The sequence below is a fragment of the Dendrobates tinctorius genome, unplaced genomic scaffold, assembly GCF_039654945.1.
Source record: "Dendrobates tinctorius isolate UK_male_01 unplaced genomic scaffold, ASM3965494v1 ptg000017l, whole genome shotgun sequence".
Lineage (NCBI taxonomy): Eukaryota > Metazoa > Chordata > Amphibia > Anura > Dendrobatidae > Dendrobates > Dendrobates tinctorius.
In genome coordinates this window covers 3,788,263-3,859,864 of record NW_027361685.1, presented here as the reverse complement: position 1 = coordinate 3,859,864, position 71,602 = coordinate 3,788,263, and the positions used below count along the sequence as shown (strand labels likewise).

The following is a 71,602-nucleotide window of genomic DNA, read 5'->3' as shown; positions in this document are numbered from 1 at the left end:
TAGAGGGGAGCGAGAGGGTGCAGGGGGTGTGTGATAGAGGGGAGCGAGAGGGTGCAGGGGGTGTGTGATAGAGGGGAGCGAGAGGGTGCAGGGGGTGTGTGATAGAGGGGAGCGAGAGGGTGCAGGGGGTGTGTGATAGAGGAGATCAAGAGGGTGCAGGGGGTGTGTGATAGAGGGGAGCAGGAGGGTGCAGGGGGGGTGTGATAGAGGGGAGCGAGAGGGTGCAGGGGGTGTGTGATAGAGGGGAGCGAGAGGGTGCAGGGGGTGTGTGATAGAGGGGAGCGAGAGGGTGCAGGGGGTGTGTGATAGAGGGGAGCGAGAGGGTGCAGGGGGTGTGTGATAGAGGGGAGCGAGAGGGTGCAGGGGGTGTGTGATAGAGGAGATCAAGAGGGTGCAGGGGGTGTGTGATAGAGGGGAGCAGGAGGGTGCAGGGGGGGTGTGATAGAGAGGAGCGAGAGGGTGCAGGGGGTGTGTGATAGAGGGGAGCGAGAGGGTGCAAGGGGTGTGTGATAGAGGGGAGCGAGAGGGTGCAGGGGGTGTGTGATAGAGGGGAGTAAGAGAGGGTGCAGGGGGTGTGTGATAGAGGAGAGCAAGAGGGTGCAGGGGGTGTGTGATAGAGGAGAGCGAGAGGGTGCAGGGGGTGTGTGATAGAGGAGAGCGAGAGGGTGCAGGGGGTGTGTGATAGAGGGGAGCGAGAGGGTGCAGGGGGTGTGTGATAGAGGGGAGCAGGAGGGTGCAGGTAGTGTGTGACAGAGGGGAGCAAGAGGATGCAGGGAGTGTGTGATAGAGGGGAGCAAGAGGGTGCAGGGGGTGTGTGATAGAGGGTGCAGGAGATGTGTGATAGAGGGGAGCAAGAGGGGTGCAGGGAGTGTGTGTGATAGAGGGGAGCAAGAGGGCGCAGGTAGTGTGTGACAGAGGGGAGCAAGAGGATGCAGGGAGTGTGTGATAGAGGGGAGCAAGAGGGTGCAGGGGGTGTGTGATAGAGGGGAGCAAGAGGGTGCAGGGGGTGTGTGATAGAGGGGAGCGAGAGGGTGCATGAGACAGAGGGGCGCAGGGTGCGGGAGATGGAGGGGTGTAGGGTATGTGCAGTTCCAGCCTCCAGTGACAGGTGAGTGATGGGAGTGGCGGTGTTGCACTGATCAGACATTGATCACCCATCCTAAGGATACGGATCGGTCATCGGTGGTAAAGTCGTGGCCTCTGTACACAATCTTATCCTGTCTGTCGCTCAGTGGTCGGACATGTTGCTCGTGCAGTGTGTGAGTGACAGGCTGTTCTGTGCATTCGGGGGCTGTCGGGCTTAGATATGACCCCACAGAGCAGCGGTCAGTGATGTGGCTGATGGGGTCAGTGACTATAATGGGGCAGAGTCGGCCTCTGCTCGGTCCTCCATCATTTTTGGCTGGATACACCTAGCTCAGGCAGGTGATGACCAAGGAGGCGTCTGGCTCCAGATTGTACAGCGAGCCCAAACATCCCGCCAATACCATAAAGGGGCGCTCAGACTTAGAACAAGAGTCTCTATTCACGCTGTGACGGTTCCCTGATACCAGACAGCGACCCCGTGCCCTTACACATGTGATTTCCTACCGGGGGTCACAGGCCGGTCCCATGTATCCTGCTTCTCTCAGTAATAGTGAATTGATGGCATTTGTTTCTCAGTGATGACCTTGAATAACCCGTGACCTTCCGAGGGTTTTGTATTGGGTGAAGTGACGCCTCTTCAGTGACACAAAACTAGAGAGAAACAATGTAACAACGTGGAGAACAGTCAGTGGCTTCTCTCAGTAACACACGGTGTGCTAATCTAGGGGTCTAGGGTCAGAGTGTCGCCGAGCACGCTGAGATCTGCCGGTGTGGCTGACCGTAGTCTAATGTGTATGGGGACAGTAACTACTCTGTAATGGGAACGGCTCTTATCAGCATCTGTCACTCAGCTGTGTATAACCACCTACGTGTAAGATGGTGCCAGTGTCATCAGTGTACGGTCCGCGGTAATGACGGGAACAGGGAAGATGAGGCCAGGGTGTGTGATAGAGGGGAGCAAGAGGGTGCAGGGGGTGAGTGATAGAGGGGAGCAAGAGGGTGCAGGGGGTGTGTGATAGAGGGGAGCGGGAGGGCGCGGGGGGGTGTGATAGAGGGGAGCAAGAGGGTCAGGGGGTGTGTGATAGAGGGGAGCAAGAGGGTCAGGGGGTGTGTGATAGAGGGGAGCAAGAGGGTCAGGGGGTGTGTGATAGAGGGGAGCAAGAGGGTCAGGGGGTGTGTGATAGAGGGGAGCAAGAGGGTGCAGGGGGTGTGTGACGGGAGCAAGAGGGTGCAGGGGGTGTGTGATAGGAGCGGGGGGGTGTGATAGAGGGGAGCAAGAGGGCGCAGGGGGTGTGTGATAGAGGGGAGCAAGAGGGTCAGGGGGTGTGTGATAGAGGGGAGCAAGAGGGTGCAGGGGGTGTGTGACAGGGGAGCAAGAGGGTGCAGGGGGTGTGTGACAGAGGGGAGCAAGAGGGTGCAGGGGGTGTGTGACAGAGGGGAGCAAGAGGGTCAGGGGGTGTGTGATAGAGGGGAGCAAGAGGGTGCAGGGGGTGTGTGACAGAGGGGAGCAAGAGGGTGCAGGGGGTGTGTGACAGAGGGGAGCAAGAGGGTGCAGGGGGTGTGTGACAGGGGAGCAAGGGTGCAGGGGGGGTGTGACAGAGGGGAGCGAGAGGGTGCAGGGGGTGTGTGATAGAGGGGAGCGGGAGGGTGCAGGGGGTGTGTGATAGAGGGGAGCGAGATGGTGCAGGGGGTGTGTGATAGAGGGGAGCGAGAGGGTGCAGGGGGTGTGTGATAGAGGGGAGCGAGAGGGTGCAGGGGGTGTGTGATAGAGTGGAGCGGGAGGGTGCAGGGGGTGTGTGATAGAGGTGGAGCAAGAGGGTGCAGGGGGTGTGTGATAGAGGGGAGCGAGAGGGCGCAGGGGGTGTGTGATAGAGGGGAGCGGGAGGGTGCAGGGTGTGTGATAGAGGGGAGCAAGAGGGTGCAGGGTGTGTGTGATAGGAGCAAGAGGGTGCAGGGGGTGTGTGATAGAGGGGAGCGAGAGGGTGCAGGGGGTGTGTGATAGAGGGGAGCGAGAGGGTGCAGGGGGTGTGTGATAGAGGGGAGCGAGAGGGTGCAGGGGGTGTGTGATAGAGGGGAGCGAGAGGGTGCAGGGGGTGTGTGATAGAGGGGAGCGAGAGGGTGCAGGGGGTGTGTGATAGAAGGGAGCGAGAGGGTGCAGGGGGTGTGTGATAGAGGGGAGCGAGAGGGTGCAGGGGGTGTGTGATAGAGGGGAGCGAGAGGGTGCAGGGGGTGTGTGATAGAGGGGAGCGAGAGGGTGCAGGGGGTGTGTGATAGAGGGGAGCGAGAGGGTGCAGGGGGTGTGTGATAGAGGGGAGCAAGAGGGTGCAGGGGGTGTGTGATAGAGGAGAGCAAGAGGGTGCAGGGGGTGCGTGATAGAGGGGAGCAGGAGGGTGCAGGGGGGGTGTGATAGAGAGGAGCGAGAGGGTGCAGGGGGTGTGTGATAGAGGGGTGCAGGTAGTGTGTGTGATAGAGGGGAGCAAGAGGGCGCAGGTAGTGTGTGACAGAGGGGAGCAAGAGGGTGCAGGGGGTGTGTGATAGAGGTTGCAGGGGGTGTGTGATAGAGGGGAGCAAGAGGGGTGCAGGGAGTGTGTGTGATAGAGGGGAGCAAGATGGTGCAGGGAGTGTGTGATAGAGGGGTGCAGGTAGTGTGTGTGATAGAGGGGAGCAAGAGGGCGCAGGTAGTGTGTGACAGAGGGGAGCAAGAGGATGCAGGGAGTGTGTGATAGAGGGGAGCAAGAGGGTGCAGGGGGTGTGTGATAGAGGGGAGCGAGAGGGTGCAGGGGGTGTGTGATAGAGGGAAGCGAGAGGGTGCAGGGGGTGTGTGATAGAGGGAAGCGAGAGGGTGCAGGGGGTGTGTGATAGAGGGGAGCGAGAGGGTGCAGGGGGTGTGTGATAGAGGGGAGCGAGAGGGTGCATGAGACAGAGGGGCGCAGGGTGCGGGAGATGGAGGGGTGTAGGGTATGTGCCGTTCCAGCCTCCAGTGACAGGTGAGTGATGGGAGTGGCGGTGTTGCACTGATCAGACATTGATCACCCATCCTAAGGATACGGATCGGTCATCGGTGGTAAAGTCGTGGCCTCAGTACACAATCTTATCCTGTCTGTCGCTCAGTGGTTGGACATGTTGCTCGTGCAGTGTGTGAGTGACAGGCTGTTCTGTGCATTCGGGGGCTGTCGGGCTTAGATCTGACCCCACAGAGCAGCGGTCAGTGATGTGGCTGATGGGGTCAGTGATGTGGCTGATGGGGTCAGTGACTATAATGGGGCAGAGTCGGCCTCTGCTCGGTCCTCCATCATTTTTGGCTGGATACACCTAGCTCAGGCAGGTGATGACCAAGGAGGCGTCTGGCTCCAGATTGTACAGCGAGCCCAAACATCCCGCCAATACCATAAAGGGGCGCTCAGACTTAGAACAAGAGTCTCTATTCACGCTGTGACGGTTCCCTGATACCAGACAGCGACCCCGTGCCCTTACACATGTGATTTCCTACCGGGGGTCACAGGCCGGTCCCATGTATCCTGCTTCTCTCAGTAATAGTGAATTGATGGCATTTGTTTCTCAGTGATGACCTTGAATAACCCGTGACCTTCCGAGGGTTTTGTATTGGGTGAAGTGACGCCTCTTCAGTGAGACAAAACTAGAGAGAAACAATGTAACAACGTGGAGAACAGTCAGTGGCTTCTCTCAGTAACACACGGTGTGCTAATCTAGGGGTCTAGGGTCAGAGTGTCGCCGAGCACGCTGAGATCTGCCGGTGTGGCTGACCGTAGTCTAATGTGTATGGGGACAGTAACTACTCTGTAATGGGAACGGCTCTTACCAGCATCTGTCACTCAGCTGTGTATAACCACCTACGTGTAAGATGGTGCCAGTGTCATCAGTGTACGGTTCGCGGTAATGACGGGAACAGGGAAGATGAGGCCAGGGTGTGTGATAGAGGGGAGCAAGAGGGTGCAGGGGGTGAGTGATAGAGGGGAGCAAGAGGGTGCAGGGGGTGTGTGATAGAGGGGCGCGGGGGGGTGTGATAGAGGGAAGCAAGAGGGTCAGGGGGTGTGTGATAGAGGGGAGCAAGAGGGTCAGGGTGTGTGTGATAGAGGGGAGCAAGAGGGTCAGGGGGTGTGTGATAGAGGGGAGCAAGAGGGTCAGGGAGTGTGTGATAGAGGGGTGCAAGAGGGGTGCAGGTAGTGTGTGTGACAGAGGGGAGCAAGAGGGTGCAGGGGGTGTGTGACAGAGGGGAGCAAGAGGGTGCAGGGGGTGTGTGACAGAGGGGAGCAAGAGGGTGCAGGGGGTGTGTGACAGAGGGGAGCAAGAGGGTGCAGGGGGTGTGTGACGGGAGCAAGAGGGTGCAGGGGGTGTGTGACAGAGGGGAGCGAGAGGGTGCAGGGGGTGTGTGATAGAGGGGAGCGAGAGGGTGCAGGGGGTGTGTGATAGAGGGGAGCGGGAGGGTGCAGGGGGTGTGTGATAGAGGGGAGCGAGAGGGTGCAGGGGGTGTGTGATAGAGGGGAGCGAGAGGGTGCAGGGGGTGTGTGATAGAGGGGAGCGAGAGGGTGCAGGGGGTGTGTGATAGAGGGGAGCGAGAGGGTGCAAGGGGTGTGTGATAGAGGGGAGCGGGAGGGTGCAGGGGGTGTGTGATAGAGGGGAGCGGGAGGGTGCAGGGGGTGTGTGAAAGAGGTGGAGCAAGAGGGTGCAGGGGGTGTGTGATAGAGGGGAGCGAGAGGGCGCAGGGGGTGTGTGATAGAGGGGAGCGGGAGGGTGCAGGGTGTGTGATAGAGGGGAGCAAGAGGGTGCAGGGTGTGTGTGATAGAGAGGAGCAAGAGGGTGCAGGGTGTGTGTGATAGAGGGGAGCGAGAGGGTGCAAGGGGTGTGTGATAGAGGGGAGCGAGAGGGTGCAGGGGGTGTGATAGAGGGGAGCGAGAGGGTGCAGGGGGTGTGTGATAGAGGGGAGCGAGAGGGTGCAGGGGGTGTGTGATAGAGGGGAGCGAGAGGGTGCAGGGGGTGTGTGATAGAGGGGAGCGAGAGGGTGCAGGGGGTGTGTGATAGAGGGGAGCAAGAGGGTGCAGGGGGTGTGTGATAGAGGGGAGCAAGAGGGTGCAGGGGGTGTGTGATAGAGGGGAGCAAGAGGGTGCAGGGGGTGTGTGATAGAGGGGAGCAAGAGGGTGCAGGGGGTGTGTGATAGAGGGGAGCAGAAGGGTGCAGGGGGGGTGTGATAGAGAGGAGCGAGAGGGTGCAGGGGGTGTGTGATAGAGGGGAGCGAGAGGGTGCAAGGGGTGTGTGATAGAGGGGAGCGGGAGGGTGCAGGGGGTGTGTGATAGAGGGGAGTAAGAGAGGGTGCAGGGGGTGTGTGATAGAGGAGAGCAAGAGGGTGCAGGGGGTGTGTGATAGAGGGGAGCAAGAGGGTGCAGGGGGTGTGTGATAGAGAAGAGCAAGAGGGTGCAGGGGGTGTGTGATAGAGGAGAGCAAGAGGGTGCAGGGGGGGTGTGATAGAGAGGAGCAATAGGGTGCAGGGGGTGTGTGATAGAGGGGAGCAAGAGGGTGCAGGGGGTGTGTGATAGAGGGGAGCAAGAGGGGGCAGGGGGGGAGCGAGAGGGTGCAGGGGGTGTGTGATAGAGGGGAGCAGGAGGGTGCAGGGGGTGTGTGATAGAGGGGAGCAGGAGGGTGCAGGGGGTGTGTGATAGAGGGGAGCGAGAGGGTGCAGGGGGTGTGTGATAGAGGGGAGCGAGAGGGTGCAGGGGGTGTGTGATAGAGGGGAGCGAGAGGGTGCAAGGGGTGTGTGATAGAGGGGAGCGGGAGGTTGCAGGGGGTGTGTGATAGAGTGGAGCGGGAGGGTGCAGGGGGTGTGTGATAGAGGGGAGTAAGAGAGGGTGCAGGGGGTGTGTGATAGAGGGGAACGAGAGGGTGCAGGGGGTGTGTGATAGAGGGGAGCGAGAGGGTGCAGGGGGTGTGTGATAGAGGGGAGCGAGAGGGTGCAGGGGGTGTGTGATAGAGGAGAGCGAGAGGGTGCAGGGCGTGTGTGATAGAGGGGAGCAGGAGGGTGCAGGGGGGGTGTGATAGAGAGGAGCAAGAGGGTGCAGGGTGTGTGTGATAGAGGGGAGCGAGAGGGTGCAGGGGGTGTGTGATAGAGGGGAGCGAGAGGGTGCAGGGGGTGTGATAGAGGGGAGCGAGAGGGTGCAGGGGGTGTGTGATAGAGGGGAGCGAGAGGGTGCAGGGGGTGTGTGATAGAGGGGAGCGAGAGGGTGCAGGGGGTGTGTGATAGAGGGGAGCGGGAGGGTGCAGGGGGTGTGTGATAGAGGGGAGTAAAGGAGGGTGCAGGGGGTGTGTGGTAGAGGAGAGCAATAGGGTGCAGGGGGTGTGTGATAGAGGGGAGCGAGAGGGTGCAGGGGGTGTGTGATAGAGGGGAGCAAGAGGGTGCAGGGGGTGTGTGATAGAGGGGAGCAAGAGGGTGCAGGGGGTGTGTGATAGAGGGGAGCAAGAGGGTGCAGGGGGTGTGTGATAGAGGGGAGCAGAAGGGTGCAGGGGGGGTGTGATAGAGAGGAGCGAGAGGGTGCAGTAGGTGTGTGATAGAGGGGAGCGAGAGGGTGCAAGGGGTGTGTGATAGAGGGGAGCGGGAGGGTGCAGGGGGTGTGTGATAGAGGGGAGTAAGAGAGGGTGCAGGGGGTGTGTGATAGAGGAGAGCAAGAGGGTGCAGGGGGTGTGTGATAGAGGGGAGCAAGAGGGTGCAGGGGGTGTGTGATAGAGGAGAGCAAGAGGGTGCAGGGGGTGTGTGATAGAGGGGAGCGAGAGGGTGCAGGGGGTGTGTGATAGAGGGGAGCGAGAGGGTGCAGGGGGTGTGTGATAGAGGGGAGCGAGAGGGTGCAGGGGGTGTGTGATAGAGGGGAGCGAGAGGGTGCAGGGGGTGTGTGATAGAGGGGAGCGAGAGGGTGCAAGGGGTGTGTGATAGAGGGGAGCGGGAGGGTGCAGGGGGTGTGTGATAGAGGGGAGCGGGAGGGTGCAGGGGGTGTGTGATAGAGGGGAGTAAGAGAGGGTGCAGGGGGTGTGTGATAGAGGGGAACGAGAGGGTGCAGGGGGTGTGTGATAGAGGGGAGCGAGAGGGTGCAGGGGGTGTGTGATAGAGGGGAGCGAGAGGGTGCAGGGGGTGTGTGATAGAGGGGAGCGAGAGGGTGCAGGGCGTGTGTGATAGAGGGGAGCAGGAGGGTGCAGGGGGGGTGTGATAGAGAGGAGCAAGAGGGTGCAGGGTGTGTGTGATAGAGGGGAGCGAGAGGGTGCAGGGGGTGTGTGATAGAGGGGAGCGAGAGGGTGCAGGGGGTGTGTGATAGAGGGGAGCGAGAGGGTGCAGGGGGTGTGATAGAGGGGAGCGAGAGGGTGCAGGGGGTGTGTGATAGAGGGGAGCGAGAGGGTGCAGGGGGTGTGTGATAGAGGGGAGCGGGAGGGTGCAGGGGGTGTGTGATAGAGGGGAGTAAAGGAGGGTGCAGGGGGTGTGTGGTAGAGGAGAGCAATAGGGTGCAGGGGGTGTGTGATAGAGGGGAGCAAGAGGGTGCAGGGGGTGTGTGATAGAGGGGAGCAAGAGGGTGCAGGGGGTGTGTGATAGAGGGGAGCAAGAGGGTGCAGGGGGTGTGTGATAGAGGGGAGCAAGAGGGGGCAGGGGGGGAGCGAGAGGGTGCAGGGGGGTGTGTGATAGAGGGGAGCGAGAGGGTGCAGGGGGTGTGTGATAGAGGGGTGCAGGGGGTGTGTGATAGAGGGGAGCGAGAGAGTGCAGGGGGTGTGTGTGAGAGAGGGTGCAGGGGGTGTGTGATAGAGGGGAGCGAGAGGGTGCAGGGGGTGTGTGATAGAGGGGAGTGAGAGGGTGCAGGGGGTGTGTGATAGAGGGGAGCAGGAGGGTGCAGGGTGTGTGTGATAGAGGGTGCAGGGGGTGTGTGATAGAGGGGAGCAAGAGGGGTGCAGGGAGTGTGTGATAGAGGGGAGCAAGAGGGTGCAGGGAGTGTGTGATAGAGGGGTGCAGGTAGTGTGTGTGATAGAGGGGAGCAAGAGGGCGCAGGGAGTGTGTGACAGGGGAGCAAGAGGATGCAGGGAGTGTGTGATAGAGGGGAGCAAGAGGGTGCAGGGGGTGTGTGATAGAGGGGAGCAAGAGGGGTGCAGGGAGTGTGTGTGATAGAGGGGAGCAAGAGGGTGCAGGGAGTGTGTGATAGAGGGGTGCAGGTAGTGTGTGTGATAGAGGGGAGCAAGAGGGCGCAGGTAGTGTGTGACAGAGGGGAGCAAGAGGATGCAGGGAGTGTGTGATAGAGGGGAGCAAGAGGGTGCAGGGTGTGTGTGATAGAGGGTGCAGGGGGTGTGTGATAGAGGGGAGCAAGAGGGGTGCAGGGAGTGTGTGTGATAGAGGGGAGCAAGAGGGTGCAGGGAGTGTGTGATAGAGGGGTGCAGGTAGTGTGTGTGATAGAGGGGAGCAAGAGGGCGCAGGTAGTGTGTGACAGAGGGGAGCGAGAGGATGCAGGGAGTGTGTGATAGAGGGGAGCGAGAGGGTGCAGGGGGTGTGTGATAGAGGGGAGCGAGAGGGTGCAGGGGGTGTGTGATAGAGGGGAGCGAGAGGGTGCAGGGGGTGTGTGATAGAGGGGAGCAAGAGGGTGCAGGGGGTGTGTGATAGAGGGGAGCAAGAGGGTGCAGGGGGTGTGTGATAGAGGGGAGCAAGAGGGTGCAGGGGGTGTGTGATAGAGGGGAGCAGAAGGGTGCAGGGGGGGTGTGATAGAGAGGAGCGAGAGGGTGCAGGGGGTGTGTGATAGAGGGGAGCGAGAGGGTGCAAGGGGTGTGTGATAGAGGGGAGCGGGAGGGTGCAGGGGGTGTGTGATAGAGGGGAGTAAGAGAGGGTGCAGGGGGTGTGTGATAGAGGAGAGCAAGAGGGTGCAGGGGGTGTGTGATAGAGGGGAGCAAGAGGGTGCAGGGGGTGTGTGATAGAGAAGAGCAAGAGGGTGCAGGGGGTGTGTGATAGAGGAGAGCAAGAGGGTGCAGGGGGGGTGTGATAGAGAGGAGCAATAGGGTGCAGGGGGTGTGTGATAGAGGGGAGCAAGAGGGTGCAGGGGGTGTGTGATAGAGGGGAGCAAGAGGGGGCAGGGGGGGAGCGAGAGGGTGCAGGGGGTGTGTGATAGAGGGGAGCAGGAGGGTGCAGGGGGTGTGTGATAGAGGGGAGCAGGAGGGTGCAGGGGGTGTGTGATAGAGGGGAGCGAGAGGGTGCAGGGGGTGTGTGATAGAGGGGAGCGAGAGGGTGCAGGGGGTGTGTGATAGAGGGGAGCGAGAGGGTGCAAGGGGTGTGTGATAGAGGGGAGCGGGAGGTTGCAGGGGGTGTGTGATAGAGTGGAGCGGGAGGGTGCAGGGGGTGTGTGATAGAGGGGAGTAAGAGAGGGTGCAGGGGGTGTGTGATAGAGGGGAACGAGAGGGTGCAGGGGGTGTGTGATAGAGGGGAGCGAGAGGGTGCAGGGGGTGTGTGATAGAGGGGAGCGAGAGGGTGCAGGGGGTGTGTGATAGAGGAGAGCGAGAGGGTGCAGGGCGTGTGTGATAGAGGGGAGCAGGAGGGTGCAGGGGGGGTGTGATAGAGAGGAGCAAGAGGGTGCAGGGTGTGTGTGATAGAGGGGAGCGAGAGGGTGCAGGGGGTGTGTGATAGAGGGGAGCGAGAGGGTGCAGGGGGTGTGATAGAGGGGAGCGAGAGGGTGCAGGGGGTGTGTGATAGAGGGGAGCGAGAGGGTGCAGGGGGTGTGTGATAGAGGGGAGCGAGAGGGTGCAGGGGGTGTGTGATAGAGGGGAGCGGGAGGGTGCAGGGGGTGTGTGATAGAGGGGAGTAAAGGAGGGTGCAGGGGGTGTGTGGTAGAGGAGAGCAATAGGGTGCAGGGGGTGTGTGATAGAGGGGAGCGAGAGGGTGCAGGGGGTGTGTGATAGAGGGGAGCAAGAGGGTGCAGGGGGTGTGTGATAGAGGGGAGCAAGAGGGTGCAGGGGGTGTGTGATAGAGGGGAGCAAGAGGGTGCAGGGGGTGTGTGATAGAGGGGAGCAGAAGGGTGCAGGGGGGGTGTGATAGAGAGGAGCGAGAGGGTGCAGTAGGTGTGTGATAGAGGGGAGCGAGAGGGTGCAAGGGGTGTGTGATAGAGGGGAGCGGGAGGGTGCAGGGGGTGTGTGATAGAGGGGAGTAAGAGAGGGTGCAGGGGGTGTGTGATAGAGGAGAGCAAGAGGGTGCAGGGGGTGTGTGATAGAGGGGAGCAAGAGGGTGCAGGGGGTGTGTGATAGAGGAGAGCAAGAGGGTGCAGGGGGTGTGTGATAGAGGGGAGCGAGAGGGTGCAGGGGGTGTGTGATAGAGGGGAGCGAGAGGGTGCAGGGGGTGTGTGATAGAGGGGAGCGAGAGGGTGCAGGGGGTGTGTGATAGAGGGGAGCGAGAGGGTGCAGGGGGTGTGTGATAGAGGGGAGCGAGAGGGTGCAAGGGGTGTGTGATAGAGGGGAGCGGGAGGGTGCAGGGGGTGTGTGATAGAGGGGAGCGGGAGGGTGCAGGGGGTGTGTGATAGAGGGGAGTAAGAGAGGGTGCAGGGGGTGTGTGATAGAGGGGAACGAGAGGGTGCAGGGGGTGTGTGATAGAGGGGAGCGAGAGGGTGCAGGGGGTGTGTGATAGAGGGGAGCGAGAGGGTGCAGGGGGTGTGTGATAGAGGGGAGCGAGAGGGTGCAGGGCGTGTGTGATAGAGGGGAGCAGGAGGGTGCAGGGGGGGTGTGATAGAGAGGAGCAAGAGGGTGCAGGGTGTGTGTGATAGAGGGGAGCGAGAGGGTGCAGGGGGTGTGTGATAGAGGGGAGCGAGAGGGTGCAGGGGGTGTGTGATAGAGGGGAGCGAGAGGGTGCAGGGGGTGTGATAGAGGGGAGCGAGAGGGTGCAGGGGGTGTGTGATAGAGGGGAGCGAGAGGGTGCAGGGGGTGTGTGATAGAGGGGAGCGGGAGGGTGCAGGGGGTGTGTGATAGAGGGGAGTAAAGGAGGGTGCAGGGGGTGTGTGGTAGAGGAGAGCAATAGGGTGCAGGGGGTGTGTGATAGAGGGGAGCAAGAGGGTGCAGGGGGTGTGTGATAGAGGGGAGCAAGAGGGTGCAGGGGGTGTGTGATAGAGGGGAGCAAGAGGGTGCAGGGGGTGTGTGATAGAGGGGAGCAAGAGGGGGCAGGGGGGGAGCGAGAGGGTGCAGGGGGGTGTGTGATAGAGGGGAGCGAGAGGGTGCAGGGGGTGTGTGATAGAGGGGTGCAGGGGGTGTGTGATAGAGGGGAGCGAGAGAGTGCAGGGGGTGTGTGTGAGAGAGGGTGCAGGGGGTGTGTGATAGAGGGGAGCGAGAGGGTGCAGGGGGTGTGTGATAGAGGGGAGTGAGAGGGTGCAGGGGGTGTGTGATAGAGGGGAGCAGGAGGGTGCAGGGTGTGTGTGATAGAGGGTGCAGGGGGTGTGTGATAGAGGGGAGCAAGAGGGGTGCAGGGAGTGTGTGATAGAGGGGAGCAAGAGGGTGCAGGGAGTGTGTGATAGAGGGGTGCAGGTAGTGTGTGTGATAGAGGGGAGCAAGAGGGCGCAGGGAGTGTGTGACAGAGGGGAGCAAGAGGATGCAGGGAGTGTGTGATAGAGGGGAGCAAGAGGGTGCAGGGGGTGTGTGATAGAGGGGAGCAAGAGGGGTGCAGGGAGTGTGTGTGATAGAGGGGAGCAAGAGGGTGCAGGGAGTGTGTGATAGAGGGGTGCAGGTAGTGTGTGTGATAGAGGGGAGCAAGAGGGCGCAGGTAGTGTGTGACAGAGGGGAGCAAGAGGATGCAGGGAGTGTGTGATAGAGGGGAGCAAGAGGGTGCAGGGTGTGTGTGATAGAGGGTGCAGGGGGTGTGTGATAGAGGGGAGCAAGAGGGGTGCAGGGAGTGTGTGTGATAGAGGGGAGCAAGAGGGTGCAGGGAGTGTGTGATAGAGGGGTGCAGGTAGTGTGTGTGATAGAGGGGAGCAAGAGGGCGCAGGTAGTGTGTGACAGAGGGGAGCGAGAGGATGCAGGGAGTGTGTGATAGAGGGGAGCAAGAGGGTGCAGGGGGTGTGTGATCGAGGGGAGCAAGAGGGTGCAGGGGGTGTGTGATAGAGGGGAGCGAGAGGGTGCATGAGACAGAGTGGCGCAGGGTGCGGGAGATGGAGGGGTGTAGGGTATTATTATTATTATTATTTATTGTTATAGCGCCATTTATTCCATGGCGCTTTACATGTGAGGGGGGTATACATAAAAACAAGTACAATAATCTTAAACAATACAAGTCATAACTGGTACAGGAGGAGAGAGGACGGTATGTGCCGTTCCAGCCTCCAGTGACAGGTGAGTGATGGGAGTGGCGGTGTTGCACTGATCAGACATTGATCACCCATCCTAAGGATACTTATCGGTCATCGGTGGTAAAGTCGTGGCCTCAGTACACAATCTTATCCTGTCTGTCGCTCAGTGGTTGGACATGTTGCTCGTGCAGTGTGTGAGTGACAGGCTGTTCTGTGCATTCGGGGGCTGTCGGGCTTAGATCTGACCCCACAGAGCAGCGGTCAGTGATGTGGCTGATGGGGTCAGTGACTATAATGGGGCAGAGTCGGCCTCTGCTCGGTCCTCCATCATTTTTGGCTGGATACACCTAGCTCAGGCAGGTGATGACCAAGGAGGCGTCTGGCTCCAGATTGTACAGCGAGCCCAAACATCCCGCCAATACCATAAAGGGGCGCTCAGACTTAGAACAAGAGTCTCTATTCACGCTGTGACGGTTCCCTGATACCAGACAGCGACCCCGTGCCCTTACACATGTGATTTCCTACCGGGGGTCACAGGCCGGTCCCATGTATCCTGCTTCTCTCAGTAATAGTGAATTGATGGCATTTGTTTCTCAGTGATGACCTTGAATAACCCGTGACCTTCCGAGGGTTTTGTATTGGGTGAAGTGACGCCTCTTCAGTGACACAAAACTAGAGAGAAACAATGTAACAACGTGGAGAACAGTCAGTGGCTTCTCTCAGTAACACACGGTGTGCTAATCTAGGGGTCTAGGGTCAGAGTGTCGCCGAGCACGCTGAGATCTGCCGGTGTGGCTGACCGTAGTCTAATGTGTATGGGGACAGTAACTACTCTGTAATGGGAACGGCTCTTACCAGCATCTGTCACTCAGCTGTGTATAACCACCTACGTGTAAGATGGTGCCAGTGTCATCAGTGTACGGTCCGCGGTAATGACGGGAACAGGGAAGATGAGGCCAGGGTGTGTGATAGAGGGGAGCAAGAGGGTGCAGGGGGTGAGTGATAGAGGGGAGCAAGAGGGTGCAGGGGGTGTGTGATAGAGGGAAGCAAGAGGGTCAGGGGGTGTGTGATAGAGGGGAGCAAGAGGGTCAGGGGGTGTGTGATAGAGGGGAGCAAGAGGGTCAGGGGGTGTGTGATAGAGGGGAGCAAGAGGGTCAGGGGGTGTGTGATAGAGGGGAGCAAGAGGGTGCAGGGGGTGTGTGATAGAGGGGAGCAAGAGGGTGCAGGGGGTGTGTGACAGGGGAGCAAGAGGGCGCAGGGGGTGTGTGATAGAGGGGAGCAAGAGGGTCAGGGGGTGTGTGATAGAGGGGAGCAAGAGGGTGCAGGGGGTGTGTGACAGAGGGGAGCAAGAGGGTGCAGGGGGTGTGTGACAGAGGGGAGCAAAAGGGTGCAGGGGGTGTGTGACAGAGGGGAGCAAGAGGGTGCAGGGGGTGTGTGACAGGGGTGCAGGGGGTGTGTGACAGGGGAGCAAGAGGGTGCAGGGGGTGTGTGATAGAGGAACAAGAGGGTGTGATAGAGGGGAGCAAGAGGGTGCAGGTGGGGTGTGATAGAGGGGAGCAAGAGGGTGCAGGTGGGGTGTGATAGAGGGGAGCAAGAGGGCGCAGGGGGGGTGTGATAGAGGGGAGCGAGAGGGTGCAGGGGGTGTGTGATAGAGGGGAGCAAGAGGGTGCAGGGGGTGTGTGATAGAGGGGAACAAGAGGGTGTGATAGAGGGGAGCAAGAGGGTGCAGGTGGGGTGTGATAGAGGGGAGCAAGAGGGTGCAGGTGGGGTGTGATAGAGGGGAGCAAGAGGGCGCAGGGGGGGTGTGATAGAGGGGAGCGAGAGGGTGCTGGGGGTGTGTGATAGAGGGGAGCAAGGGGGTGCAGGGGGGGTGTGATAGAGGGGAGCGAGAGGGTGCAGGGGGTGTGTGATAGAGGGGATCACACCCCCTGCACCCTCTTGCTCCCCTCTATCACACACACCCTGCACCCTCTTGCACCCCTCTATCACACACACCCTGTGTGTGACACAGTCCGTGTGTCATCAGTGTACAGTCCGCGTGTCATCAGTGTGCGGTCCGCGCGCCCGTTTTTACCATCAGTTATCGTCAGTGGTTTTCACAGATGGGTAAATAAATGATGGCGCCTCTGTTATACTTCGCAGTGTTAATCACAGGCAGCACACGGATGGCGCACACGCTGTATACTAATACTACCCGTGTGATAGGTTTTCTGGACCCATAGACCTGTATTAGCACTTTTCATATGTTGTGCTGTTAAAAAACAGAGAAATCTCTGCAAGTTTTGCCCAGGCGCACAGTGAGAAATCACATCCATGTGGCCTCATAGACTATAATGGTGTCCTGTAGGTGTGAAAACTCCGGATAGAATTTGTCCGTGTGACACTGACGGCTGCAGGAGACTGTTGTCTGACTTCCCAATAGGGGGAGCGACCACTCACAGCGCCTCGGGCAGCATCAATGCCAAATACGGCGCCGGGTTGGGTCGTCCTTCCCACATATAAATTCTGACATTAGCATATAATCACATATAGGCCGGGGTCAGACATAAGAGAAACTCGCACGAGGCTCGCTCCTCAATACCCGGCACTGCCGCCGGCACTCAGGACCGGAGCGTTCAGCTCCATGGATTTCTATGTGCTGCGGTCCGAGGGCCGGCGGCAGTGCCGGGTATTGAGGAGCGAGACTCGTGCGAGATTCTCCCAAGTGTGACTCCGGCCTCAGCCGGACTCTGGAAGGGAGGAAATAACCGAGATTTGAGCATTTTACCTCCTGGTGTGGAGTCGATAGCACAATCATATGCCGCCATATAGTAGACGGCCGGTAACTGGGATAATTCCCTCATGTGTGGGGTCTATTTCCCTCCAGAGACATCACACGTTACATTCCACACATAACACTGTGTAGAAAAGGCGGCGCGGGGTAATTGTGCCAGTAGTGAGGGGAGAATAATGGCGGGAATGTCACTGACTGAGGAGAAGTCTCCATGGAGCGTCTTCACTCCGGAGATCATGTGACCCCTGACTCCTCCCCTCCTGTGACCTCATCACAGGTCCTGTGCACAGAGCAGCCATATATGTGGAGTGCGGCTCTGCAGGTGGAGGTATGTGAAGATTCCCCCCCATTACTGAGCGCGGGGGGGGGGGGGGGGGGGGGGGACATTAACCCCTTCCGCGCTGAGACTCTTTATAAGAATCATCACGTTTCTGTTTCCTGTAATAGATACATACGACCCCACTATGGAGGACAGGCAGTGAGGAGACGGGGTGTTCTCATAGTACAGGGCCCCTTTCTTGCCCCCACACAGTGTAATGCCCCCATTATGCCCCTGTGAGCAGGGTTCTGCCCCACACCCAGCTGCCTCGGGCACTTTACCATGGCCGATAACTCAGATTCCTCCTCGCACTCCTTTCCTTTGGGCCTATGGCCTTTATAATAACAGTAAACTGGGTCATCAAGGTCACCTGACCTGGTGCACCATCTAGACTCTTCCTTCCTGAAACTCTCCCTCTTCCCATTGATTCCACATAGTCCCGTCTGGACGGCAGATGGCAGTCTATGTACAAATGCCGCACAGCCCTGAGGATTTGTTCTTATGACGCTCCTTCTAACACCCCTTATGTGATCTATGGTGCTGCTCACACAGTATAATCTTCTCACAGTATCACCATCCCCCCCACACACAGTATAATCTTCTCACAGTATCGCCATCCCCCCACACACAGTATAATCTTCTCACAGTATCACCATCCCCCCACACACAGTATAATCTTCTCACAGTATCACCATCCCCCCACACACAGTATAATCTTCTCACAGTATCACCATCCCCCCACACACAGTATAATCTTCTCACAGTATCACCATCCCACCACACACAGTATAATCTCACAGTACCACCATCCCACCACACACAGTATAATCTTCTCACAGTATCACCATCCCACCACACACAGTATAATCTTCTCACAGTATCACCATCCCCCACACACAGTATAACCTTCTCACAGTATCACCATCCCACCACACACAGTATAATCTTCTCACAGTATCACCATCCCACCACACACAGTATAATCTTCTCACAGTACCACCATCCCACCACACACAGTATATTCTTCTCACAGTATCACCATCCCACCACACACAGTATAATCTTCTCACAGTATCACCATCCCACCACACACAGTATAATGTTCTCACAGTATCACCATCCCACCACACACAGTATAATCTCACAGTATCACCATCCCACCACACACAGTATAATCTTCTCACAGTATCACCATCCCACCACACACAGTATAATCTCACAGTATCACCATCCCACCACACACAGTATAATCTTCTCACAGTATCACCATCCCCCCACACACAGTATAATCTTCTCACAGTATCACCATCCCACCACACACAGTATAATCTTCTCACAGTATCACCATCCCACCACACACAGTATAATCTTCTCACAGTACCACCATCCCACCACACACAGTATATTCTTCTCACAGTACCACCATCCCACCACACACAGTATAATCTTCTCACAGTATCACCATCCCACCACACACAGTATAATGTTCTCACAGTATCACCATCCCACCACACACAGTATAATGTTCTCACAGTATCACCATCCCACCACACACAGTATAATCTTCTCACAGTATCACCATCCCACCACACACAGTATAATCTTCTCACAGTATCACCATCCCACCACACACAGTATAATCTTCTCACAGTATCACCATCCCACCACACACAGTATAATCTTCTCACAGTATCACCATCCCACCACACACAGTATAATCTTCTCACAGTATCACCATCCCACCACACACAGTATAATCTTCTCACAGTATCACCATCCCACCACACACAGTATAATCTTCTCACAGTATCACCATCCCACCACACACAGTATAATCTTCTCACAGTATCACCATCCCACCACACACAGTATAATCTTCTCACAGTATCACCATCCCACCACACACAGTATAATCTTCTCACAGTATCACCATCCCACCACACACAGTATAATCTTCTCACAGTATCACCATCCCACCACACACAGTATAATCTTCTCACAGTATCACCATCCCACCACACACAGTATAATCTTCTCACAGTATCACCATCCCACCACACACAGTATAATCTTCTCACAGTATCACCATCCCCCCACACACAGTATAATCTTCTCACAGTACCACCATCCCACCACACACAGTATAATCTTCTCACAGTATCACCATCCCTCCACACACAGTATAATCTTCTCACAGTATCACCATCCCCCCACACACAGTATAATCTTCTCACAGTATCACCATCCCCCCACGCACAGTATAATCTTCTCACAGTATCACCATCCCACCACACACAGTATAATCTTCTCACAGTATCACCATCCCACCACACACAGTATAATCTTATCACAGTACCACCATCCCACCACACACATTATAATCTTCTCACAGTATCACCATCCCACCACACACTGTATAATCTTCTCACAGTATCACCATCCCACCACACACAGTATAATCTCACAGTATCACCATCCCACCACACACAGTATAATCTTCTCACAGTATCACCATCCCACCACACACGGTATAATCTTCTCACAGTATCACCATCCCACCACACACGGTATAATCTTCTCACAGTATCACCATCCCACCACACACATTATAATATTCTCACAGTATCACCATCCCACCACACACAGTATAATCTTATCACAGTACCACCATCCCACCACACACATTATAATATTCTCACAGTATCACCATCCCACCACACACTGTATAATCTTCTCACAGTATCACCATCCCACCACACACTGTATAATCTTCTCACAGTATCACCATCCCACCACACACAGTATAATCTTCTCACAGTATCACCATCCCCCCACACACAGAATAATCTTCTCACAGTATCACGATCCCACCACACACAGTATAATCTTCTCACAGTATCACCATCCCACCACACACAGTATAATCTCACAGTATCACCATCCCTCCACACACAGTATAATCTTCTCACAGTATCACCATCCCCCACACACAGTATAATCTTCTCACAGTATCGCCATCCCACCACACACAGTATAATCTTCTCACAGTATCACCATGCCACCACACACAGTATAATCTTCTCACAGTATCACCATCCCCACACACAGTATAATCTTCTCACAGTATCACCATCCCATCACACACAGTGTAATCTCACAGTATCACCATCCCTCCACACACAGTATAATCTTCTCACAGTATCACCATCCCACCACACACAGTATAATCTTCTCACAGTATCACCATCCCACCACACACAGTATAATCTCACAGTATCACCATCCCTCCACACACAGTATAATCTTCTCACAGTATCACCATCCCCCCACACACAGTATAATCTTCTCACAGTATCACCATCCCACCACACACAGTATAATCTTCTCACAGTACCACCATCCCACCACACACAGTATAATCTTCTCACAGTATCACCATCCCACCACACACAGTATAATCTTCTCACAGTATCACCATCCCACCACACACAGTATAATCTTCTCACAATATCACCATCCCACCACACACAGTATAATCTTCTCACATTATCACCATCCCCCTACATAGTAAAATTAAAATGTTCCCACATTAGCAGCTTGCCATACACACAGTATATTGTTCCCACAGTACTGCCTTCTCCCCCACTTTCTAATGTTCCCACAGTACTTCCCCCTACATGCACAAGATGGTACCACTGACAACCTCACAGCTAATTATCATATACTCACTTCGCCTCATTCTTGGTGCAGATAATAATGAACCCAGGATCTATGAGATATTTACCATACAGTAGTTGGATAGGCAGGAGTGTATCAGCCATAAAGGTAGCCCACTCGGTTGCTATGATGCCCATACATTGAGAGGGCTCGTGGGGTTTGGTATTGGTCACCCTCTCCTTCCCATCATCACAATTTCAGCGATATCCACACTCCCATGACGGTGATACCATTGAATAGAATAGTGAGTCAGGGAGTCCAAAGCTCCTGCTCCACCATTCAGCCTTCACCTGTGAGTCTGAGACTCCGTGCACTGCAGGCACAATGACGTCACTACATCACACCTGTAGTATGGAGCCTCAGTACTCACACCGCACAGCCTGGAGCAGTTCACCTCGGGAATGGGGTTGGGTGAGTAGTGTGTGTGTTTGTAAATCAGGAATTGTGGAGGCTTAATATTAAGAGAAGAGCTGTTGGGACTCTCATACTGAATGTGTGGCTGGTACGGGACATTATACTGAGTAAGGGGTTGTGGTGGACTGTAAGTTCCTCCATACTGACTGGGGGTCCTTATTTTCTGTAGCAGGTTGTGGTGGCCATAATACTGTGTGAGGTGCTGTGAGGGCCGTGATACTGTGTGGGGTTTGTGGAGGCCACCATACTGTGCGGGAGCCCTCATACTGAGCTACATGGGCACACAGGAGAACTAATTCCTTGTGATTAGTGACCTATGGTCTATCTGATTGCAGTCCTCCTGAATTGATATGGTGTTGTGTGTCAGGAGGGAGACATCAGATAGTATGTTCTGATGTAAAGCAAAGATATAATGGCAGTGGGAATCTGGATTCCAGGCAGGGGGTATAGCGGAGACCAAGAGCAGGAAGAGGTCATTAGCTCTGAAGGAAAGCAAAAATGGGAATTGGGAATTTGTCTCCGCTACGCTCCAGGCCTGGAATACAAAGAGTAGGGTGAGGTCCTTAGCTCAGGTTTGCTGGACTATTGTGACTTATAACAAAAATTATGTACCGCCACAGGAAACCGGAAAGTTCCTGAATATGCATAATGCAGAAGAAGCATTCATAAAGTGTTACAACTGCAATGTGATGTATATGCTTCTCATCAAGTTCTCGTTAAGTAATGGAGTTTGTTTTTGAACTTTTGGTCTCCCTCATTCATCTCCATAACCTTTGGTCCGGGTCTGTCTCTGCCTGCGCGGCTCCTTAGCCGCTCTGCCTGCGCGGCTCCTGCTGCCGCTGCAGAACCTCTTGCTGCAGCTTATCTCCACAGACCTTGTGGTTCTGCTTTGCTCCATTCCTGCTGCCGCTGCAGAACCCCTTGCTGCAGCTTCTCTCCACAGACCTTGTGGTTCTGCTTTGCTCCAGTCCTGCTGCCGCTGCAGAACCTCTTGCTGCAGCTTCTCTCCACAGACCTTGTGTTTCTGCTTTGCTCCATTCCTGCTGCCGCTGCGGAACCTCTTGATGCAGCTTCTCTCCACAGACCTTGTGATTCAGCTTTGCTCCACTCCTGCTGCCGCTGCAGAACCTCTTTCTGCAGCTTCTCTCTCCACTCCTGCCTTCACCTGCACCTCCTGTGTGAACAGGTCCAAACCTGTTCCTTCATATTCCACGCCTGCCTGCCTGCATCCATACCTGCACCTGCTGTGTGAACAGGTCCCTACCTGTTCCCTCTCAAGCCGTGCCCGCCTGTCCTGTGTCTCAAGCCGTGCCCGCCTGTCCTGTGTCTCAAGCCGTGCCCGCCTGTCCTGTGTCTCAAGCCGTGCCCGCCTGTCCTGTGTCTGTCATACCTTCTTGCCCTGTGTCTCAGCCTGCCTGTCAGTCACACCTGTCCAAGTGACTTGTCTCCAAGTGTTATCAGCAGCCACAGCCAGACACCACCCTGGAGTGGCACCCGACAGCTATCTGCCGCACAAGCCTGACCTCACCATCAGAGGCTCCAGTGAAGACCAAGGTAGCTGTCGCAGTCACGCCTCTTCCAGGGTAGTCTCGTCTGTGGCACAGTGGGGCCACAACCCCCCGGCTCGCGCCATTCAGCCAAGGCGCGAGCGTGACATATAGTTCCTGCCCCTGGCTTGACTGGCTGACTCCGTTACACCCTGATTTGTCCTCTGCCCGTTTCCTGAGCTCCCATGCCTTCCCCGCTTATCTTAGTGTCTGCTCCCAGTGCTGTGACCTCTTGGTATTTGACCCGTCTTGTCCTCTGACCTGTTACTGTCTCACGTCTCTGGCATCTCTGCTCCCGACTGGCTCTGACTTCTCTGGCTTGTAGCTGACCACTTGTATTGCTCTTTCCTTGTACTGTGTTCCCTGTCCATTATTGACCCGGCTCGTCTGACCAATCTCTTGCCACGTAGTGGCACCTGTGCTGCTGCACTGTGGTGCTATGCTGTGAGTGCAACCTTTCTTCTCTCATCAGCACCCCCTGGTGGAGGTTAAGCACTACTGCGCTACAGCAGCATTACATTATAACTGACCAGTATATTTAAAGGTGTTTATCATTATTTTCTCATGGTTATGGATCTGCTTCGTAACTTGGCGGATCAGGTGTCCAGTTTGATGCAGATGTTGCGGGAATTGTTGGTAGAACACCGGGCCCTGGCCACGTCCCATACTCAATTGCAGAAAGAGTTGATGGAGACTAAAAGACTGTGCTGGGTGCCCCCCCATGTTGTTGGTAGGACTGGTGATTCTGTAGATGTCGCCTTGCACTCTCCCGAACCCTCAGTCAAGCTACCTGACACCTTTTCTGGTGAGAAGGATAAGTTTCGTACGTTCAGTGAGAGTTACAAATTATTATTTGACCTCGATCCTGTGGGGATGAGAGTCAGCGGGTGGGGATAATTATATCCTTGCTCAGGGAGGATCCTCAGTCCGGGGCTTTCATGCTGCCCCCTACTGCCCCTGAACGGATGTCGGTGGATAGGTTTTTTGAGTCCTTAGGACTTATCTATGACGAACTAGACCATGTCAGGTTGGCAGAGGACACTATCATGGGTCTTGTTCAGGGAAAGCGCTCAGCCGAGTGGTATTGCTCGGAGTTTAGACGATAGTTCCCCGAGGTGTCCTGGAACGACTCTGCTCTCAGGTGCCAGTTCCGGAGGGGACTGTCTGATCATCTGAAGGATGCTCTGGCTCTCCATCCACCACCTAGTTCCTTGGAGGAGGCTATGTCTCAGGTCATCCGGATAGATCGAAGACTATGGGAGAGGGGTGTTATGCAGCTGGAAGTTCCATTACTTCCAAGTAATCTCAACGTTACACTACATTCCAAACCCGTACTATCCGTCGGCATCTGAATGAAAAGGGACTGTATGGTAGGAGACCAAGGAAGACCCCACTTCTTACCCCGAGACATAAAAAAGCCAGGCTTGAGTTTGCCAAAAGTTACCTGAAAAAGCCTAAAACGTTTTGGAAGAATGTTCTCTGGTCAGATGAGACAAAAGTAGAGCTTTTTGGGCAAAAGCATCAACATAGAGTTTACAGGAGAAAAAAAGAGGCATTCAAAGAAAAAAACACGGTCCCTACAGTCAAACATGGCGGAGGTTCCCTGATGTTTTGGGGTTGCTTTGCTGCCTCTGGCACTGGACTGCTTGACCGTGTGCATGGCATTATGAAGTCTGAAGACTACCAACAAATTTTGCAGCATAATGTAGGGCCCAGTGTGAGAAAGTTGGGTCTCCCTCAGAGGTCATGGGTCTTCCAGCAGGACAATGACCCAAAACACACTTCAAAAAGCACTAGAAAATGGTTTGAGAGGAAGCACTGGAGACTTCTAAGGTGGCCAGCAATGAGTCCAGACCTGAATCCCATAGAACACCTGTGGAGAGATCAAAAAATGGCAGTTTGGAGAAGGCACCCTTCAAATATCAGGGACCTGGAGCAGTTTGCCAAAGAAGAATGGTCTAAAATTCCAGCAGAGCATTGTAAGAAACTCATTGATGGTTACCGGAAGCGGTTGGTGGCAGTTATTTTGGCTAAAGGTTGTGCAACCAAGTATTAGGCTGAGGGTGCCAATACTTTTGGCCGGCCCATTTTTTGGAGTTTTGTGTGAAATGATCAATGTTTTGCTTTTTGCGTCATTCTCTTTTGTGTTTTTTCATTTAAGACAAATTAAATGAAGATAATAATAACAAAGAATCTGTGTTTGCAATCATTTTCAGGAAGAAACTGAGTATTATATGACAGAATTGCAGGGGTGTCAATACTTTTTGCCGCAAATGTATATGTGTTTTAACCTGTGTCTCCCATATACCTTTCCTGGACCCCCATATATCCTTCCTGGTCCCTTTTCCTGGCTCCCCATATATATGAATCCTGGACCACCATATATGTGCATCCTGAACCCCCATATATATGCTTCTTGGTCTTTTGTCCTGCCCCCCATATATATCCATCCTAGCCCATGTCTGCCTCCCGGCCCCCCCATGTGTCTGCCTCCCGGCCCCCCCATGTGTCTGCCTCCCGGCCCCCCCATGTGTCTGCCTCCCGGCCCCCCCATGTGTCTGCCTCCCGGCCCCCCCATGTGTCTGCCTCCCGGCCCCCCCATGTGTCTGCCTCCCGGCCCCCCCATGTGTCTGCCTCCCGGCCCCCCCATGTGTCTGCCTCCCGGCCCCCCCATGTGTCTGCCTCCCGGCCCCCCCATGTGTCTGCCTCCCGGCACCCCCATGTGTCTGCCTCCCGGCACCCCCATGTGTCTGCCTCCCGGCCCCCCCATGTGTCTGCCTCCCGGCCCCCCCATGTGTCTGCCTGAATGAGACATAGCATTCACCATAATGTGCTCTATAAAGCATTGCTCCTCCTAACCAACAGGTCCATTATTATGTTATGAGCTCGTACCAGGTCAGGTTATAATAGACACATATTCCCAAGCCCACACATATCGTCACTTTCATACTCTGGAAGGGATATACATCAGGGATTGTATCGCGAGACTGAGGAGACCATGGCATTAGGAGCCAAGTGTGACAAGGGTGAGTTACACCACCTTTCCCAAATCCTTTGGAACTTCAAATCCTCCCCTTCCCAAGCCACCGATGTAAAGAATCATCAGAGGGGTTATTGATATACTCAGCGTCCAATAATTTACACTCCTCAGCAAGTCTCTGCTCCCCAATACAGGATTTCCTTTTAATATATGAAATCGTGGACCTGACACATCCCCTCAATTATGCTTTAAGTGTATCCCACACTAGCAATCTGTCAGGGAAATAAGCATGGTCTAAATACCTCTAATTGGTCTATTATTCTGTCTTGTTCCCCTATGAGGGAGAGCCAAAACAGATGTATGCGGAGCCTCTTAGGTCTGTTAGGGCCACCTAGATGAAGGCACATCACCAATGGAGCATGGGCTGATACTGCCCTAGGAAAGTACTCAGTTTCACGCAGATCCGATAATACAGCATTATTCCCAAATGCATGATCAATTCTGGATAAACAGTGAACAGATGGCGTATAACAGGAGAATTCTTTCTTAAGAGGATTCTGCTATCTCCACAAATTAATCCAGCCCATCTCTGTTATGAAAGCATCTAACACAGTAGTGTCCTGATTACTAGGCCTAGAGTGTGCAGTACTCATTCATCCAAGTAGGTGTTAAGAAACATATTAAAATCACCCAGACATAACATCTTGGCATCAGGATACTGTGATACAAAAATTGCAGCCTGTTGGACTACATCCATTTTTGCCGGTGGCAGATTATAAATATTGAGTAGTACATAAGGTACCATATCTATAAATGCATACTGTATATAAAAATAAATCTGCCCTTCGGGTCCCTCTTGACCATGTGAACCGACCATCTCAAAGATCCATGTATCATAACGGCCACCCCCCTAGAATAGGACATGTACATAACATGCTTCTACCATTGTATCCCAAGTTTTATTCATTCTGGATATAGTGTCTGGTGTTAAGTGGGTTTTGATGTTCTCAGATCCAGGAAGACTCCCCCGTCTGTGGGTAGTCCTCCATCGGGTCCAGCTCTAGTTCCGTGACGTCTTTCCTGTTCGGCCAAACAACAAGAAGTAGGGCGTGTAACCGGTGGTTTGATGGACTCGATTATTGTAGATCCACACAAGCTCAGACACGTACTCGGGCCACCGAGCCTTCCTATCGTCTTCCAGGGTCCTTAACATTTTGATTAGAATATGGTTAAACCGTTCACAGGCCCCGTTTCCCTGAGGGTGGTACGGTGTGCTATGAGACCTGTCAAGCTGATAGATCTATTTTAGCTCATCCATTACTCTTCCCAAGAAACAGGCTCCTTGATCAGAATGGATCCGCTGTGGGCATCCATTTGATCTATCATCACTAGACAGTGGTCGCATCCTTGGTGTGCTGGCCCGATGATCAAGTAGTCGATAGTCAACATCTCCTGGGGGGGCTGATGTCGCTACAGTTTGTGTAGGAGCTCTCTTTTCTGGGGATTTGGCCAACTCACATGCCCGGCAGAGACTGCAAGCCTCTTCAACCACTGTTCTTAACCGAGGGTGGTAGACAAACCGCTGTAGCCACTGGAAAGTTTTTTCATGACTGAAGTGAGCTAATTTTTCATGAGATTCAGCGGCCACTGTAGACAGCACTGTCGCCGGAATCACCACCTACCAGGAGGCTCCTAACTCTTTTTGCAGTTGAACGTTCCCATATAACAGCCCGTTTCTCATCTGGAGGTGCTCCTACTGCCAGATTATCTTCAGTGCTTCTGAAGTCAGAGTACTCCTCTGTTCTTGATTGGGCAGCTTCTTCAGTGTCACCCATTGTCTAAGCAGGGCAAGTTCATGGTCTTCCTGCTGCAACCGGACCCACTTATCCTGAGATTTTCCCAATACTCCTTCATGGTGGGGGGTCCGTATCTGGTCCAGCGTGGCCACCACCCTCCCAGCGGTCTTCCGAAACCGGGGAATCTCCTCCAGCATCTCATCTTTACTCTTTCCAGGTGTCGCATGCTTTGCTCTGGATAGGGTGTTGGTGTGGGTATTCTCCACCCCCCCCCCCCCCCCTGTAAGCGATTCTATATCAGACCTTCGCCATCCGGGCCACCGAGCGCTGTTCCAGAGCCCCATAACTTGGCGTTCTCCAGATGTGCTAATAGATTATCGGTGCGCACCAACACCTCCGAGCCAGACAGGTATTAATAATAATAATAATAATAATAATAATCTTTATATAGCGCCAACATATTCCGCAGCGCTTTACAGTTTGACAGTTTCAAAACACAAGTCATAAGTAACAACGCTAACAATACAATAATTAAAGCAAAATAAGACGAAATAAGACGACCCTGCTCGTGAGAGCTTACAATCTACAATGAGGTGAGGTAGATACAGAGTACAGGTGTGTATTTACAATGGTGTATTTACAATGAAGGTCCAGCCATCTTGCGGGAGTGAAGGATGGATGGAGATAGTGAATGGGCTACACACGCACACTTACACAGACAATGACTTTGATTAGTGAATGTGATAGGCCGCTCTGAACAGGTGTGTTTTGAGGGAGCGCCTAAAACTATGCAAATTGTGGATAGTCCTGATTTCTTGGGGTAGAGCATTCCAGAGGATAGGAGCAGCACGGGAGAAGTCTTGGAGTCGGGAGTGGGAAGTACGGATTAGTGCAGAGGTTAGTCGAAAGTCGTTTGCAGAGCGCAGCGATCGGCTAGGCCGATAGACAGAAATGAGAGAAGAGATGTAAGGGGGTGCCGCACTGTGGAGAGCTTTGTGGGTGAGAACAAGTACTTTGAATTGGATCCTATAATGAATGGGCAGCCAATGTAAGGACTGGCGAAGAGCGGACGCGTCCGAGTACCGATTACCCAGATGGACGATCCTGGCCGCTGCATTAAGTATGGACTGGAGAGGGGATAGTCGAGTGACGGGGAGGCCAATTAATAGAGCGTTGCAGTAATCCAGGCGAGAGTGGATCAATGCAACAGTGAGGGTTTTTGTTGTTTCCATAGTGAGAAAAGGGCGGATTCTAGAGATGTTCTTTAGGTGTAAGCGGCAAGAGCGGGCAAGAGATTGTATATGGGATGTGAAGGAGAGATTGGTGTCAAACATAACACCCAGACAGCGCACCTGCTGCCGGGGTGTTATTGTGGTACCACCCACGGAGAAGGAAATGTCAGATTTAGGGAGGTTAGTAGACGGCGGGAGCAGAAGAAGTTCAGTTTTGGAGAGGTTGAGTTTCAGATAGAGAGCGGACATGATATTGGAGACTGCGGACAGACAGTCACTGGCGTTCTGTAGTACAGCGGGGGTAAGGTCGGGGGAAGACGTGTATAGTTGTGTGTCATCAGCATAAAGATGGTACTGAAAGCCAAATCTGCTGATGGTCTGTCCAATTGGGGCTGTGTAGAGAGAGAAAAGAAGGGGGCCAAGGACTGAGCCCTGAGGTACCCCGACAGCAAGAGGAAGAGGAGATGACGTGGAGCCAGAGAACAAAACACTGAAGGAGCGGTCAGAGAGATAGGAAGAGAACCAGGAGAGTGCAGTGTCCTTAATGCCTAGTGACTGGAGCCTAGAGAGTAGGAGATGGTGGTCAACAGTATCGAAAGCTGCAGATAGGTCAAGAAGAATGAGCAGAGAGTGGTCACCGTTACGTTTTGCTGTCAGAAGGTCATTGGTCACTTTGAGTGCAGTTTCAGTCGAATGTAGGGGGCGGAAGCCGGACTGTGAAGGGTCTAGAAGGGAGTGAATGGAGAGGTAACGGGTAAGGCGGGAGTAAACTAGGCGTTCCAAAAGTTTAGAGATGAAGGGGAGATTGGAGACTGGTCTGTAGTTGTTTGTGCAGGATGGGCTGAGAGCAGGTTTCTTTAGTAATGGAGTAACGATGGCGTGTTTGAAGGAGGATGGGAAAATGCCCGAGGAGAGGGAGAGATTAAAGATTGTAGTTAGGTGGGTTGTGACGACTGGAGAGAGAGACTGGAGGAGATGTGAGGGAATGGGGTCGGTAGTGCATGTAGTCGGACGAGAAGAAGAGAGGAGTCTGGAGACTTCTTCTTCTGTGATGGGATCAAATGTGGAGAGTGAGCCAGGGGAGATGTAGGAAGGGATGGGAGTCACAGCACTTGGTGGTTGGGAGCAGATTTCTTGACGGATATCATCTATTTTTTCTGTAAAGTGGGAGGCCAGGTCATCAGCACAAATGTCTGTGATAGGGGCTTGTGCTTTTGGCCTGAGGAGGGAGTGAAAAGTGTCAAAAAGTTTCTTGGGGTTGTTGGCTAGTGAGGAGATCAGGGTGGTGAAGTAGGTCTGTTTGGCAAGGTGAAGGGCAGCGTTATAGGTTCTTAACATAAATTTGAAGTGAAGTCTTCTGGTGTGCGGGTTTTTCTCCATAGGCGTTCAGCACTCCTGGAGCATCGCTGGAGAAGTTGAGTTTGCGATGTGAGCCAGGGCTGTTTTACTCTGTGTTTGGAGGTTCTGAGGGTGAGGGGAGCTACTTGGTCAAGGGTGCTTCTAAGAGTGTCATTGTAGTGATGAACAGCCAGATTAGGACAGGAAAGAGAGGAGATTGGGGACAGAGATGAATGTAGGGAATCTGAAAGTGTCTGAGGGTTAATAGCTTGTAGATTTCTGACTGTGTGGTAGGTAGGAATGAGCTGGGGTGGGCGAGGATTTGTGAGCGTGAAGGAGAGAATGTTGTGGTCAGAGAGTGGAAGCGGTGAGTTGTTTAGGTGGGAGATTGAACAGAGCCGGCAGAAGACCAGATCAAGGGTGTTACCGTCCTTATGTGTCTCAGAGGTTGAAAGCTGTGAGAGGCCTAGAGAGGTGGTTAGTGATAGAAGCTGGGATGCAGATGTGGAATTAGGGCTGTTAATGGGGTTGTTGAAGTATCCCAGGATGAGGGTTGGTAGTTCTGAGGACATGAAGTGTGGCAGCCAGGCTGAAAAGTGGTCAAGGAAGTGGGTGGGTGAGCCTGGGGGCCGGTATATGACCGCTACCCTGAGGGAGAGGGGGCGGAAGAGCCTGATGGTGTGCAAATCTCTCCGTCATAGCCCACACTAATGCCAACAATTCGAGCTTGAAGGAAAAGTAGTTGTCCGGGTTGCGCTCGGAATCGTGAAGGGACTGACTAGCATAGGCAATCACCCTCCTTCCCATCCTGGACCTGTGACAACACAGCCTCAAGTCCGTGCAAGAGTCCGTCGGTGCGGAGAATGAACAGTATAGAGAAGTCCGCATAGGACAGTACCGCAGCTTCGGTCAGCGCTTTCTTCAAGTCACGAAAAGCCTTCTCCTGCCTTTCCTCCCAACAGATGGATTAACCCATCACATTCGGGAGTACCCCTTTCAGAAGCTTGAGCAGAGGTTGTACCACATGGTCAAAGTTCTTCACGAAGCGACGATAGTACCCCGTCAGTCCCAGGAACGCTCAGACATCTTTTACGGTCTCTGTGGTCGGCCAATCCTAAATTACCTTGATTTCCTCCCATGACTGCTTCACTCCTTCAGCTGAAACAACATGACCTAGGTACTCTATCTGGGTCTGGAACAAGTGGCATTGCTGTGGTTTCACCTTCAGTCCATACTTCTGCAGACAGCTCAGCAATTGCTCTAGTCTCCGCAGGTGATTTTCAAATGAGGCAGCATATAATATGATGTCATCCAGGTAAATGAGTGTGGCTTCAAAGTTCAAATCACCTAGGCACCTCTCCAGCAGTTGTTGGAACGTACCAGGGGCATTGGCCAGGCCAAATGGCATCCTTTTGAATTCAAAGAGGCCCATAGGTAGTATAAAGGCCATTTTTGCCTGGTCCTTCTCCGATATGTACACTAGCCATTAGCCACTGGCGAGATCCAGCTTCGAGAAAAATTTGGCTTTCCCCAATACAGACAGAGATTCCTCAATCCGGAGTAGAGGGTATGAATCCCTCACGGTGCAGGCATTGAGTTTACAGTAGTCTACACAGAACCTTAGTGTCCCGTCCTTCTTTCGCACCAGCACAATGGGGATGCCCACGGACTTTGGCTCTCCCTGATGACGCCCGCCTGTAGCATCTGACCGAAGATCTCTCTTACTTCCTGATATAACTGAGGGGGAAACTGCCAATAACATTCTTGAATGGGTGCCGTATCCCCCGTTGGTGTTTTGTGGGTAATCGCTGTAGTGCAGCCAAAGTCATCGTCATGTTTCGCGAACATGGATTGGTATCGCCGCAGTAACTCTTCCACTTGTTGTACCTTGGTGGGGGTGAGTTCAGATAGTTTGGCGCACATCTGTTCCAGTATGCGTCGACCCTCCTGGATGTATTGAGGTTCGGCTGTCGGAGAAGTGGTGACCTTTACCGACCACAGGTTTTCTGGATTTACTGCCAACTGTATGGTCTGTGGATGTATAATTTCTTGAGGTTATTCCCACTACCAGTGCCACTTCACCCCTGTGTGGAAGGACAAATTCCTGATCTGTCAAATTAACGCAGCATACAGGAACCGTCCCTTCACGCACCATGGCCAGTGTCCGGGCCGCTAAGAGTCCTGCAGGCAATTGTTACAGAGGGTTCCAACTGTACTTCTACCCCCTCTAGTGGGGCATGTGCTCGGACTGACAGTCAGTATGATCTGTCCTGGTGGTAGGGTGAGTTTAGTGGAGGCCGGCACAACCACTTTTTCTAATGTTTCCCCTGACTAGAGGCCTCCCTAAGCTTGAGCTGTACGAATTAACCATTGAAACACTTGTCACTGGGGGGTATGCGGACTCCACTGTTTCAGAGACAAATGAGAAGGTTCATCGATGAGCAGTTTTCCAAACTCTTTCAGGATATTCATCCCCAGGGTGACGCTTCCCCCAGTGTCAGCACTATACCCTTCCGTCCAAGATCTTTCCCTCACAAGGAGACCTGCATCCACACCACCCATGCGACCGGGATGGGCAAGTGGTTTGCCGCTGTCAGCTTCACTACCGGGCCCCACTCAGGCCGGAGAGGCTCTGGGAAGTGTCATCGGAAATACCCTTCAGGCATGGCATCGTGGTCACTTGGAACCCAGTATCTACCAGGCAAAGCACGGCTCGACCATCTAACTCGGCCCAGACCAACAGCCACGTAGACCCCAGATTTGTGGGACTTTCACTACTCCTTCCTTTCCATTCTGGTTCCGGGCGACATCCCCCAGGCTCGGAGCCCTCTAGTTTAACGGACGGTGCGGCCGGGACCCGTTCCTCCGTGGACGTTCCCTGGCCATATGTCCCACTTCTCCGTAGTTATAGCAAGCGAAGGGCCTCTGCCGGCGGAACCTTCTGGCATCGTTACGGGCTTCTGTTTCACTTTGGCCCCCGGCTGCATACTGACCGATTTCAACTTTCTCCTTCACTTGAGCCAGTAACCCTTGAATATTCAACAGCTCCTTTCTCATCTCTTCAACCCATTGGGGTTCAGCAACAGTCTTTACTGCTCTGCTGCATCACACCTCTGGACCTTCCTTACTGGGACTGTCACCCCCTGCTCCTGTTCACGTAAGCGGGCCTCTTTTCCTATGTCCGCAAAAGTGATATGAGAGTCCGCTCGTACCTGCTCTCTGAGTCTGCTTGGTCAGAGCATCCCGCAGCCAGTCACCAACAAGTCATGCAACACGACATCTGCTGACCCTATCACCACTCAGTCCTTTCTAACAATGGTGGTGTGTAACTCTTGCAGCACATTCATATACTGTGTAACTGTCTCCCCCTCTCTTTGCATGCGGCTAAACAGGCGAGTCCTAAGTTCTCCTATGTGAGTGGGGTCCCCATGGGTCACCTCTAAAATTTGGAGAACTTTGGTAAAACATATCACGATCTCGGGGGGTATGCAGCTTCACAGAGTCTCTAGCCTCTCCATCCAAAGCCTTAATGGCCACCTCGGCCTTGAGTGCAGGGCTCATAGGGTGCATTCTCATCATACCCCTCGTGCGCTCCGTCCAACTCCACAACATAGTATTGGACCCCGTATATTTAGGCAACTTACTCAGCATGGCCCCCCAGGGAGATACTGGTTCTGGGCCCAGCCGCCTGTTCTGCGGCCTCTGTGCAATTGGACTGCATTCTGCCGACTACGCCAAATGTAAGAGGGCACTGGAAATGAGGTTCGTTGGATGCAGTGAAGAGCCGGAGGCAGAGAAGGGGTTAGCAGGGTTTACTACAACAGGTTATTGTGGTACAAGGAATACTCCGCGCAGGGAGATGAAATCAACAGTGGGAAAACGCGGGAACACTGAGCACAACTACAAGATTTGCACAAAAACACAATATTTGGAATAAAGGTGTACGAAAAAGAGAGAACTTATCGCTTGCAGTTCTTGTTGTGGAGAGGCTGGAATATCTACCGCCGGCATCGTAAATCATCTACAATGTCTCTGACCCTGTTGCGGAGGGACGAAAAGTACTGTCTCCCGACCGTGCCCATGTATCCAGGCTCACTGGGCTTGAGTGCGTTGGAATGTAGAAACAGTCTCTTTTGTTGATTCCTCTGGAATGACGCAGTACACAAACAGCATGCATGCTTGCAAGCTGCAGCAGCATGCAAACCTCTGAACTAGTCGCTAGGAACAGAGCGAGTCAGATTGTCTTTCACTGAGAGCGGGAATGAGCCGTCCAGTAAAGGAAGGTCTGGGGACAGCTCAGTAAGGACATAGTCAGTGGGTACGTCAAACCGCTGGGGAATAGCTGATGAGGAATTAGCAGTCGGAGCAGTGGGGAAGGAGTCATCCTTCTCCTTCTCCTGTCGCCGTTCCCGACAATTCTCCCCTGTTCCCTCGCTCAGCCCCTTCTATCTCCCCCACGCCCCCTGCTGTCCAGTGCAAAGGTCCTCCCCACTCAAAGTAATCGTCCCTCAGCAACAGTGGTGACAGTCCCGATAGTTCCGGCCCCAAAGTGTACCGAGAACCGCTGACTCTGCCCTGGCTCATCTTCTTACATAAGTATAGTAGTAACTAGGCCGCCAAATACTTGGGGGGTGGAGGAACATTCTGCCAAACTCTGTCACACCTTCTTAGGCTGGTTTCACATTTGCGTTTTTTAGCGCTGGAAAAAAACGCATATGTGCGCATGCGTTTTTTCCCCTATATTTAACATGGGTGCGCATACCTGCACGCTGGTAAGCGCATGTATGCGATTTTCATGCGCTGCGTTTTTTTGGGGTGTGCGTTTGTATTTTCCAGACGCAGCATGTTGCATTTTTTGGCCCTGCAAAAAAGCGCATGCGCACATATGCGCACGTTTTGCGCTAAAAATGGCCATTATAGCCTATGGATGCGCATATGTGCGCACTGGCATGCTCATGTATGCGTTTTTTTGCACATGCGTTTTTTTTTGTTAACCATGGAATTTAGGGGTTTGGGTTAGAGTTAGGGTTAGTTAAGGGGGTTTAGGGTTAGGGTTAGGGTCAGGGTTAGGGTTGGGGTTTGGGTCAGGGTTAGGGTTGGGGTTTGGGTCAGGGTTAGGGTTAAGTATGGTTTGGTTAAGGGTTAGGGTCAGGGTTAGGGTCAGGGTTAGGGTTAAGTATGGTTTGGTTAAGGGTTAGGGTCAGGGTTAGGGTCAGGGTTAGGGTTAAGTATGGTTTGGTTAAGGGTCAGGGTTAGGGTCAGGGTTAGGGTTAAGTATGGTTTGGTTAAGGGTCAGGGTTAGGGTCAGGGTTAGGGTTAAGTATGGTTTGGTTAAGGGTTAGGGTTAGGGTCAGGGTTAGGGTTAAGTATGGTTTGGTTAAGGGTTAGGGTCAGGGTTAGGGTTAAGTATGGTTTGGTTAAGGGTCAGGGTTAGGGTCAGGGTTAGGGTTAGTTAGGGTTTGGGTTAGGGTTAAGTATGATTTGGTTAAGGGTTAGGGTTAGGGTCAGGGTTAGGGTCAGGGTTAGGGTTAGTTAGGGTTTGGGTTAGGGTTAAGTATGATTTGGTTAAGGGTTAGGGTCAGGGTTAGGGTCAGGGTTAGGGTTAGTAAAGTCATGGTTTGGGTTAGTGTGAGGGGCCACCTAATGTTGGAAAAAAACGCAAACGCGGTAAAAACGCATACAAACGCATAAAAACGCTGCGTTTTTTTCATGCATGCTCATAAAAATGCTTGAAAAAAACGCAGCAGTTGTATGCTTTTGTATGCGTTTTTTCAATGCGTTTTTTTGCGGGAAAAACGCGCTGCAAAAAAAAGCAAGTGTGAAACTAGCCTTAGATGCCATGTTTGCTTTTCACATCAGCAAGTGGTTATACTGCTAGGGTTTTTATTGCAGCCGCTCCTGTGCTGTCCCTGCAGTGTACATCTATGTTATGGGGCCCAAAAGAGTTAATTTGTAAAAAAAAAATGTTTCACTTGTTAAAATACAATAATATGTCTTCTGCTTTTTTAATTTTTTTTCTCTCATTTTTACAAGAATTGTTGGAGCCAATTTTTCTTTTGAAACATTTTAATATCGGCTTTTTCTGGTGTTTTTCTTGTAATATAGGAAAGCCTAAGGCCAGAAATAAACCCCATAAATCACTGTACATGGAGACTTTGGGATCAGATCATTTCTGTCTGTGTTGATTGTGGAAACTAAAAATATTTTCTTAATTAAAGCCTCAAACTTCTGTGTGTGACTCAGAGCTGAGATCTAACGGGATAGAAGATTCCAGTGCGGGGAAGACGGGAAACCTTCATATAGACGGCCGGTGGGGATGGAGTCAGTGACCGACTCTGGCCAAATCTGTCTCTAGAGCCGTAGTAGGAGATGAAGATGTCGTCCTCATCATGAAGGAGTTATTTCTCATGTCGCGTGTAATGAATATCTCCTGCAGTATTGCTAATGCCGATTCCAGTGTCGGTAATGAGACGAGAATTCACGTTATGGAAGATGAGTCTATGAGGAACGTGTTCAGCTGCCGACTCCGAGGAGCAAACTGCTTGTTGTCTGTGGCCTAAATATATAGGTTTTATTAGTAGATGTCAGGGGAGAAAACTAAACCCTGTAAGATAATAAATCTCCTCATATGTTTCCCTTATTATCTCCAGTAATTGTATTATTACACAGGATTCTTATGATGTTACATCGGCTCATCTTCTTCTCATTCAGGTCTCTACAATATCGGATCCTCTCAGTGAAGATCTTCTACAGAAGAGAATTTTCCTGATTTACCCATCAAGGATGGATATGGACAGAGCCAAGATGGCGGAGAGGATGTTACACCTCACCCTAGAGATCCTCTTCCGTCTCACTGGAGAGGTGAGAGATTCTGATGACGTCACATTACATCATTCTTATCTGTGGGAATAACAGATGGACAGAACTGGAGAGGTGAGGACTCTGGAAATGTCTGTAGTGAGATTTATTAATGTGTCTCTCCATTACCAGGATTACACAGTGGTGAAGAAGACCTCTAGTGATCGCTGTCAGGACCCTGTGTCTGAGGGATGGGGAAGACCCCTGAGCCCAATCACGGGGTCTGCACCTCACCCTCTGATCCATGAGGACATCAGTGACCTGAAGATCCTAGAACTCATCTACAAGATGATTGAGCTGCTGACTGGAGAGGTGACACTGCTGGGAATGCTGGGACATTATTATTATTATTTATTTATAAAGCACCATTGGTTCCATGGTGCTGTACATGAGAAGGGGTTCCATACAAATTACAGATATCACTTACAGTAAGCAAACTATCAATGAGAGACTGATACAGAGGGGAAAGGACCCTGTCCTTTCGGGCTTACATGCTACAGGATGGTGGGGAAGGAGACAGTAGTTTGGGGGGGTTGCAGCAGCTCCAGTGATGGTGACGCGGTAGCTCCAGTAGTGGTGAGGAGGCAGCGGGGATGATTGCAGGCTGTAGGCTTTCCTGAAGAGGTGGGTTGTCAGATTCCGTAAGAAGGATCCGAGTGTGGATAATAGCCGGACGTGTTGGGGCAGGGAATTCCAGAGGATGGGTGCTATTCGGGGGAAGTTTTGGAGGCGGTTGGGTGAGGAGCGAATAAGTGTGAAGGAGAGAAGGAGGTCTTGGGAGGACCAGAAATTACGTGATGGAAGGTATCAGGAGATTAGTTCAGAGATGTATGGCGGAGACAGGTTATAGATGGGCTTGTAGGTCAGTATTAGTAATTTGAATTGGATACGCTGAGGGAATGGGAGCCAGTCAAGAGATTTGCAGAGGGGAGAAGCGGGGGAGTAGCGAGGAGAGAGATGAATTAGTCAGGCACAGAGTTAAGGATGGACTGGAGAGGTGCAAGGGTGTTAGCAGGGAAGCGACAGAAAAGGATGTTGCAATAGTCGAGGCGGGAGACGATGAGGGCATGCACAAGTAGTTTAGTAGATTGAGGGTTGAGGAAGGGACGGATTCTGGAAATATTTTTGAGCTGGAGGCGAAAGGAGGTGGAGAGAGCTTGGATGTGCGGTTTGAAGAAAAGGGTTGAGTCAAGGTTTATTCCAAGGCAGCGGACCTCCAGTAGTGGGGAAAGTGTGATGTTGTCAATTGTTATAGAAAGGTCGGTTAAGGAAGATCTGTGAGATGGGGGGAATGATGATTAGTTCAGATTTGTCCACGTTGAGTTTGAGGAAGCGAGAGGAGAAGGAGGATATAGGTGATAGATACTCCGGGATTCTGGAGAGCAGAGAGGTGATGTCTGGGCCAGAGAGGTAGATCTGAGTATCATCAGCATAAAGGTGGTACTGGAATCTGTGGGACTTTACGAGTTGCCCCAGGCCAAGTGTATAGATTGAGAAGAGTAGGGGTCCTAGAACAGAGCCTTGGAGGACTCCCAACAGAGAGAGGGTGGGATGAGGAGGTAGTGTGGGAGTGGGAGACCCTGAATGTGCAGTTGGAAAGGTATGAGGAAATCCAGGATAGGGCGAGGTCTTTGATGCCGAAGGAGGAGAGGATCTGTAGTAGGAGGCAGTGGTCAACTGTGTTGAAAGCAGAGGACAGGTCTAGAAAGAGGAGTATAGAGTATTGTCCGTTAGCTTTTGCTGTAAGTAGGTCTTTGGTAATTTTTGTCAGGGCTGTCTCAGTGGATTGATGGTGGTGGAAGCCAGATTTTAGATTGTCAAAGAGCAAGTTAGATAAGAGGTGGGAGGAAAGTTCTGCGTGGACATGCTGCTCCAGGAGTTTAGAAGCGAATGGGAGCAGCGATATTGGGCGATAGCTGGACGTGGCTGTTGGGTCGAGGGTTGGCTTTTTAAGGATAGGCGTGATTGTGGCATGTTTGAAAGCAGAAGGGAAGGTACCAGAAGTTAGTGATAGGTTGAAGAGGTGGGTTAGGGATGGGATAAGTGTGGTGGTGAGGTTGGGGTGGATGTGGGATGGCAATAGGGTCAAGTGCACAAGTGGTGAGGTGTGATTTGGAGAGAAGATGAGCAAGCTCCCCTTCAGTGATGTTAGATAGGGAGGTTATGGGGTTTGGGCATTGGTCTGGTGTGCAAAAGGGTTGTTGTGGTTAAGCAATAAAGACTTGCCGTGTTTGGTCTATCTTGTTTTTGAAGTGTGCGGCAAAGTCCTCGGCAGAGATGAGGGAAGTCGGAGGAGGCAGTGGTGGGCGGAGGAGGGAGTTAAAAGTATTGAACAACTGTTTGGGATTGTGGGATAAGGAAGATACAAGGGATGTAAAGTAGGCCTGTTTAGCAGAGGTGAGGGCAGATTTGAATGCAAGTGTTGCTTGTTTTAGTGCAGTGAAGTCGTCTTGCGAATGTGTTTTCTTCCAGCATCGTTCTGTAATTCTGGATGCTTGCCGAAGCTTTTTAGTGGTGTTATTGTGCCAGGGTTGTCTATTGATTCGTCGCACTCTGTTATGCATGACAGGGGCGACTGAGTCCATGGCTGATGCAAGAGTGGCATTGTAGAAAGTAGTTGCAGTGTCTGTGTCGTGGAGCGAAGATATGGAGGACAGTGGTAGAATAGAGTCAGAGAGTGTGCGAGTGTCTAGATGTGAGGTTTGTGCGGGGGTGCGCATGCTGCTGGACATGGGTGACAGGTGGAGAACAGGGATGAGAAAGTGCGTAGATGGTGGTCAGATAGAGGGAGAGGGGAGGTGGTGAAGTTAGAAAGAGAGCAGAGGCGGGTGAAGACCACGTTTAATGTATGTATGTCCGTCTGTGCGGGTTGCTGAGGAGGACCACTGAGTAAGTCCAAAAGATGAAGTAAGGGACAGGAGTTTGGAGGCTGATGAATGGTGGGTGTCAATGGGGATGTTGAAGTCACCCATGATGATGGTGGGAATGTCAGCAGAGAGAAAGTGAAGGAGCCAGGTGGATAATTGGTCAATGAAGGCATTGGTCGGGCCTGGAGGTCGGTATATGATGGCCACTTGGAGGTTGGAGGGAGAGTAGATGCAGACAGAGTGGACTTCAAAAGAGGGGAGGATAAGGGAGGGTAGAGGTGGGATTGGGTTGAAGGTGCAATTGGAAGAAAGGAGAAGGCCCACTCCTCCAGCATGTCTGTTGCCAGGGCGAGGAGTGTGGGTGAAGTGGAAGCCGCCGTAACACAGCTCAGCAGGGGAGGCTGTGTCGGAGGGTGTCAACCATGTTTCGGTGAGGCCAAGGAAGGAAAAATTATGAGAGGTAAAGAGGTCGTGAATCACATGGAGTTTATTGCAGACGGAGCGGGCATTCCAGAGTGATCCAGAGAGTGGGAGCATGGTGGTGGGCGTCAAGGGCACGGATTTGAGGTGGGAAAGATTTCTGGTGTTTGTGTTGGTTTGGGAACGATAGAAGGGGGTAATAATGGGAGGTGTGGGTTGTGGGGGTCCAGGGTTGGGAGATATGTCGCCAGCAGTGAGGGGAGAGCATGTGGGAGAAGGAGGGTGGGTGGCTTGTTTTGTATTTTATTAGGAGAGCTATGAGGTCGAGGAGCAGGCCAGCAGAGGAGGTCAGGTGGGGAGGCCAGAGGGAAGAAGAGATTATTATTTGGTTAGCGGGTGCTGGGGTTTGTGGATATCGAAGGAGAGTGAGTAGTAGTGGAGCCATAACTGTTAGTGCGTATGTCAGCATGGTGAGAGTAATTTAGAAGGCAAAAGAAATTTAGAACATGTAAACGCAGTGGTTAGTCGTACCTTCTGGTCACTTCAGGCTCATTTCAGATGTTATCCTTAGAAGACATCCTTGGAATAACAGACCGAGGTCAGGCAGACCTCTTAAGCCCCCGTCACACACAGCGAGATCGCTAGCGAGGTCGCTGCTGAGTCACAAGTTTTGTGACGTAACAGCGATCTCATCAGCAATCTCGCTGTGTGTGACGTATCAGCGACCGCCCACCACCATTTATCGCTGATCGTGCTCGAATGCCCTGGACATTTTTTTGATCGTTAGTCTCCCGCTGGCCAGCACGCATCGCTGCATGTGGCAGCATGAGACGATTGATCAGCGAGCTGGTATCCAAGGTAAACCGTGGGTAACAAGTGCGCGTGTCGCTTAGTTACCCGCTGTGTACCTTGCATACTGGCTCCCAGCGCCAGCACGCTGGTATCCAAGGTACACAGCGGGTAACTAAGCAACGAGCATGCTTGTTACCCGAGTCGTCGCTGGTCTTGATCGCTGATGAGATCTGCTTGTTTGGCAGCTCACCAGCGATCATATAGCAGCACACCAGCGATCCCGACAAGGTCATATCGTTGTCGGGATCGCTGGTGCATCGCTATGTGTGACGGGGGCTTTAGTCTGAATTTATACTAAACAGCATATGAAAGGGCCCAGGTGTGATCTGAAAGGAAGGAGCAGTAGGGGGACTGGATGCAGACACAGGAGATGATTAATTAGAAGTAACAAGAGGAAATGCTAAGGGAGATAGTATTGCAGCCAGAACACATACCATTGATAGCAGACAGATTCAGAGGTGATTGGGGTTCAGGAAAGATGTGTGATGATGGTATTGCAACCAGAACACATACCATTGATAGCAGACAGATTCAGGGGTGATTGGGGTTCAGGAAAGATGTGTGATGATGGTATTGCAGCCAGAACACATACCTGTGGATGAAGCAGATCGATTGTCAGAGTGATAGTAATAATAATGAAGCATCTATAGCAGGGAGTCATTTTCAGGCATATTTCAGTTGTTAGCCTTAGAACGACATCCTTGGAATGACAGACCGACATTATACAGTAACACTATTAAGGGATCAGGAGGATGACGGTATCATTGTATGTGTCAGGTTCCTATAAGGTGTCAGGATGTCGCTGTCTATTTCTCCATGGAGGAGTGGAAGTATTTAGAAGGACACAGAGATCTCTACAACGACGTCATAATGGAGGTTCACCAGCTCCTCACATCACCAGGTAATAGACAGGACTAAATACACACGGCCTATAATTATCTGTATGTAGAGAATGAATTCAGTCCCTGTATGTGTTTCCTCCAGATCTATCCAGTAAGAGGACAACACCAGAGAGATGTTCCCGTCCTCTTCTTCCACAGGACTGTAACCAAGAAGATCCCAGTGCTCCTCAGGATCATCAGGTAGATGGAGAGAAGGTGTCAGGAGATCTCCTCTATGATGTGTAGACAGCTGTGAAGGTCTTGTGCTCAGTCTTGTTTTATCCACCAGTATTATATGTTTTATACTTGTTTAATGAGAACGGTGGAGATGGCAGGATTACAGCTGACACTGACATGGAAATTTGATTGATTAGGTAGATATACCCTCGTGCGTGCTGTGGCCTGTCCTAATTAGACAGAGTCTTATTGAGCGCTCAAGGAAGGAAAGATGCCACACCTAGTTAGCAGCAATCCATTCCAGCAAAACTCTGGAAGTTTATTGAATATACTTGGTTTTATCAGTTCGTACAAAGGAGTGGTTACTCATTAACATAAAGGCTGAACTTCTTATCTAATTCGTCAGTTTAAATACATGTACATATATGGGTGTCTGACCTGAGGTGATTTAAGAATCAGATTATTTACTGCCCCTTGTCTTACAATGTCAGCAATGTTCAGATATCGGCTGGTACATCTGGCCTTACTTCCTCTTCTGTATGTCTGGGACAAATGTCACAAGACAATGCTATCATGAGATAACATCAGCTCCCCAGGCCCTGGCTCATGGGGTTAGGTCATCTTTAGCAACTGATTATAAAGTTCAGGACAGCTGTGACTATATCTAGGCGCATATGAATGAGTATATAGAGTATATAAGTATATAGCATATAGCCTATAGCAGGCAAGTGAAATCTAGATGAAATACATATACATATATATTTCCATAACAATCCCCCCTTAGATATCACTTGCCCTAAAGTCCTGCTCCTGACCCAAAGCGCTGCAACTCTTTTATGCTGCCAGTGGTTTGACGCACGCCTAGCGCATACATCCTCCTCTGTACAGACTTTCGCAAATGGGCGGTCAGGAGATCTGTCCCTAACGGGGGTTTTGTGCAATGTAATCAAAGTCTCTTAGTTAGCAGTCTATGCAGTCAGTGCATGTGTATTCTCTATCAGGTAGGTAACTTATTCAGTCAGGTAGGTCATCCACGGCATCATTCCAGCTCAGGTGTATCTTCTGGTATGAAGGCCTTTTCCTGCAATGCGGTGCGTGGATTCAGGTGGGGGTTTTCCTTCCAGGTTGGCGGCGTCAGCACTTGGAGAAGGGCCATCAAATCTGGGATCGAGTGCTTCTCTTTACGGACTTTTTCCACCAACACTCAGCAGTCTCCTGACCTCAGGGTGTGCATACCAGGCACCGAATCTGGACCTGGCAATGAAGGAGAAAACTCGAGAATGGACATTAGAAAGATTCTTGATAAATTCAGTTACACATGCAGACAAAGTATCATTTTGCATAGTCAACTGCTAAGTAAAGAATACCCCTAACATGGGGGTTAGACCCAAATCAAGTTTCATATTGGTGACAGCTTTTTCTGAGCCTATGGGAGTGTCTAATGTCAGGGTTTGTCTGTCTCTTGGGCAAATTTTTTAGCATGCTGCTCTTGAATGTCCCACCTAGTCTATGGTGTAGGATGGGGTGGGAAGTGTGTGTAGGCCTAAATCTAACCCTACTGCTGATCAGATCTCTTGTGTCAGGTTTTCTGTGTATGTGGGTCCCTGATCACTTGCTATTGCTTCTGGAACCCCCATATCTGCACACTATTTTTGAGGGTAGCTTCTTTGCAGTAGTCTTCGCCAACCGGATCCTTACTGGGAAGTCTTCAGGCCAGATGATGTGGGGGAACTTTTCCCGCTTGTCCGATGTTGAATTTGTCCGAGGCCAAACAGCTGCTGGGAATTTGGCTGTTAAGGTGAGAGTCCAGTCAATCAGGTCATTCATCTGTGTCGTCAGTTCTGTGCGGGGGCCATGTGCCCATTGAACCGCCGTAGGGTACACACTTTGAGGTAGACTGGGTCTGTCTTGAGGTAGACGTCTTGAGGTAGACATGTTTGAGGTAGACAGGTTTCTTGGAGCCCAGTGCTTTTGCCCTACAGCATCCAGCTTTCCTTCTCTTTCCGAGTCTGATCATGCTACTTCTTGTACAGGCTTCGGGAAGTCATTTTGTCAGGCTTTCTCGTCTTCAGTCGTCTTGTAGTAGCCGTCCGACTCTACGACCTCTCCCATTTTCCATATTGTCTTCCTCTTGGCTGCTTCTTTGGCTGCCACGTCTGCTGTTGATGCCCCGTGTCTCTACTGTGTTCAGGTTTCCGTGTGCCTTGACCTTCAACACTCCCACCACTTTTAGTAGTTGAAGAGCGTCCAGCAGGTCTCTGATGGCTCCATGATGCTTCATGGCCGATCCGCTTACTGTGATGAAGTCTCTTGCAGCCCAGATGGGTCTGAAGTCGGGTGCCATGTCATGCGAGTACCTGGAAGTTTTGTTCCTTGCAATGTGGCAGACCTTTCGTCAGCTCTACCAGTTCCGCTTCTTGGGCTGACAAACTTCTGGACCATAGGATGTCTTGATGGCTGGTCACTGCACATCCCGTGTGGAACCTTCTTTCATCATCTGCAAAACTGGAGCCATCTACAGTATCTTGCAGACTTTTCATCTGAGGGTCCGTAACCGCATCACCCCTTGGAAGTGGGAGTAGAGACAGGTAACGGCTGAGAGCACTGAAAAGTGGTGGAGAGCAGCCTTGTCAGGAGGACGTGTGCTGCAGATATTGTTTTCATGCAGGAGGGCCCCCCCTTGCAACTGGATCCAGACCGGCTGAGAGGTAGTCTAGAGGCCTCTGGTTTTCCTCGGCGGGTCTGTTTTAGGCCAGTAGCATGACCTTCTCCATCCTTGTCCTTCCTTTTCTGTTCGGCACAGACGGGATGGCTTCTCGTAGTCAGGGAGGCCTAGAGCTGGCGCAGAGACTATGAAGTCTTTCAGTTTCCTGTACGAGATGAAGGCTGCAATGCGCTGATGCAATTGTGCAGAGGCTGCATTAAGCCTGGAGCACCAGGGATCCAAGTTCTGCAGTACGAGACTGGACCAAGGAAGGCCTGCATCTTCGGAGTTGTTGAGGGAGCCATCTTCTCCTCCGCGGTCTTCCGGTCATCTGTCAAGTGTTTCATGTAGTGGGCGATACGGTGTCTTCAGGAACTTGCTTTTTGACACCACTGGACTCTGTTTCGCAGAACTTACGTTGCTGCTCCGTCAGGCAGAGTAGAGGAGACATGGAAAGCGCTGTGCAGGTAGCGATGTCGATGACTTCTGCATGCTCCGCAATCCAGTTGACGGGGATGGAGGACAATGCTCTGGCGAGCTGTGAAAGGCTGTTCCGGGCCCTCTTGGGCATCACTGTCCATTTGTTTCGCACCCCCCTTGTGCGTTTTCAGGAACTGGTCGTCCAGGTGGGGGGGGAACATTGAGGAGAGCTTCAGGCAGATCCATTGCCGTGAGCACCGTTGCTGTGGCTGGCACATTTGTCAGCAGAGTGTGCAGATCTGGCACAACTGGGGTTTCAAACACGGTTGCTTTGTTCACAGCCCTCAGGTTATGCACCATTCAACCCAGTCTGGTTCTCCTTTCACAGTCTTCCTCTTGATTGAGAAAAGCTGGGACTGCATGATGATTCCCATGAGTGAGGCGGTTCAATCTGGCCTTGCTCTTCACAGTGCCGTGAGTGACTCCCATCTTCTGGCAGAGGGCCAGCAGGAAAACAAGCCGTTATACTGGTGACCTCTTCATCAGAGATGACGTCCAGCCGAGCTTTCTTGCTCTCACAGGGGGTCTTTTTGCTGGGGCATCTTCTTTACCAGCCTGCAGCAGTTCCTTTCACCCAGCTTGATCTCAGGTCAGCTTTTGTTAACCAGTTTGAGGAGCTAAGTGGTTGTCTTCCAGTCCAGGGCCTGGATTAACTTCAGGGAGCACCTTCAGAATCTTGTCCAAGATGATCCTCTGGAGCTGGAAGCAGTGCAGCCATCTCACGGAGCGGGTGTGGTCCCTCTGGGTTGAGAGTTTTCCTGGCCCATGCCAAAGTTCTTAGGCCATTTCTTGAACCGCAGTTCCACTTAGACCTCCAGTTGGTCAGAGGCAGTTTGGCTCTGGGTGATGAGCAGCGGATGCTGGGCCTTCTGAGCGTCCGGGGTTCCAGACTTGAGTGACACCCACACTGGCACAACTTGAAGTCTCCCTTGGACCATAGGCTTCCGGGTGCTATGTCCAGCACCTCCTTGGGTAGACTTGAACCGGTTGTTCGAGCGAGGCTCTTGTAGGGCCACCAGCATGGGCATGATTGATTCTTCCTGGGCCTGGGGTGGAGAGGAGGTCAAGGTCACATTTTCATGGGACACTTTGGTCACCTTCAGTTCATGCAGTAGGTCTGCTCTCATCAGGTGTGGTGGGCAGGTCTCCACCATAAACTGGAACGAGATGGAGTGTCCTGGCTGTGTCCACATGCTCAGGGTCTTGCAAGCTGGGGAACGTCTGTCTTGACCTGCAGTCCCTATATAAGACACACAGTGCTCTGATAGACTGGTGGGGTCGGGGATTTTCACTTCTGACTGCACCAGTGTCCACAAGGAAAAATATGACAGCCCCCAGTGATTTGAGGTATTGGGTCCGCTGACGGGGTTTCACATGTCAGGGGCGTGACGTCTGGCGGACCTGGTTTGCCTCTGTCCTATGGACAGGGTTCTTCATTGTCTTCTGTGTTTCTTTCTTGGCCTATTCCTCCGCGGGATGACCTGGGTTCCTGGGGTGCTGTGCACTGGTTCCAGAAATGGCCAAGGTTGCCACAGTTGAAACACTTGCTAGCTCTCCTGACTCTGTGTGATAGTTGCTCCTTCACGTCAGTGGCCACCACAGGAGGGCCTGTCCTCTGCACTCCTGGGAGGGACTCAATTCTTCTGGCTACTGCGAGCAGGACATCTACTGCTATTGTCCTGTACTCAGGCCTGGCCACTATCAATAGTTTCTTGATTGGTTTTCTTAGTCCATGCACAAAGGCTTGTGCCAACATTTGTCCGTGTATCTGATCATGAATAGTGAAGCCTAAAATTTGGAATACTTGCCTCACTCTGCCATGAAACTCGTGTACAGACTCTGTCTCGGCCTGGCTCATGTTATGCATGCTGAGTGCTTGTCTGGCTTTGGCCCACTCTCTGAGCTGTTCAATTAGCTTTGATCCTGATTCCCAGGAATGCACATCTAATTCTGATGGAAGCTTGAAGTGTTCCTTCATGATTGGCCAGAGTGTTTCACCTGCTTTTATCTCCATTATGGACCAGAGATCACTCCAGGTTGCAGCATATGTCTGCTGGCTCTGCTGCATTCTTCGGTAAAATGGCATTGGGTCCATATCTGGGTTTGGCAGATTTCTTAGAATACTGAACACCTGACTAGGGGTGAAGGGCACATAGTGTAAGAGTTCTGGCTCTATCTGCCTCTGCCTACTTGGTGTCTGTGAGTTTCTCCTAGTACTATGAAGCATAATCTCCTCTTCATGTTCATCAGAGGTGGAACTGTGCCATTGTGTGGGTAGTACTCCCCCCTTCTGAGACTGCAGCTCCGTGTTAGACTTAGCAGGTGCAGTCTCTGATGGCACACACCTCCCTTCTGCTAGCTGTTGTATAGGGAGGGCACCTGTTTTGTTATGTGTGGGGAGTGATTCACTTTCTTCTCCCGGTGTCATAGCTGTCTCTTTAGAGAGGGTGCCTTGTGGAAATAGGGACACCTCATTGTCTGATTCTGGCACTGGGCCAGCTGGTGACGATGAACTGAGAGGTGGGTGGGGGAGAGAGGAGCAGGGGAGGGTGGAGGAGAGATTTGGAATAGGAGGAGAGTGGGGAGGAGACAAAAGAGGAGGAGAAAGTGGAGATGAGGGGGATGAGAGATGATGTTGGTGATGATGGTGGAGAGGGAGGAGAGATGAGAGAGAGAAGGGGGAGAGATAGGTGGAGATGAATAAGATAGAGGAGGGAGAGAGAGATATGGTGAGGGAGGATGAGGTATAGGAGGAGAAATAGATGAGAGAGGGGAGTTGGGAGTGAGAATAGCGGAGATGGAGGGAAGAGAGAGGTGAGAGAGATGGGAGGAGGGAAGAGTGGGGAGAGAGGAGATGGTGGGGGGAGCGACCTGCTGCCCCCCTTCTGCCATCACAGAAGGCATGCTTAGATCTGTGGTACCTCTCAGACGGCACAGATTAGAATGCCGCTGAAAACACTTTTTCTCTACACGTAAAAAAACCAATCCTTTCCTGTTCACACTATCTGTTAGCACCTTCTACACTGTAAAATCCGCTGTCACTTTAAGAAATGCAGACGGCAATTACTAGCTACTTCCCTTTTTCCTTTCAATACATCATGCCATGCTACAGCTTTAAAGGAAACTGTTCTTGCAAAACCACATACTATGTCTGTTTTAAAAACTGAAAAAAGTGATCAAAACTTTAAAAACTTTGCAACCCCTTTTAACTTGCTTAAAAAGGAATGAAAAACAAAACAAAAATATTTAGTAAAAAATTTCAAAAGTAGTGGACACAAAATGGAAAATCAAAATTGACAAGAGAACACAGGAATAACCAAAAGCAGGCAAAATTTCTGTTTTAAACAAAATAAAGGAAAAGGAAAAATGTCTGAGAAGTGAAAATCAAAAAGACTGAAAACAAAACTCAAAAATGGAAAAACCCAAAAGAAAAAGAGAAAAATGATCAGGGAGTAAAAGATTTTTAAAAGGAAAAACAAATCAAAAAGTTGATAAAACTTAGAAACCACTTCGAAAAAATTAAAGATCGATGCAAGTACACTTCCAACAATATAAAAAGTGTGCTGACTGCAGAACACACACACTTCCCTTTTTTCTGCCTGCGTCTCTCAGTGAAATCTTCTGAGAACAATGGAAGAGAGAGAAAAAGAAAACCTAACGGAGACTGCAGTGATATACTCAAAAAGACCCAACTTTCCCGAAAATGCTCACACTACAGTAACAATAATCTCCACCAAAAATGCAAGATAAAGCATAAAATAGGGAAAAGCAGAGTACAAATATGACAATATGAAAAAAATATATATATTTCTCAGGGGCACACCCTGTAGGCAAAAGAGGAAGTGTACAATAAAAAAGGAAAAACTTTTTCTGCTTCAGATCTTTGTGGAGAACTGCAGTGGAAAAAACAGGTTGATGCACATATAGACGTCTGGGTAGAGATCGAAGCCCTTGTTTTGTGACACGTATGTCAAACAGCTGCTGGTAACCCATAACTGCTAACCACACTAGGTGCACTACGCTTGGTGACCCGGGAATGTTTACCACGCTGTTTCGGACGTCCTGGCTGGCTCGTCCATAACAGGAATGTGATAAATCCCACGAAACTGCCACCACCTGATACCTGGGCCGGCTTCTCCTGTCCTTCCCTGTGACCAGGTGTGTTGGTGGCAATTTGTCAAGTGGTTTGGCTTGCAATATTTCCCCTAAGCTAACACCACCGCGTGCCTGGCGTGGGCGCTGTTGTCCATTCCTATGCACAGGTGTTTATTGTGATAGCTTGATGTGAGATTCGCCTTGTGATAACTCTGTAAGACCCCACCACCTGTCCCTGGGCAAGGCTTCTCCTGTCCTTCCCCTGTGTCCAGGTGTATTTGTGAGGACCTATCTGAGCGAGTCAAACTACCCTGTTATCAGTTTCCCAGCAGCCACAAGCACAAATCAGTCACCGTGTTTCCACCAGCTCTCTCCCGGATCAAAACACACAGGACCACAGCAGACACTTAGCTTATCCCAGGGTTTGGATAAGGGTGGACTTTTTTACACTACCTTGGTTTGGTGACCACACTGACCGGCTAGAGTTGCTGACCCGGACTGGGCACAGGGAACATTCAGGTAAGATAACTAGATTTTCTTACCTTACTTATGGAATTGCGCAAATCTCCGTTCCCATGAGCCAAGGCCTTGGCCGGCACCTCTGTCCTCTCCGGTCAGCAGGATCCCCTTGCGTTTTCGTCCACAGCCTCGCGTCTGGGCGCCAATTGGCATGGAAATTTGATTGATTAGTTAGATATACCCTCGTGCGTGCTGTGGCTGAGTCTTATTGAGCGCTCAAAGAATGAAAGACGCCACACCTAGTTAGCAGCAATCCATTCCAGCAAAACTCTGGAAGTTTATTGAATATACTTGGTTTTATCAGTTCGTACAAAGGAGTGGTTACTCATTAACATAAAGGCTGAACTTCTTATCTAATTGGTCAGTTTAAATACATGTACATATATGGGTGTCCGACCTGAGGTGATTTAAGAATCAGATGATTTACTGCCCCTTGTCTTACAATGTCAGCAATGTTCAGATATCGGCTGGCACATCTGGCCTTACTTCCTCTTCTGTATGTCTGGGACAAATGTCACAAGATAATGCTATCATGAGATAACATCAGCTCCCCAGGCCCTGGCTCATGGGGTTAGGTCATCATTAGCAACTGATTATAAAGTTCAGGACAGCTGTGATTATATCTAGGTGCACATGAATGAGTATATAGCGTATATGCTGTAAGTATATAGCATATAGCCTACAGCAGGCAAGTGAGATCTAGATGAAATACATATACAGTTGTGGCCAAAAGTATTGACACCCCTGCAATTCTGTCAGATAATACTCAGTTTCTTCCTGAAAATGATTGCAAACACAAATTCTTTGGTATTATTATCTTCATTTAATTTGTCTTAAATGAAAAAACACAAAAAGAATTGTCCTAAAGCCAAATTGGATATAATTCCACACCAAACATAAAAAAGAGGGTGGACAAAAGTATTGGCACTGTTAGAAAAATCACGTGATGCTTCTCTAATTTGTGTAATTAACAGCACCTGTAACTTACCTGTGGCACCTAACAGGTGTTGGCAATAACTAAATCACACTTGCAGCCAGTTGACATGGATTAAAGTTGACTCAACCTCTGTCCTGTGTCCTTGTGTGTACCACATTGAGCATGGAGAAAAGAAAGAAGACCAAAGAACTGTCTGAGGACTTGCGAAACCAAATTGTGAGGAAGCATGAGCAATCTCAAGGCTACAAGTCCATCTCCAAAGACCAGAATGTTCCTGTGTCTACCGTGCGCAGTGTCATCAAGAAGTTTAAAGCCCATGGCACTGTGGCTAACCTTCCTAGATGTGGATGGAAAAGAAAAATAGACAAGAGATTTCAACGCAAGATTGTCCGGATGTTGGATAAAGAACCTCGACTAACATCCAAACAAGTTCAAGGTGCCCTGCAGTCCGAGGGTACAACAGTGTCAACCCGTACTATCCGTTGGCGTCTGAATGAAAAGGGACTGTATGGTAGGAGACCCAGGAAGACCCCACTTCTTACTCCGAGACATAAAAAAGCCAGGCTGGAGTTTGCCAAAACTTACCTGAAAAAGCCTAAAATGTTTTGGAAGAATGTTCTCTGGTCAGATGAGACAAAAGTAGAGCTTTTTGGGCAAAGGCATCAACATAGAGTTTACAGGAGAAAAAAAGAGGCATTCAAAGAAAAGAACACGGTCCCTACAGTCAAACATGGCAGAGGTTCCCTGATGTTTTGGGGTTGCTTTGCTGCCTCTGGCACTGGACTGCTTGACCGTGTGCATGGCATTATGAAGTCTGAAGACTACCAACAAATTTTGCAGCATAATGTAGGGCCCAGTGTGAGAAAGCTGGGTCTCCCTCAGAGGTCATGGGTCTTCCAGCAGGACAATGACCCAAAACACACTTCAAAAAGCACTAGAAAATGGTTTGAGAGAAAGCACTGGAGACTTCTAAGGTGGCCAGCAATGAGTCCAGACCTAAATCCCATAGAACACCTGTGGAGAGATCTAAAAATGGCAGTTTGGAGAAGGCACCCTTCAAATATCAGGGACCTGGAGTAGTTTGCCAAAGAAGAATGGTCTAAAATTCCAGCAGAGCATTGTAAGAAACTCATTGATGGTTACGGAAGCGGTTGGTCGCAGTTATTTTGGCTAAAGGTTGTGCAACCAAGTATTAGTCTGAGGGTGCCAATACTTTTGTCTGGCCCATTTTTGGAGTTTTGTGTGAAATGATCAATGTTTTGCTTTTTGCTTCATTCTCTTTTGTGTTTTTTCATTTAAGAAAAATTGAATGAAGATAATACCAAAGAATTTGTGTTTGCAATCATTTTCAGGAAGAAACTGAGTATTATCTGACAGAATTGCAGGGGTGTCAATACTTTTGACCACAACTGTACATATATCTTTCCATAACAACACCAGTGACCGGAGATAAACTTTTTACCTCCGATCACAGCTGAGCGGTCATGCTGTGTTCTGACAGTGTGGGAACCACGGCTCTGTGACCGGCGGAGATGTTTACCGCCAATCAGAAGTGCTACACCGGTGTTTACCACACTGCCACACAGCTTGGGAAACACCGGCTTTTGTGTTGTGCATTTTCCGCTATATTCTGTGATTAAATCAGCAAATATTGCAAATTCGGCGATCGTGGGCCGAGCATTGAAATATTCGCTCATCTCTCGCCATAATACTGTGTGAGGTGCTGTGGGGCCGTCATACTGTGTGGGAGACCTCATACTGAGCTACATGGCCACACAGGAGAACAATGTCCTTGTGATGAGTCAGAAAGTGAGAAATCCAGGCCTTTGGGCTATCTGATTGCCGTCCTTCTGAATTGGTATGGTGTTGTGTGCCAGGAGGGAGACATCAGATAGTACGTTCTGAAGGAAAGCAAAGATATAATGGCAGTAAGAATTCGGATTCCAGGCAGGGAGCATAGCGGAGACACAGAGCAGGAAGAGGTCATTAGCTCAGGTTTGCTGCACTATTGTGGCTTATAACAAAGGTTATGTACTGCCGCATGTCACCGGAAAGTTCCTGACTGCATAACGCAGAAGAAGCATTCGTAAAGTGTTGTGCCTGCCATCTGATGTATATACTTCTCATCAAGGTCTTGTTAAGTAAAGGAAAGTCTGTTTTTGAACTTTGGTCTCCCTCATTCATCTCCATACCATGTGGTCTGGGCCTACAACGACAGCAGCAATCTGCGGAGTCGTGAGTTATGACTCTGCCAAATATATATGTTCGGGCGGTGTAGAAAATTGCTTTGGAAAGGCTTCTGGGATCGACTTTGGGATTGCCCCTTGCAGACCTGGGGGGCTGGACCCTCATCTGACCTTGTTTTCCATGGGCACACCGCTGGTGAAGGTTCCGTGTCTGCCTGCTGCACGCGCCATCTTCCTACTCTGTGGTGACGTCACCGCTACCCGGTGTTCGGGCGGTGTGGAGATTTCCTTCTGAACAGCATCTGCGTCCTGCCTTAGGCTTGCCCCTTGCTGACCGGGGTGTTTTGCCCTCCTCTGCTCAAGTTAAGGCAGGGCACATCGTTGGTGAAGTTCCTGTGGAGGACTGCTGCGGGCGCCATCTTCCTCCACCTTCAGTGATGTCCCCAGGCGCGACCAATCAGCGACGCGGGATTTCCGTTACAGACAGACAGAATTAGACGATTATATAAATAGATAAATATATATATGTGTGTTATATATAGCTGACCCGTGGAAGCGCTGTTAGGCCGTCGTCAGAGTTTACTCGCTCCTTTCTTCAGCCTCCCGGCCATGAAGTTTTAAACTTTTGCTACAAATAAACTACGGACTTTCAATATGGATCAGTGGGTGCTGCAGTCCTTACTTTCTTTGATGGTGAAATTATATATATCTAATATATAAAGCTCAAGTGTGTATGTAAGTATGTGTGTATGTCCGGGATAGGCATCCGCACCGTCGCAGCTACAGCCACAAAATTTGGCACAGTCACACGTCTGGACCCCGAGAGTGTCCTAAGCTATGTTGTGAGGCGAAATTTTAACCCTGCACGTTCCAATTCACCAAACAATTTTGCCCCTATCTACATACTGGAGAAAAAGTGTGTGCACGTCAAGCCCCACCCCTCATTATGATGTCATAATGGTTGCCATGGCGACGCTGATGTCGTCATAGGTTGCAAGCCCCGCCGCTCATTATGTCATAATGGTTGACTATGGGATGGAGGATGTGTGATGGGTATATGGGCACTGGACTATGGGATGGTGGATATGTATGATGGGTATATGGGCACTGGACTATGGGATGGAGGATATGTATGATGGGTATATGGGCACGGGACTATGGGATGGAGGATATGTATGATGGGTATATGGGCACTGGACTATGGGATGGAGGATATGTATGATGGGTATATGGGCACTGGACTATGGGATGGAGGATATGTATGATGGGTATATGGGCATGGGATGGAGGATATGTATGATGGGTATATGGGCATGGGACTATGGGATGGAGGATATGTATGATGGGTATATGGGCATGGGACTATGGGATGGAGGATATGTATGATGGGTATATGGGCATGGGACTATGGGATGGAGGATATGTATGATGGGTATATGGGGACAGGCCTATGGGATCGTGGATATGAATGACTGGTATATGGGCATGGGACTATGGGATGGAGGACATGTATGATGGGTATATGGGCACGGGGCTATGGGATGGAGGATATGTATGATGGGTATATGGGCACGGGACTATGGGATGGAGGATATGTATGATGGGTATATGGGCATGGGACTATGAGGTGAAGAATGTGTGATGGGTATATGGGCATGGGACTATGGGATGGAGGATGTGTGATGGGTATATGGGCACTCGACTATGGGATGGCGAATATGTATGATGGGTATATGGGCATGGGACTATGGGATGGAGAATATGTATGATGGGTATATGGGCATGGGACTATGAGATGGAGGATGTGTGATGGGTATATGGGCACTGGACTATGGGATGGAGGATGTGTAATGGGTATATGGGCACGGGACTATGGGATGGAGGATATGTATGATGGGTATATGGGCACAGGCCTATGGGATCGTGGATATGAATGACTGGTATATGGGCATGGGACTATGGGATGGAGGACATGTATGATGGGTATATGGGCACGGGGCTATGGGATGGAGGATATGTATGATGGGTATATGGGCACGGGACTATGGGATGGAGGATATGTATGATGGGTATATGGGCATGGGACTATGAGATGAAGAATGTGTGATGGGTATATGGGCACACGACTATGGGATGGCGAATATGTATGATGGGTATATGGGCACGGGACTATGGGATTGAGGATGTGTGATGGGTATATGGGCATGGGACTATGGGATGGAGAATATGTATGATGGGTATATGGGCACGGGACTATGGGATGGAGAATATGTATGATGGGTATATGGGCGCGGGACTATGGGATGGAGGATGTGTGGGTATATGGACACTCGACTATGGGATGGCGAATATGTATGATGGGTATATGGGCACGGGACTATGGGATTGAGGATGTGTGATGGGTATATGGGCACGGGACTATGGGATGGAGGATGTGTGATGGGTATATGGGCATGGGACTATGGGATGGAGGATATATATAATGGGTATATGGGCACTCGACTATGGGATGGAGGATATGTATGATGGGTATATGGGCATGGGACTATGGGATGGAGGATATATATGATGGGTATATGGGCACGGGACTATGGGATGGAGGATGTGTGATGGGTATATGGGCATGGGACTATGGGATAGAGGATATATATGATGGGTATATGGGCACTGGCCTATGGGATCGTGGATATGTATGATGGGTATATGGGCACGGGACTATGGGATGGAGGATATGTATGATGGGTATATGGGCATGGGACTATGAGATGAAAAATGTGTGGTGGGTATATGGGCACTCGACTATGGGATGGCGAATATGTATGATGAGTATATGGGCACGGGACTATGGGATGGCGGATATGTATGATGGGTATATGGGCACTGGACTATGGGATGGAGGATGTGTGATGGGTATATGGGCACGGGACTATGGGATGGAGGATATGTATGATGGGTATATGGGCATGGTTCTGTGGGATGGAGGATAATTATAATTTGCTATAACTAACCACAGTTAGTTACTATGCCCGGGCAACGCTGGGCTCTTCAGCTAGTGTGTGTGTGTGTATATAGATAGAGAGAGAGATATATATATATAATGTGTGTGTATGTATATATATGTCTATTAGAATCCCTGCACACATACACTTAAGGAGTATTTGCTTATTAGTGAAATTTATTGAAAGCAAGTGCTCTTATAGTGATTGCGACAGAATGACGTTTCGGTCATTCAAGACCTTGATCACATAAGTCGCCTTGAACAATGTAGTGGTTCATGAAGGATGTGGTCCTTGTGATCAAAAATAGGGACAGCGAGTATGCCCGTAGTAGTTCTGAACTAAGGGCTGTCCTGAATCTCATACTATTTATATTTGGCAGAGTCATATCTCCCGACTCTGCAGATTGCTGCTGTCATTGTATTATTACACAGGATTCTTATGATGTTACATCGGATCATCTTCTTCTCATTCAGGTCTCTACAATATCGGATCCTCTCAGTGAAGATCTTCTACATAAGAGAATTTTCCTGATTTACCCATCAAGGATGGATATGGACAGAGACAAGATGGCGGAGAGGATGTTACACCTCACCCTAGAGGTCCTCTTCCGTCTCACTGGAGAGGTGAGAGATTCTGATGACGTCACATTACATCATTCTTATCTATGGGAATAACAGATGGACAGAACTGGAGAGGTGAGGACTCTGGAAATGTCTGTAGTGAGATTTATTAATGTGTTTCTCCATAACCAGGATTACACAGTGCTGAAGAAGACCTCTAGTGATCGCTGTCAGGACCCTGTGTCCGAGGGATGGGGAAGACCCCTGAGCCCAATCACGGGGCCTCCACCTCACCCCCTGATCCATGAGGACATCAATGACCAGAAGATCCTAGAACTCACCTACAAGATGACTGAGCTGCTGACTGGAGAGGTGACACTGCTGGGAATGCTGGGACATTATACTGTAACACTATGAAGGGATCGGGGGATGACGGTATCATTGTATGTGTCAGGTTCCTATAAGGTGTCAGGATGTCGCTGTCTATTTCTCCATGGAGGAGTGGGAGTATTTAGAAGGACACAAAGATCTGTACAAGGACGTCATAATGGAGGTTCCCCAGCCCCTCACATCACCAGGTAATAGGACTAAATACACACGGCCTATAATTATCTGTATGTAGAGAATGAATTCAGTCCCTGTATGTGTTTCCTCCAGATCTATCCAGTAAGAGGACAACACCAGAGAGATGTCCCCGTCCTCTTCTTCCACAGGACTGTAACCAAGAAGATCCCAGTGCTCCTCAGGATCATCAGGTAGATGGAGAGAAGGTGTCAGGAGATCTCCCCTATGATGTGTAGACGACTGTGAAGGTCTTGTGCTCAGTCTTGTTTTATCCACCAGTATTATATGTTTTATACTTGTGTGATGAGAACGGTGGAGATGGCAGGATTAGAGCTGATCATAGATGGGACTTCTCCATCTGTCTGTGACTCTTACAATATTTGTTTCAGGGTGAAGATCTGACCCATATTAATACTACAGAGACATATGTGAGGGGTGATGAGCGGTGTAAAGAGGAGATTCCCACATATGACTACCCAGGTGAGTAGTAACCACTGAATGCAGAGAAGTCACAGATTCCTCTCAGTCACCGGCTGTGGATGCTTTATCGGTGGTGTAGTCCGGCCGTATTACCATGTCACCATTTTCCCTCTAGACCACAACATTCTCCTCCACCCAAAACTGTTCAAATGACTTTGGCCATTGAAAGCCCTTTTCTATAGAACTTACAACCTGGAGCATCCACCTACCCCCTGGGATTAGTGTGAGGGTGATCCCTTATAGCGAGATCTATATGATTACTTGTACTTGTACCTGACCCAATGTAGGCCGAGAGCTCGCTTAAAGATCACACCGAACACAGAGTTAGTCCGGAATCACACTACCGTGTGTGATACAAGAAACGCATGAGTCTCTCGCATCAACATCCAGCGCTGCTGCCTGTACTCAGGACCGGAGCTGCAGCTGCATAGAAATACATGGCTGTTGATGTGAGAGACTCGTGCGAGTTTCTCGCATCACACACACTAGTGTGATCCCGGCCTTAGATGTCTTCTCTTTTCTCAGTAAAGGCTTGCACAAAACTGAAGTTTATTCTCAAGACAAAGAGACAGGAATTAGCCATTCTCTCCTTCACATTAGGAGACGCTGACCGTTACCTGCCCAGATCTGTAACTATAAAGCCAAATGACAGCGTACGTAGAATGTGCTGACAAGATAGAAAATCACTTGAAGAAAAATCTTATGCTGGGCCTGTAAGAGAAAGCGGAGGGTAATGATGCTGTTGGCTTCCTAGATCCCTGAGATCTTATCGGATGAATCTTCTCTCCCTTCTGTGCTGCTGAATGTCTCATGGTCCCTACAAGACCAGGTCCAGTCTTTCTGGCCAAACTTCCCTTTTATGATTAACAACAGTAAGGCTGCGTTCACACATCGCGTTTTTTTCGCGGTGGTTTTTTTATCGTGCGATTTTGCCGCGAAAACACGAAAAAACAGCAACCCATGCAATCCTATGGGATTCTGCAATGCTGTGCTAATGCTGCGGCTTTTCCCGCGGTGGAATCGCTTCGCGGTAAAATCCGCAGCATGCTCATTAATTTGTGGAATCGCGGCGATTCCACCCACGTAGGGATGCATTGTTCTGCTTAATTTCCGCATGTGGCTGTGCCCACCATGCGAAAAGTAAGCAGAACATTTGCGGATGGTACCCACGGTCCGGAGGAGAGGAGACTGTCCTCCAGGCTCTGGGTACCATATCCCTGTAAAAAATAGAATTAAAATAAAAAAATCGGGTTATATTCACCTTCCGGCGTCCCGCGCAGCGTCCCCAGGCCTCAGCAATACACGCGGCAGCTCCCGTTCCCAGTAATGCATTGCAATGCCTTTGCTGACGTCGTGTATCGCGATCATGTAGCGATCTCGTGAGACCGCGACGTCAAAGGTCATTGCCGCAATGCATCACTGGGAACGGGATCTGCCGGAGGATTGCGGAGGCCTGGGGACGCTGCGCGGGACGCCAGAAGGTGAATATGGCCCAATTTTTGTATTTGTTTTTTTTTTACTATTTTTAACATTAGATCTTTTACTATTGATGCCGCATAGGCAGCCTCAATAGTAAAACGTTGGTCACACTCGTCAAACACTATGTTTGACGAGTGTGACCAACCTGTGAATCAGTTCTCCAAGCGATGCTACAGATCGCTTGGAAAATGCTAGCATTCTGCAAGCTAATTACACTTGCAAAACGCAAGTTTTTCCATGGGAAAATCGCGGGAATTTAAAATGCGATTTTCCCGCGGAATGGAATTCCGGAATTCTCGCGGTAACTTCCGCTGGAGTTCCGCAACGTGTGCACATAACCTCACTGCACATTTAGGCTGAGTGCAGACGGAGTTTTGAGCCCTGCGGATTTTTCCATGCAGAATGGAAGAAAACCGCAGGTCAAATGACCTGCATTTTTCCTGCGGATTTCTTCCATTTTTCACGCGGTTTTCCATTGCGGTCTTCCCCCTGCGGATTTGGTAACAGGGGAGATAGAAAACCGCACAAAAGAAGTAACATGCTGCGGATTTTGTACCGCAGGAAAACCGCGCGCAAAAATCCGCAGCGTCTGCACAGCGGTTTTTTTTTTTTTCATTCATTTTAAAGGTACTGTACATCACAATGCGGATATGCAACGTTTCTGCGCGATAAAATCCGCTGCGGAAACGCTGCAAATCTGCATCGTGTGCACATGGCCTTAGGCTAAGTGTGAATTTCTGTCCAATAACAGCAGAGTTTCCCTTTATCCTGACTTTTCAATTTGTTTTAAAACCAACTAACTTCAAGGAGGATTGTGATAATCTCCAGGACAAACATTCCACCTGTGCCATGATAGATCTCTAAGCTGTGCGTGGCTGAGGGCTGTAATATACATTTATTCCCGCCTGCAGGAGATGTGTTGGCTCCAGCCCTGGTGTCATGGATTCACTCCACGTCATACATTACATTGTTTTCCATCCTAAGGAATTCAGATTACTGCACAATCTCTCCTGAAATGGGGAGCAATATTATTTTCTCTAATCTTCTGCTCAGGATCCATAGTAGCTCCAATGGTCCACCATAAATGAGGGCAACTCTGGTTTACTGTTGTGTAATCTGTATTTGTAGTTTTCAGTTAATGAGATTCTCGTGCTCTGGGGCGGGGCTGTGGGTGGGGCTGTGGGCGGGGCTTTATGTGGTGCTCTGATTACATATTCATCTGTATTGGCTTATGACAGGTCGCTGACCCCTCACTGACCTGCCCCCATTATTACATAATGCATATAATAGCATTGATATTATTGTTGACTAGAGGTGTGCCCGATGTTATCGCATCGAGAGGGAAGTGTATGTGTGTGTACATGTGGGTGTGTGTGTCCCGCAGCTGCCTGCGCACCCACCTCCATGCAGTCACAGCTGGCAGGAAAGAGGGTGGTTTGCGGCCTGTGCTGGAGGTGTGTCTGTGTGTATGTGAGTACATGTGTGTATGTGAGTACGTGTGTGTATATGTACATGGGCAGGCAGCGGCGGGTCCAGCGGCGGGGTGGGTTTCTAGCAGCAGCCAGCTGGCAGGAAAGACTGTGGCTTGCGGCCTGTGCTGGAGATGGGGTGCGGCGTCACCAGAGGGCGCCCGCACCCCATCTCCAGCACAGGCCGCAAGCTGCGGTCTTTACTGCCGGCTGTGACAGAGGTAGGTGGGCAGGCAGCGGCAGGTCCGGTGGTGGCGGGAGGGTCCCGGCGGTATCCCACTGGTGGTACTGTGGGAGGGCCTGGTATCACCAGCATGTGCCATATTGGAATACCCATCACTTTGGTATTCCAATATGGCGGTCGGCGTACTTCCGGTGCGGCGCTGTGGATTGTGGGATTCGACGACATCCAGACGGAAGTGGATGACAGACAATTTAAGATAAATATATATATATATTAAAATAAAAACAAAGAATTGCGCTAGTAATACCCACATATAATCACTCTCTTAGTGGGAGGCAGGATTATTGTCTAGTGTTTCATATGTCTCCGTATAAGAACCTATATATCTCACTATAAAGAGAAAAACCACCCACATAAAACACTAACTTCATAGAAAACAGGATTTCAAGTATAAACGTGTAAATATGTATATCTCACTACAACCAAGGAGCAAAACTTTTTTAAAAAAATGCAGCCAATCTTAATGTTCAATATACATTGGTGCGTCTCTCACCAAAGGAGGGGAATCGTACTGACCATACAGGTTGTTGTTCAGACCATATGCGATGTGTGACAGTCTTGGATTCAGCACCTGGCAATTCCTCTCCTGATGAACTTTGATGAACTCCAATAGTGGTGAAATAGTAAGTCCAAAAAATTGAGGAGTAATAATGGGTAAAAAATGATATGGTCACCTCTAATATACTAACGGGCGATGCTCCGGCCGGTAGCAATCGCCCAGTCTCCCCAGTGCTGCAATGTCCGTGGACAATGGAACATGCAGCGGGAGACGCGGTAAATGCCGGCAAGGTACAGGACCTTGCGTGAGGTCACAGTCACGTGTTAGGTCACGTGATCGGCAAAGTAAGACTGACAGAACTCGCAACCAATCCTACGCGTTTCGGAGGCTTACTGCCTCCTTCCTCAGGGATGTTTGCTGTCATTGAGGCGACACATATATACCCAGTCCATATAATGTATTGGACCTATTTATTGAAAGCAAATAATTCAATCTCGCTGTTTAAGCCATGTGGTCTAAGAGTGTTCATTTTAAATATCCACTCACTCTCTACTTTAGACATTTGTTCAATAAAATTTCCTTTTCTCCAGTTTTTCTTAACTATTCTAATACCAGTTACCGTAATACCACTAATAGAACCTCCATGATGTGTAAAAAAGTGATTGGAAAGAGGATGGCCAGTAAATTTATTGATAATATTACGAAGATGTTCAGCGATTCGTACCCACATTGGACTAATGGTTCTTCCAATATATAATTTGCCACATGGACAACTAAACCCATAAATAACCCCTTTAGTATTGCAATCAATAAAATCGGTGATTCTATTCTCAATCCCTTTATTAGTGATCATTTTTTGTTTTTTAGTGTTTAATTTTTGACATGGTCCACATTTCCTACACGAGAAAAAACCACATAAGAGATTTTGACCACCATTACTGTTAACGTTGGAAATTCTTGGAATTGAAGGTGCAATCAAATTACCAAGATTATTTGCCTTCCGAAAAACAAACCTCGGATACATAGGTAATGTTTCCCCAATAATTTTATCATTTTGTAAAATGTTCCAATGTCTATTGACAATGTTCCTAATAATCCTGACGTTCGAATTATATTGTAAAATAATCGGAATTTCATTTTTGACAAAAAAATCATTCGGAATCCGTTCTTTTGTAGAGTCTAATAATTGGTCCCTTTGTATTTTTTCTAACTACTTCTGTAGTTTTTTCCAATAATTTTACATCATATCCCTTATGTTTAAACTTCATATTCATGGACTAGGCAGACAGTACCCATATTTTAAAACTTTTGAAAAATGTAGTGTGGCAGGATCACTACATTATGGGGACTCTGGATATCACCTCACTGTACACTGTCTAAGAACAGTGTGATACCTAAGGAACAAAGGGAGTTTATTCTGGATTGTATTGAATTTATTTTAACGCATAATTATTTTAAATTTGGGGCGAACTACTACTCCCAGAAATGGGGCACAGCTATGGGTACAAGGTTTGCCCCTAGCTATGCCAACCTTTATGTGGGGAAAATGGGAACTCGAGACCATCTATATGGAAGGTGAATTACGGACAAATTTGGTATTATGGCGTCGTTTTATCGATGATATTTTTTTCATTTGGTCAGGGGGTGATATTTTATTGAATTAATTTTTAAGTGATTTAAATAAGTTATTTTTTAAATTTCACTGCAAACATTAGCCATAAAGAGTTAAATTTTTTAGATTTGAGGATTTTTATTGAGGGGAACACTGTTCAGACTCAAATATACCACAAACCTACGGATTCAAAAAATTTTATTTCCTTAGATAGTTGCCATCTTCCGAAATGGCTGTTAAATATTAGTTTTTCAAATATATATAGATAATGCCTATAATATTGTGGCTATTGTGAGGCTTAGAAAGAAAATTACATCCAGTAAAATGACACCAGTGGCGCTTGTCCAGTAGCCTCTATCTCTTACTTATAGATGCTACTGTGCAGGCGCCGCCTTCCCTGGTGTCATTTTGCTGGATGTAATTTTTTTCTAAGCCTCACAATAGCCACAATATTATTGTGACAGGCTCAGCTCCTGCTGAGCCCTTTTTTGAGTGGACCCTCTGGGCCGTGGCACCCACCCACCGAGGGCGAGCTTACCTTGTGAGAATCCACCCCCTATACAGGGAGTGTCAGGGGCAAGACCAAGGGGGTGAGCCACCACGACTGCTGGGACCAGACGGCCGGCTCAGGGAAACGCTATGGGCAAGTGTCTGACGACAGATATCCAGGCATGGTGCGGTTAGGGAACACGCCAAGGTCCAAGGCTAGGTGCAAGGCAAGGTGTGTGTGTAGTGGACACGCCAGGGTTCAAGGCTAGGTGCAAGGCAAGGTGTGTGTGTAGGGGACATGCCAGGGTTCACAAAACGAGACAGGGTGCATGTGTAAAGACACGCCAAAGCACAAGGTACGAGACAGAGTGCGTGTATAGAGACACGCCAAGGTCAGGGTTCAAGGCAGGGTGCGTGCTAGGAGCCACGCCAGGGTTCAAGGCAGGGTGCGTGCTAGGAGCCACGCCAGGGTTCAAGGCAGGGTGCGTGCTAGGAGCCACGCCAGGGTTCAGAGCAGGACGCGTGCTAGGAGCCACGCGGGACGCACACCTCACTGGCCAGTGCACACGGCTGTAACGCCAGCACGAGGCACAACCTTGGCACAGGAGGCGGGCAAAGGAACCTTCGTGCTAGGAGCCACGCCAGGTTCAGGGCAGGGTGCGTGCTAGAAGCCACGCCAAGGGTTCAAAGCAGGGTGCGTGCTAGGAGCCACGCCAGGGTTCAAGGCAGGGTGCATGCTAGGAGCCACGCCAAGGTTCAGAGCAGGACGCGTGCTAGGAGCCACGCGGGGGACACACCTCACTGGCCAGTGCACATGGCTGTAACGCCAGCACGAGGCACGACCTTGGCACAGGAGGCGGGCAAAGGAACCTTCGTTCTAGGAGCCATGCCAGGTTCAGGGCAGGGTGCGTGCTAGGAGCCACACCAGGGTTCAGAGCACGACAAGGCAAGGAACAAGGCAAGGAACACGGAGCAGAACATAGACAGGAACAGAGCCAGGTCAGAGCGAGGACAGAGTCTAGCAGCGGAGCGTAGGCCGAAACCCAGAGCCAGGCCAAGGGAGAACCTTGGGACTAGACTTGGAAATGTGCAAGAGCGCACCATAGGACAGAGAGCGGAAAACCAGGCTGAGACAAGAACATTAGAAGTACTACAAGGCTAAGAATAGCAAAGACCAGACATGGCGAAACAGGCAAGGCAGAGAACAGAGGAAGGACTACAAGTCAAAGAATAGCTAAGGCGAGACATAGCAAAACAGGCTAAAGCAGAGAACAGCGGAAGGACTACAAGGCAAAGACAAACATGGCACGAGAGACAACACAAGACATGGCACAAGACAAGAGACGGAATACGAGTACAGTGCAAGGGCACAGAATAGAGGGAGCAACCCCACAGACAAAGAGCCATGCAGGGAAGCAACACAATAATCAGGCACTGGGCATAGGAAGGGGCCGTCTAATATAGGGCATAGCACCTCCTCTTCTAGGTCAGGACCAGGGGAGCACTTCCAGTTCAGATGCTCCAAGATCACAGAGTGCGGTCACATGATTAGGGTGTCAGACATGAGGAGATAATTGCAGAGCCAGACAGTGCAGGATCCTAGGAAAGGTCACATGATCAGAGTTTCAGACATGACGAGGTGACTGCAGAACCGGACAGTGCAGGATCCCTGTAAAGGTCACATGATCAGAGTTTCAGACATGACGAGGTGACTGCAGAACCGGACAGTGCAGGATCCCTGTAAAGGTCACATGATCAGAGTTTCAGACATGACGAGGTGACTGCAGAACCGGACAGTGCAGGATCCCTGTAAAGGTCACATGATCAGAGTTTCAGACATGACGAGATGATTGCAGAACCAGACAGTGCAGGATCCTTGGAAAGACACATGATCAGGGATTCTAGACATGACGAGGAGATCACAGAAGGCAAAGCAGAAACGCAGACATCCTGCAGCCCAGCAGACCTGAGGTGAGTGTGCACACTGCTCTAGGGAACAAGCAGTTATAGCAGACACAAGGTGCGCATGCACATCGCTCCAGGGGTTCATGAGGCAAAACAGACATGGCGGACGTGACAATTATAGGCATTATCAACAGTGATATCAATGCTATTATATGCATTATGCAAAAAAACCCCTGTTTGGGAGAGAAGAACAGACAATTTGCGGCGCCCTAAGTGCGTAAACACAATATTGTAGTCTTTAAAGGGTGCACAATTTTATGCACTCACCTGATAGAAGACTAATATAGCTTTGGATTATGTATCCTCAAAAATCCTTCCTTTTGGAATACTTCTCTGAAGACAGGGCTTGCAGCTTGCCTCGGGTGGATCCAAGTGAAAGAGCCGGGTTCAGGCTCACACAGGATGAGTAAATCAAGAAAGGCACATCCAGCCCATAAACGGCAGCGCTTCCCAGGACTCACATCCAAAGATGATATTCCATATTTTTTTATTTCATAGGTTAAAAAAGAGAGACAACGCGTTTCGGATACAGTGTATATCCTTCATCAGGTATCATAAAAACACAGTACAAATCCTAATAGTATAAAATTCAGTTACACTTATATATAGTAGCAGCCTTTTATCCCAGTCTCAGAAACTTGATTTAGGGTGTGGACCAAGTTCAGTTTATGGGCTGGATGTGTTTTTCTTGATTATATGCATTATGTAATAATGGGGGCAGGTCAGTGAGGGATCAGCGACCTGTCATAAGCCAATACAAATGAATATGTAATCAGAGCACCACATAAAACCCCGCCCACAGCCCCACCCACAGCCCCGCCCCAGAGCACGAGAATCTCATTAACTGAAAACTACAAATACAGATTACACAACAACCACAAGACGGATTTCATCACCAGGTATCATTGTAATCAGTATAACGGCGCTGACCTGACAGTGTCTGTAGGTTACTGAGCACAATCCTGCTGACAGGTTCCCTTTAAGACATCTCAGCTCTGTACTATTATACACAGTTCTCTATAAATGTGTAATATTTCTTCTTGAAACTCATCTGACAGAAAATATTGGAGCTTACAATAGTTTAGATTGTGACGTCACCGAGCCCCATACTCTAATTACCCCAGAGAGGTTTCACCACTAGCTGCTCATTTATTACTGATGGAGACTGTGGAGTTTGATCATTTCAGTAGATGTTATTGTCTATAGTCACAGTGTTTGATTACAGTAGTGTCCAAAATCCTCTGATTTAACCTCTTCCTGCAGCCAGTTTTGTGTTCCTAATCAGGCCCCATTATTAATATCTGACGTGTGTCACTTTATGTGGTGATAAATTATTCACAAAGGATAATAGAAAACAAATGGATCTTACAGATTATTCTCCAGCTTCGCACTATACCCTACATACGGTTGTACACTACTGTCTGGGCACATGGCAGTGTTCAGAAGGGAAGGAGCGCCATTTAGCTGTTTGAATGCAGATCTAGCTGGAATAGTTTGCAGACACAATGTATGGGGAGCACTGTTCATGGTCACCTGGCAGCTCAAAAGATGTCCACCATGAACATGCTTTCCATATCCCAAGGATTGCCTTGCTCATCGCCCTATAACACCCTTACATGGAATCTGGACTTACACTGGGACCCCTAGGCTTGGACCATGGTGTTACCTGCTATTCTGTGGTGTTAGATGGCAAGAAGAATAGTCAGGTAGCTGGGTCAGAACCAGAAGGACAGAACACAGAATCAGAAGACACAAGAGTAGTCAGTAAACGGGCCACGGTCAGAGCAGGAAACAAATACACAAGCCACAAGCTGAGCACATAGGACTGAACCAGAGGAGAACAGCGCTGTATCTGGCAGATTCCGGCCATGTGCTTTGCACTTTAGTAGGGTGTGGTACTTTCCAATTGGCTGAAGTAGGGAGCAGATTACTCCAGCTGGACAGCAGGAACAGATCCCAGATGAGATTGGACACACCATATGCAGAAGCCCTAATATAATTAAATGACAGAAAACCAGAATAGTCAAAATCCCCATAAAGTGATTCCATGTTATTAATTAATTCACTGATGGTTGTAATCTATACACACGGGGTCAAAATTGTTGGTACCCCTCTTTTAATGACAGAAAAACCCACAATGGTCACAGAAATAACTTGAATCTGACAAAAGTAATAATAAAGAAAAAATCTATGGAAATGAGCAATTGGAAGTCAGACATTGCTTTTCAATCAAGCTTCCACAGAATGTGTAAATCGCGGGGTGTTCACTAATTAGCATCACAGGTGTCTACAATCCTGGAATCAGTGAGTGGCCTGTATAGAGGCTACAGATCCTCACTGTGCTGTGTGTTGACATGGTGCGTATCACACTCACCATGGACCAGAGGAAGTGAAGGAAAGATTTGTCTCAGGAGATTAGAAAGAAAGTTATAGACAAACATGTTAAGATACTGTCACACTTAGCGATGCACCAGCGATCCCGACCAGCGATATGACGCAGTCAGGATCTCTGGTGCATCGCTAAGTGGTCGCTAGTGAGCTGCCACACAGGCAAATCTCACCAGCGACATCGCAGGGGTCGGGGGTCGCTACTTACTTGTCAGACGAGGCGATCCTGACGTCCTCCCGCCCGCATCCACCAATCGCTCGTCGGCGCCACAGGAAGCCCAGCAGGAGGCTGACGACGAGAAACGGTCCAGGATGTTCTTGCGCGATCAGCGATAACCAGCGGGGGAGCGGTCGGAGGTAAGTATCAGACAGCGATATCGCTAGCAATATCGCTATAACGTCACAAAAACCAGTGACGTTATAGCGATATTGCTAGCGATATTGCTTAGTGTGACAGGCCCCTTACAGGTAAAAATTATAAGACCATCTCCAAGCAGCTTCATGTTCTTGTGACTAAAGTTGCACATATTATTCAGAAATTTAATATCCATGGGACTGTAGCCAACCTCCCTGGACATGACCATATGAGGAAAATTGATGACAAATCAAATAGATGGATAATATGAATGGTAACAAAAGTGCCCAGAAAAACTTCTAAACAGATTATAGGTGAAGTTTAAGCTCAAGGAACATCGGTGTCAGATCGCACCATCCGTCGTTGTATGAGCCAAAGAGGACTTCATGGGAGATGACCAAGGAGGACAACATTGTTGAAAAAAAAATCATGAAAAACAGACTGGAATTTGCCAAACTACATGTTGACAAGCTACAAAGCTTCTGGGAGAATTTCCGAAGGACAGATGAGATAAAAATGGAACTTTCTCGCAAGGCACATCAGCTCTATGTTCATAGATGGAAAAATGAGGCATATCACAAAAAGAACACTGTTCCTACTGTGAAACATGGAGGAGACTTTGTACGTTCTGGGGCTGCTTTGCTGCATCTGGCACAGGGTGTCTAGAATCTGCAGGGTACAATGAAATCTCAAGACTATCAAGGGATTCTAGAGAGAAATGTGCTGCCCGATGTCAGAAATCTTGATCTCAGTCGCAGGTCATGGATCTTGCAACAGGATAATGACACAATACACAGCTAAAAACAGGCAAGAATGGCTAAGAGGACAATATTGGACTGTGCTGAAGTGGCCTTCTATGAGCCCTGACCTAAATTCTAATGAGCACCTTTGGAAAGAGCTGAAACATTTCATCTGGAAAAGGCAACCTTCACACACGAGACGAGTGGGCCAAAATACCTGTCGAGAGGTGCAGAAGTCTCAGTGACAGGTACAGGAATCGTTTGATTGCAGTGATTGCCTCAAAAGGTTGTGCAACAAAATATTTTAGTTAAGGGAACCGTCATTTCTGTCCAGGCCGATTTCATGAGTTTTCCTTTTTTAAATTCTGTGGAAGCATGGTTGAAAAGCAATGTCTGACTTTCATTTGTTAATTTTCATAGATTTTTGATTTATTATTACTTTTGTCAGATTCAAGTTATTTCTGTGACCATTGTGGGTTTTTCTGTCCTTAAACGAGGGGTACCAACAATTTAGACCATGTGTGTAGGAGGAGTGAATATTTTGACTCTACAGCCACTTTCCGGAAATTAACATGCAGTGGATGTTGGAGAGTGAAAATTACACATTTGCCATTTTCTTACCCAGCACATAGTGCCCAGATTGTGCTCCAGGAGACACCGCAAATTAAGTGGATTCTTCTCACTATAATATTGCTAAATACAGGGATCCTAAGGCTATGTGCACATGTATGCAGAAAATTTCTGCTTATAAACCGGATTCCTTCCCAGAAACCGCACGTTTTTTCTGCGCGTTTTCCGTGTGTTTTTTGCATGGTTTTTGCGAAAAAAAAGCACGGTTTTTATGCGTTTTTTTTCCGCGCAATTCCATACACATAGAACTAGCCAGAAATGCGGAAAAATCCGTGAAATTAATGAGCATGCTGCGTTTTTACAGCGAAGCGGTTTTGTTTTTTCGCGGTAAAAAACATCAATATGCACAAAAAGTGCAAAATGCATAGAAATAAATAGGAAGTGTATTTTAATCGTTTTTTTGAGCGGATTTTTTGGCAAATCCGTGGAAAAAGCGCGAAAAAAACGCTACGTGTGAGCACAGCCTAAATGCTGTTTGCGCACACTGCAAGACTCCGAAATGAGAGCGGATTTTGCTGGATTGGTTTATAGAAACCTTGTTGCTTTTCAGCAGCCTTTGAGCCACTAATAGTGCGGGAACCTCTGTTTTTCCATTGACAGATGATGGACCTGAGTGGGGACTTGTTTTTGTGAGATGAGAATTGGTATTATTTTCGCCTACATAACATTGATTGGTTTCTTTATATTTGTTATTTGTAAGGCAGAATGAAGAAACAGTTGAACACTACACACTACTGGTTCATCCAACAAGGTTTTCTATTAGACTGTGAACTGTCATTGTCTTGGTAAATAATTTAAAGGTTTTTACATAAGCTGTCCATAAAAATGGCAAGCTACCGTAAGTAGAAATGTTCAAAAATATAAAACTCAAGGATATTTTATTAATAATAGTTTTTTTATCTTAGCAGATGACTGTACCAGGAGATCAGAGGGACTACTGACATCTTCAATTTTTAAATCTGATCATCTTGAGATCCAACAAGATACAACTGAAGTGATTGCTGTTACTCCAGATATATCATCATCCATTCACAGCAAAGATCTGTCATCTGATCCTATGAAACGGGTCCCATCTTCTGATTCATTACTGACTAATAAGGGAAATCAATGTCACAAAAGAGGCATTAAAAAACAACCTGCTACTAAAGCAAAGAAGTCATTCTCATGTTCAGAATGTGGGAAATGTTTTAACCAGAAATCCGATTTGGTTAATCACCATAAAACTCACACAGGGGAGAAGCCTTTTTGCTGTTCAGAATGTGGGAAATGTTTTGCACTTAAATCACATTTTGTTACTCACCAGAGAACTCACACAGGGGAGAAGCCTTTTTCCTGTTCAGAATGTGGGAAATGTTTTATACAGAAATCACATTTTGTTACTCACCAGAGAACTCACACAGGGGAGAAGCCTTTTTCCTGTTCAGAATGTGGGAAATGTTTTGCACATAAATCAGATTTTGTTAGACACCAGAGAACTCACACAGGGGAGAAGCCTTTTTCCTGTACAGAATGTGGGAAATGTTTTAACCGGAAATCACAATTGGTTTATCACCATAGAACTCACACAGGGGAGAAGCCTTTTTCCTGTTTAGAATGTGGGAAATGTTTTAACCTGAAATCAGATTTGGTTAATCACCATAAAACTCACACAGGGGAGAAGCCTTTTTGCTGTTCAGAATGTGGGAAATGTTTTGCACATAAATCACATTTTGTTAGACACCAGAGAATTCACACAGGGGAGAAGCCTTTTTCATGTTCAGAATGTGGGAAATGTTTTAACCAGAAATCAGATTTGGTTAATCACCATAGAACTCACACAGGGGAGAAGCGTTTTTCCTGTTCAGAATGTGGGAAATGTTTTAACCAGAAAACAGATTTGGTTACTCACCAGAGAACTCACACAGGGGAGAAGCCTTTTTCCTGTTCAGAATGTGGGAAATGTTTTGCACATAAATCAGATTTTGTTAGACACCAGAGAACTCACACAGGGGAGAAGCCTTTTTCCTGTTCAGAATGTGGGAAATGTTTTAACCGGAAATCACAATTGGTTTATCACCATAGAACTCACACAGGGGAGAAGCCTTTTTCCTGTTCAGAATGTGGGAAATGTTTTAAGCTGAAATCAGATTTGGTTAATCACCATAAAACTCACACAGGGGAGAAGCCTTTTTGCTGTTCAGAATGTGGGAAATGTTTTGCACATAAATCACATTTTGTTAGACACCAGAGAATTCACACAGGGGAGAAACCTTTTTCATGTTCATAATGTGGAACAATTTTTAGCCAGAAAGGGAGTCTTGTTCCACACCAAATAACACACAGGGGAGAAACTTCTTTCTTGTTAAATGAAAAATAAATCTTGATCACATCAGAGAAGCCATTTTTCCTGTTCATAATGTGGTAATGTTTTAACCAGAAATGGAATCTTACTAATAATAATCTATCTTTTTATATAGCGCTTACATATTCCGCAGCCCTTTTCAGTTTGCACACATTATCATCACTGTCCCCAATGGGGATAACAATGTAAATTCCCTATCAGTATGTCTTTGAAATGCAGGAGGAAACCCACGCAAACACGGGAAGAACATACAAACTCCTTGCAGATGTTGTCCTTGGTGGGAAGTTGAACCCAGGATTACAGCACTACAAGGCTGCAGAGATAACTAC

General features: G+C 49.8%; 1 protein-coding gene and 1 long non-coding RNA gene across 2 annotated transcripts; both read left to right on the top strand.

Annotated features, from left to right (window-relative positions):
- Positions 1–36,477: 36,477 nt before the first annotated feature.
- LOC141082210 (uncharacterized) lies at positions 36,478–41,521 on the top strand. Its single transcript, XR_012230460.1, has 3 exons — positions 36,478–36,653; positions 41,258–41,381; positions 41,465–41,521. It is a non-coding gene; the product is annotated as an uncharacterized lncRNA (long non-coding RNA).
- A 10,519-nt stretch (positions 41,522–52,040) lies between these two features.
- LOC141082390 (uncharacterized) lies at positions 52,041–71,312 on the top strand. Its single transcript, XM_073566329.1, has 3 exons — positions 52,041–52,082; positions 56,972–57,062; positions 69,841–71,312. The coding sequence occupies exons 1-3, from the start codon at positions 52,041–52,043 to the stop codon at positions 71,196–71,198; spliced, it is 1,491 nt and encodes a 496-aa protein (XP_073422430.1). The 3' UTR covers positions 71,199–71,312.
- The last annotated feature ends 290 nt before the right edge of the window (positions 71,313–71,602 follow it).

Bases quoted from the DNA above. Each gene is read 5' to 3' on its own strand.
- LOC141082390 (XM_073566329.1), top strand. From the start codon at position 52,041: ATGGCCACACAGGAGAACAATGTCCTTGTGATGAGTCAGAAA. The intron at 52,083-56,971 runs GTGAGAAATCCA...TATTTGTTTCAG, and splicing joins TCCTTGTGATGAGTCAGAAA to GGTGAAGATCTGACCCATAT. The intron at 57,063-69,840 runs GTGAGTAGTAAC...TTATCTTAGCAG, and splicing joins TCCCACATATGACTACCCAG to ATGACTGTACCAGGAGATCA.